The sequence below is a fragment of the Oenanthe melanoleuca genome, chromosome 13 (assembly GCF_029582105.1).
Source record: "Oenanthe melanoleuca isolate GR-GAL-2019-014 chromosome 13, OMel1.0, whole genome shotgun sequence".
Classification (NCBI taxonomy): Eukaryota; Metazoa; Chordata; class Aves; order Passeriformes; family Muscicapidae; genus Oenanthe; species Oenanthe melanoleuca.
In genome coordinates, this window is record NC_079347.1 from 12,072,916 (window position 1) to 12,131,983 (window position 59,068).

Sequence of the window (59,068 nt, forward strand, 5' to 3'; positions counted from 1 at the left end):
GCTGAGCGAAGGCTTGTGCCCAGGGGCAAACCCCGCCGATGTAAATGAGGAGCCCAGAACCAGCTCCTCCCAACACCTCTGCTGATGCAGCCCTGCAATCCAGGGCAGCCCGCGATTCCTCCCTGGAATAACATGTAAAACAGCACTCGCTCCAGGTTGCTAATTCCAGCCAGCCTCAGACCTCCACCATCACAATCCCCCCCAGAAAACCTAAGTGTTAATACACAAAACCCAAAAATCTGACCTAGTTTGGGCAGGGACAAAGTAGTGGCTGTACCCCAGAAGCACAAAGTAATTTATATTACAGGGTTCAAAGTGATGGTACATGCCTGGGTATAGGAGATTAGCAGTGGGATTTTCAAAAGCCCTATGTGAGTAAGGACCAGATTAAAAAAAAAAAAGAAAGAATATTCACTGAATCAGTCCTGCTGTGAGATTTTCCTAGAACGAGTTAGGCACCTGGGATTTAGACACTAAGAGTGAGACTTTTAGAGGGATTTAGATGTCTGAAGATACAGCTAAGTACATAGTGGGATCTTCGAAAGTACCCAGAACCAGTGTCTACCAGAGGTTTCTGCTCTGGCTCCTTCTGAGGCTCCTCTAACTGCCTGGGTGAAACTGTGAGAACCCAAACCCCTTCCAAAGTCTGGCTCTTGGCATTTGGGCGCCTTCAAAAATTCCCATTCTCCCTCCACTCCCTTCTTTTCTTTTTTCTTTCTTTATTTTTTTCCCAGAAAATTTAGAAGGAGAGTTCACTCTTTTAAGAGCTAATTCAGAAAAGTACTTCAGCACACAAGGAAATTACTCAGTGAAATGCTTCTAGGAGTGAGGTGAAGCCCTGATCTCAGGGAGGCCAGCTGGGGATCTTCACTGGCTGCAGAGCAGTGGGGCAGTGGTCCATGGGTAACCACAGCACCCTGCTCCTCTGCTATTAAAACTAGCACATTAAAGTTGCTTAAATTTAACCATAAAGTTAGCCAAGGTGCAGAAAGCGTTTTGGAGAATTGTGCTCTCACTGTCCCTGTTTAAAATAAGATCCCAAATTTAATCTTATGGTCTCAGGAAGCAAGACCCCACTCTTTAAACATTTACAGGGGCAGGCTCTGAACCTTTGGCAGAAAACCTGGAGAGGCAGAGGAGAAGACAGGGGGCAGCCTGCATCCCCCTCCCAGGGTCTGGGGAACACAGGCATCAGCCTCCCCTCCCTGCTCTGTCGAAGGCAGCAGCTTTGGGATCATCCCAGAAGTGGGTTCAGAACTGGAGCCTGGGGCTGGGATGTCCTGCAAAAATGTCTCTCCACCCACCTACAGACCATGAGCTAAACCTCACCAGGCAGGGGCTGGCACCTCCCCTGGTCACATTTGCAGGGGTCATCATTTGAAAAAGTCAGAAACTGCCAATCCATGGTCGTGTCTGCCTTCCTGACCTGGACCCACCCCAATACCAAGTCTACCCTAAGATGTGATTTAACCACTGGTTACATACCTCACTCTGTTCTATACATCTTTATTTATCTGATCTCTGACCTGGAATCACAACTATGAGTTACTTATCTCCATGCACCCTTTGAGCTCTCTGCTATAACTCCTCTAGATGGACATATTTCACTTGTTCATCTCTACCTTGAATCCACTCATTTAGCCAGCCCTGCTCCCCCATTGCCAACAAAACCATATTACTCAAGAATACATAAACCTGACAACTCCAGCTCTCACATACTTACCTAATCTTATTTCTTATGGTTTAATACAGTTTAGTATCAGCTAAATAAAAATGTATCACATATTTCTATCCATTCCTCCAAGATGCAAGGTTAAGATTAAGCTAGAGACAGGGTTAAGGTTTATGTCTTAGAGTTAGGGTCAAGGCTTGTTGGAATTGGGTAGAGATTGGTTTAGAGCTGGGATGTGGTTGGTTCAGCATTTAGGATTGTTCTTGGTTTATGGCTGGGTTTGGGTGAGGCATTGGTGAGGTGTAGGATAGGATTGGTATCAGGGTTAGTGGGGAATCTCAGTTTGTGTTAGGATTAGGTAGTGGATGCAGTTTTAGGTGAGGTCAGGGGTTTGGATTTGTGCTGTGCTCTTGATACCTTTGGTTTAGATTTGCCTTAGTGCTATGTTAGAATAAGCATTAAACTAAGAGTTGTGTTTGTGTCAGAACTTAGAATTAGTATTAGTTTTAGGATTGATTTGAGAGTCACATGTCAGCCTTGATCATGTCATCTCTCTATGCTAATTTCTTGTGCAAACAGATCTGTTCTCTTTCTGTCCATCTAATCTTCCCTCCTACATACCCCTGTAGGTGTTCACAGGTGAGTTTCATAATACTTAATAATCCATTTTCCCCATGTTTTCTCATTTACCTGACCTCTTAGCCTATTTTGCATACATTAATGTCTCACTCATCTAATCTATCTCACATATACTAATCAGTCTCATCCTTTCTTACAGCACTAATGTATTCATTCCTTGACACCTTTTGCCTGTCATGCCCAAGACATCAATGCAACTACTACCACGATTAACGATATTTTTTCACTTTCTTTTATACATACTCATTAAGGTAGTGCCTGTGACTACTTACCTACTTAATTAATCTGATGCAAATTTCAATTAATCTCTCTGGATTTCCATAGTACATCCCAAACTATATATTTTCATCTCCCTCCTTGTTCCATCCATATTCATTTCTCTGCTCACTCATACCCACTCTGATGAGCTTCCTGGTACCCACTCATCTGCATGTGCACCCACATCCTTCTTCATCAATCATCCTGTCCAGGATTTACTCTTCCATTAAGCATCTTTCTAATTTGTACCATCAGGCTAATTTCTCAACACTCCCAGCTCATGAATAGTCCTGTGTCTCCTTATCTTCCCAATACCTTGTCCAACCTGTTAGCTTGCTAATTGTTCCAAGCTTGTTTTTTCCAGCATAATCTCTTTATTCTGCATGAATTTTGTATTTAATATATTTACTCCATTACAATTTTACCTCACTCCTCCTAAAGTGCTTTTTTGCTTTTTCCTGTATTTACTCCCCTCTCCTGCCTGTGCACTTTATCCTTTTTTGTGTGCATTGGCCCCATGGTTTCTCCACTCCCCTGTGTCTTGTACATCCCCCTTTTCACAGTTCTCTGCTGTGTGTTTGCAGGGAGTCTCGATCACCAGATACCCCATCTATGGGTGCTACCCATCTATTATTCTATTCACTGCTCATCTATTAACTCTGCTATTGTTCTTCTTTTATCTGTTACTCCCTCTGTCTACATTCCCCATAATCAATTCCCCACTCACCCTATCAGAACAGTTTTATTGTCATATGTTTATTCAATTCTTTCAGCCATCTTGCCATTCCTTTACCCAGACAACATATTCTGTCTGCTGTGAACTTATCCCTCTCAATCTAATCTCTTTGTTTCTTGGTTTTTAATTTATTAATTTGTTCTTTACAGTTTTATCTAGTCAATATGTCTAGCTAATATGAGCTCATCTGACAATTCAGCCACTATATACACCCATCTCTTCATCCACACATCTATCAGATTTCCACTCAGCTGAACATGCCTCAGAATATTCCCAGTATTTCCAGTGGATCACCTTTTACTTGCTACATCCACTTTCATCTGTTAGATGTGTTAGTGCCACTGCTGCTCATGTCACTTGAATTTATGCAGCCAAACATCTCTTTACATACCTCAACAGGTCAACACAGCACCAGTTCATGTGTTTATTTGTTCCCTACATTCCACTGTTTTCTACTCTCTCTGTACTTATCTCCTTGCTATCTATTACAGCTACAGACAATGCCTGCTTTCCATGTTTCAATCTATCCAGATTACATTTACTCCACCTACATTTCCATCCAGCAGTTACTTTACCTACCAGTCCAGCTTTCTTGCTTCCATGTGTATGCATTCCACACCCATACAACAAACCAATACCTGATACACAGACACCTATCTGCTCATTTTAACGTGGCCATCAGGCTCAGGTGTGCTGCAGTCCATTCCATGCATTTTTCTCTATCAAACTCCCTTCCTTCCTTCCTTCCTTCCTTCCTTCCTTCCTTCCTTCCTTCCTTCCTTCCTTCCTTCCTTCCTTCCTTCCTTCCTTCCTTCCTTCCTTCCTTCCTTCCTTCCTTCCTTCCTTCCTTCCTTCCTTCCTTCCTCCCTTCTTTTCTTCTGCCTTACCTAGCTCTACATTTTCAAATATTTCTGTTTTATACCAAATCCAGCCAGCCCCAGTTCTGTCCCCATATTCATTCCATGGGTTCACCATGCAGCCCCCTCATTCCCAGCTCCACTACCCATCCATCCATCCATCCAGCTGGTGGGTAAACTTTCTGCTCACCCAGGCAGGACTTGCTCTAACACAACACAACACATCCCACTTCAATTCCTGACATGCATCAAGATTGCCTTTACCCCTGGCTAGACCACCTAGTCCATGTCACATGCACAGGCTTTCCCTCCACCATCACATCTTCTGCATTAATATCAAGTTATTCTCTCTCTGCACAGACCCTGTATGTCGATCTAATAATGCCAATTATTCTAATTTATCCATCCACCATGTACCTGTATATCTCTACATTTAATTATGTATGTTTATTTCAACGGTCCATCAGTTTACACCATGAAATCCAGCACATGGGGCCATTTGATCTGGGTGCCCAATGCACTGTCCCTCATTAGACAAGAGGTATTTCAGCTCTACAAAACTTCAGCACTCTCAGTGATCCAGCCTTGTGTCAGACAGATGGGCACAGGGGTACAGAAAGCAAGAATGGATATTGTCTGAGTAAATGTCATGTAACCCCACGAACCTCAGAGCAGAAATAACAATCAGTTGTGAACAAGTAGAAGTTTGATTCTGACACGTTGGGGGGCTGAGGCCATTATGGTAACAAAAGGGAAAAAGTGTATGTTGGGAACAGACAAAATAATCATCTCTGCAGGGTGAAAAGTGTGATTTTCACAGTGTGGGATTTTGTCATCATACCAGTGTAAGAGAAGTGACATCAAAGGCTCCCACCTCAGCTCTCCACTCTTTCTTTAAATTTTGTTTTCTGTTTTCCTTTGGCATTCAGAATCTTTCCCTGATGAGGTGAGCCTAAACCTGCCTGCAGCTGTTGTGGGGGAGTTTCTATCCAGTACAATTGGTGTCCTCTTCTTACTCTTAGACATCTTTTTTTTTTCCCTGCTCAGATTCTGGACCCTGACCTGGGTTCAAACAAAAGCCTCATAGGACAAATCTGCAAGGCTGGATGGGGGAAAACCTCTGAAGCCCTGAGTCTGGAGGAGTTCAGACCCAGGAATTTGAATTATCAGGATGCTGAGCCGTAGGATTTAGTTTTGAACATTTTGCTGTTGTTTTATCTATTCTTAATTACTCTCCAAAACCAAACCAGTATAATTTGCTGCTGAAAATATTTGGGATCAGTGAACCAACCATCAGGTGGCAACAACTGACAAACCAGATTTGGAGGCACAAGGAGTTGTGCTTCCAAGTGCCATGGAGGGAGCTGAGGACTGGGATGCCCCAGGAGGCTTTCCTGAGTCCTTGCAAGCTGCACACGTGGCAGGAATGGGGGAGTGCAGGGCAGGAGTCGGGAAACTCTTGGGAAAGTGTCATAAATACCTCTCAGTATTCCCTGAGATAGCAGAGCCCTACATGCACTGCTGCTTGCAATCACCAGCCTCTGTGAGAAGCTGTTTGTCTTGGTCTTTGCATTAGGTAAATGCCCAACCCAAAAATCACTGATAACAGCAGACAGAAAAAAAAAGAAAAAAAGAAAAAAAAAAAACCTATCAACAACAACAAAAAAAATAACCCAGAGACAAGGTCTCCTTGGGCCCCCAATCAGCAACAAAAAGGCAGCAACCAGACAGCCATTTAGTGAACATCTCAAAGCTATCTACCGTCTGCTGGAGGGGCTTTAAAGGCATCAGATTTGTGTGTTTGGCTCAAGCCAAGTGAATTGCAGTCTAAAGCTTTTCCTTGAATTCAAGGCTGTGTTTACTGCAGTCAGGGCGAGGGGAAGGAGGCAACCCCAAAGCCCTCCCTCCTCCTCTTCCCCCACCCTGCAAGCCCCAGGCTTGAAACTTTATTTAAAAAAAAAAATACAAGATTGAATTTCAGTTTGCAGGATTAGGGAGATGACTTTTAGGGGCTGCTTGTTGGAAAAAAAGGAAAGCAAAGCAGCTGGGAGGGATTAGGCTGAGCTGGCGTCTGCACTTTCAACTGATTCAATTTTGCTCCACAAGACATTGTATCTGAGCCTTTCTGGAGACTATTCAAAGCAAATCATTTTCATTTTACCATTTGGTAAGTGATCAGAGTCTATTTTTAGTGTCTTGGAAGTGTCGGAGGTTTTCTCTCTATCCTTTTCTTTTCTTTTCTTTTAATTTCTTTTTTTTTTTTTTTTTTTTTTTTTTTTTCCTTTCTCCACTTTCTTCTACAATTGAATATCTGCATTTGGGGCATCAAGAACAGGCATGTTTGAAGGGAATGTTTACCACAGCCAGCAGCTTAAATTTATTTTATTCCTCACTTACAGAAGAAAGGGCACCAGAGAGAGAGGTTGGGGCTGGCAGGGCTGTCAAATCACTCTCTCAAAAAGTCTCACAGAGCCAGACTCTGCATCAATTTAGGTGTTTTGGGGGTGATTCCTTATGATGTTGGCAGTAGCATGGGGGTCCCTGCAGCCTGTGGGGCTGTGGGCAGAGGTTGGGGTGGGCTCCTGTGCCCAGGAGATGTTGGGGGGGAATGGGTTATATTCGAGGGCACAAACTGATGTTTCTCCAGGTAATCCCCACCCCCACTCCCCCTCCAAGGTTAATTTGACAACTCAGGTGTTTTGCAACATCTTCAGTGCCTTGGTTCCATTTTTCATTGAAAAAACAAAAATCGGAAAACCATCTTGAAAATAAGAAAAGGAAGAAAAAGTCTTATCACTTGGGAGCAAGACTTTTCCTTTCAGCTTAAATGCATTTTTCCACATTTTGTTTTTTCTTAATTTCACTTTACTGCAAAAAAAACAGTTTGAAGGGTGTTTTCTTTCTTTCTTTCTTTCTTTCTTTCTTTCTTTCTTTCTTTCTTTCTTTCTTTCTTTCTTTCTTTCTTTCTTTCTTTCTTTCTTTCTTTCTTTCTTTCTTTCTTTCTTTCTCTCTCTCTCTCTCTCTCTCTCTCTCTCTCTCTCTCTCTCATTCTCCACTGAAACCCTTCTACAGAAAGGAGCACAGGCTGGGCAAGGGTCTCACAGCAACCTCACAAACACAGCAGCTGCCTTAGACTTTGGAGAGGACAAGGGCTTTTGCAAGCAATGGTTAAAAGCCTTTCCTTTGCTGGCCTTGCCACAGATTCGTTGTATGCCTTTAGGGCAAGTTATTTATTGTCTTTGCACCTTCTCTTACATAAAATGCTTGTAGCAGAGAACAGAAAATGATAAATGCTGGGGCGTTTTCCACCTCACACTGTATTGCAAAACATCACTTTGCTCCAGGAGCAAAAGTGCCTTTTCTGCTCCCTAACCCAGAGAATGCAGATAAACAATCAAATGCTGCATTTCCAAATGAAAAAATGCAACCTTTAGACAAGAGTCCTTCAGGATGAATATTTTTCCTTCTTCTGTTATATTCTCCAGGAGGTTTTTCCTATTAGTGATGTGTATAAAGTATTTGCTTTGTGTAACAGGGCGCAGGCTGCACTCCAAATCAGTGGGTGAGTTTATTCAGTTCAGTATGTAAAACAGGGGAAGGCACTGTCCATGCCTGGGCAGTGAGGGGTGTTCTGGAGGGACTCTTGGGACCACCAGCCCTTTGGGACACACACAGGGCCACTCACAGTGAGCATTTACATTGCAAGATGCAGCTCAAAAGGATGGATCAAAACAACAAGGAGGAATATAATAAAACACTCCCTCTGTGCAGGGTGTGAAACCCTAGGAGCACCAGATCCAGAAAATGAGCTGTTGGTGCAGCAGGGACACCATCCTGCCATGAGAAGGACCTTCAGGAGGGTTTGGTGAGATGTCCAGGAACAGCTATTCCTTAAAAACAGGAAAAAGCCTCTCCTGCCTTGTTCCTGACGTCCTGGGCTGAGCCTGCAGCCTGGCTGGGTGTCTTGGCCACAGCAATCCTCCACCCTGCAGAGCCAGGAGCAAGAGCTGAGAGCCATTTTAATAGCTACAACTCTTTACTCGCAAGCTAGAGCAAAAAAGGGATCTGCAAGCAGGGGGAGAGAAGGGGGTGGGGGGCAAAACACAACTGATCTTGTAAAAGAGACCCTTAAAAATACCATACATGAAGGCCCTTGCCCCAGCTTTTTATTTATCAGTCTGCAGTCAGGAGAGGAGAATGCAATAAGTGCGTGGCACACAGGGAACTGGGGGTAGGAGGGTCTCTTCTAATAAAAAAGAATAGATTTGAAAAAAGAAAAAGGTTCTGCTAAACTGATGGAGGCAGATGGCATCAGCCCCACCATGTTCCCTTTCAATTGCGGGAAAATATAGTAAAGCAATTTAATGAAAACGCTTAAATAAGCAAACAGGGCAGTTAATTGAAGCCATATGCATTAGGAAGGAAATCTAAAGTATACTGATTCATTAACTTTTATATAACTGTAAACCCCCAGAACCTAAGACAGGGTAAGAAGCCATGATGAAGTGCCAGCTAGAAGGGGACCTTCTACCCAGCTTCACTTCGATCTGTTTTGTTATGACAAGAACAAGTGGTTTTAACAAGTACACCATAAATCAGGAGTGTGCACTCCAGCCTGGAGCCTTCCAGGTATCAAACTCTGCTGCAAACTCACATTCCTTTTCCCCTGGTAGATTTTTTTATCTTCCAGGACAGAAATAACTGCAACTTGGATGCTGCCATCTGCAAAGAAAATAAGCAGAGAAGAGCTGGTCCTTGAGGTCTTTATTATATTTTTTTATTCAAGAAAACTTGGTGTTGCATCTGGATGGCATTCCCTGAGACACTTTTAACTGATGGCTACATGTTCCTCACATCTGGCCTTGACAAGTAAAAAAACTTCCTTTTTTTGGCAGTGAGCATGGCTCACCAGCTGTGACTTTTGGATAGAAATAGGATAGATAGAAAGCTGGGACTGGAAAGGCAACTGCTATACCCACAGTTTAAAAATCACCCACAAATAAAATCCTGGGGAGAAAGCAGCTCTGGCACCATTGAAGGAAGTTTAAAAGTTCCCTCTGATTCCAAAAAGGGCAGAACTTCAGATCAGGAGATCAGGAAACCTCTGGAGATGTTTGGTTCAGGATTTGCCTTGTGGGATTTGGAACTGGAGGTATCAACTCTGTTGATAGCTGCTTTCACTGAGCTCTCCCTGGTTCATGAAACAAGATCCATTCACTTTACAGAAATATGGTTTACTGCAAATAAAATCCAGCAAGTGATGATGAATTGATCCCAAGGCACAGCTGTGAGCTGGGTTTTGGATTTTTTGGTGATACTGACTCAAAGTGTCATTGCAGTGAGCAAAGACCTTCATCCTCAGTGATTTGGGTCTGAAATGAAGGTGACCTACAGCCAAGAGAAGGGTCTCAAGGTAACTGGAAGGGTATCCAGAGCATCCAGGCTGGTCCAGGAGATCATCAGTAACCTGTGAAGTTACTGAGGCCTTTCCCATCCATATTCACCTGCTATGTACAACTTATGGAAGATGTGACAGGAGAAAAAAACTACAAAGGCAAAAAATTGCAAAAATTCACTTTTTGTTTGTTAAGGTTGACAGTAGGGACTAAATAATTCACAGAGCAATTCTTGCTACTCAGGACTTTAAAAAACCCCAAGCACTTGAAAATAAACACAAAGAAAGCAGACATCTTTCATGAACATGCAGAACATTATGGGGAAATTTATTGATTTTTAAAAAGCAATAAAAGCAATAGATTTCAGGGTTGGGTCTTCATAGAGACTTACAAATATAATGGGGTTTTTGTCTCTCTACAGGTAGTGCTGTGGGCATCCCAAGGGATGGGGAGTGGTAGGGGCAGGGAGGTGCTTGGGGTGACCTGACCCTGCCACCCAGAGCACTTTGCAAAATAGATGCAGCCCCAGTGTGAAGGGAAAAGTTCTGCTGGTAGGTGACTACTGCAGCCCCTGTTCGAATTTCCTGGATGTCAGGCACAGTTAGTGTCAGGGAGACAGAGGGAGAGCTGAATTGTTGGCCCCAATTCAACAAGGCACTTAAGCACAAGCTTAACTGTAAGTACGTACTTAAGTCCCTCCTTATATAGCAGAACATATGTTAACACCTCGCTGAAGCCTGGGCTAAGTGCATGCTCAAAGTTAAGCGTCTGCTTAAGAGCTTTGTTGAATCAGGACTGTTGTTTACTTCCAACAATTGATGTCTCCTGGAATACCCACAGTTCTAGTTGCAAATCTCACTCATCTGTTTTCTCTTAAGATTATTAATAGAGTCATTCTTTAAAAAACACACGGGGATGCAATCCTTGACAATCTGCAATTGCTGCCTTCAGGAGAGCAGGGGACCAACAGGGCAGGAGCATTTCCATAGAGATGCCTTATGCCCTTTATTTTTCCATTTTATTCTAGGGAGTTGAAGGGAAAGCAACAGTGTTACAAAACAATGTGGAATCATCAACAATAGAAATTATCCAAATTTAACTTGATTACAAAAAAATGTGTTTCCAGTTTTAAGAACTGTAGAGATTGCTGGAATATAAACTTGTAAATGACAAATGGCTTATGTATATGTGTGTGAGGTTAGTATATATATATGTAAATCACATAAATATAAAACTGGTCCAATAAGTGGATCAGCTATGTCAGGAAATCTTGAGCTATCAGAAATGGCTTGACTCTACCACCAGGTAGCAAAAGGGACATTTTAGGGAAATGAAGATAATTCACAATTTGTGTTGTTTAGTTATTCCCATTCCCGAGATGATAAACCTCCAAAGAAATAATGCTCCTTGTTAAAATGGGCTGTAATGAGCCTGGGGTGCCAAGATGCTCTCAGGAATGACAGACAGGTAAGGTACAGAGTGTCTTTTTGTGTCTCTACTCACATTTTTTTAAGGTTTAATTTCTTTTGCCTAGAGCTGTTGGCATGTGTCCTGTGCTCTGCTGCCCTTTGGGACAAGGCTGGACCCTCCAAGGTGCTGCAGTGTCCCAGAGGGGCTGGTGCCATCCCACTGCAATCTCTGCCCGGGGCTCGGGTCTATCACCAGCCCTCCTCGCCCTGCCGGGAGATTTCCCAGCCATGCTGGAGACTTAGACCACAATAGAAGGAAATCACTAAAGCTGAATTGCTCCAAGTAAGTCCTCAGCAGGGTTTGACTGGTAAATATTTAACAAGGAGAACTCCCTATCCTCTCCTGGTACATATTAAACTAATACATTTATTTTAACAAGGGAAACGGTTTCCCCAAGCTCCCGCTCAATTTGAGCCCTTGACTTCTACAAAAGCCTCAGTAAGGTTGGCTTCCTGGGGCTCAGTAATTCACTGGGACTAAACGAGGGATGGCTCTGAGCCATGAACTTGGAGTCTGGAGGCGACAGGACCTCTCCAAGGTTTGGGAGAGCTTGGTGCTGGGGTTTCCATTCCCACCTGCCTTCAGACTGGCCCAATACCCACCTCAGGATATCCCTGACTTCTGGCCACTTCAGCCCTCCTGTGCAGCCAGGCTGACTGTATCCCATCACGGTTTCCATGTGTTCTCATGCCAAGTTCTCCCCAGAGAAGCTTTGCAAAGCTCCACCAGCACCCATCCCACAGTTCTTGATCCCCAGCCCTTCCTGCTGCCTCCCCCTGTGCTCAGATGGAGCCAGGTGCAATGGGCAGGGATGTGATGCTGGGAGAGTGAGCAGCTCACATTCCTCACCCCCAGCTGGTGATGCTGAGGGTTTATTTCCCCTTGGCTCTGCTCTTTCATCCATTCCATGGACTAGAGGGGGACTGGAAACCCCCTGAGCAGAAGAGTTCTCACTACCAGTGATCCTCTGAGATGCCCAAAGCCATTTCTCCTCAGGAAATGCTGCTGAGCCATCTCCTCATGCTTTCTGACCTAAACAGGACACACTCACCAGTGCAGCCCCACACATGGGAGCTTGGTTCTCCCCAGGATTTTCCCACAGGACTCGGGGCTCTGTCCTGCTGTGGACTGTGTCCCTTTGTGCTCCAAGCAAAAGTGATTACCCAGTGAATGCTGTCTCTGCTAAACATGCCCTGAACAGCTCACAGAACATGTCACTGGTGCTGAGCCCACCCCTGGGCACCCACAAACTGCACGGCTGCTTCTCCTGCCATGGCATTGCTGCTGCTGGGGCCCCAGAGAGGGTCCCATCCCCTGCGGGCAGTGGAGGCTGCTGGTGCTATTGCCTGCCACCCCCTGTGGGCTGCAGGCAGGCTCTGAGGCTGCTGGGCTCTCTCTAGCTCCCTCACTGGTATTAGTTCAGACTCTCCCTCAAGGAAATAGGAATCTCTGGAAGCGACTCCCAGCTTTGCATCTTTGCTCCAAGCCATTCCATGACTCCAGCACTTCCACTCTGACTCACGGGTAGAGGGCAGGTTTGAACAACTGTGGCTGCTTCTGCCAAGGCAATTATGACTCCTGGCATCACAGCCCAAAAGTCTCTGGGAAACTTTCCCTGCTCAGCTTACCCTGCTTACAGTGCATGAGATGATGTGTGACATTCCCAGCAGAGATTCCCAGCAGGCACTTGAGGGGGAAAATGAAGATGTGAGACCTTGATGCATTGGGAAGAGCTCCCTGGTTCCATAAACCATCTCCTGCACACTTTGGCATCTCTCCCCATGCCTGATGGGTAAGTAGAGATGGGAGATCCTTTCAGGTGATGCTGTGAGCAGGAAAACATCCAATAAAATTTTCTGTGGCCTGAGCATCTGACTTCTCTCCTCCTTTTACCCTTCATCACCACTAAAACCTGTCTCTAAGTATCCCTTCCTCAAATATTCCAGTCTGCCTTCAGTTCTTCCCAATATTCAATAAGTGCCCCTCTTGGAAAGGGCTGAGGGGAGACAAGGAATGTTTGCAATGTTTACCTTCCCCTCACAAGCAAACAAAGTCTATTCCTGATTCTATCCCACCTGTCCCAGCCCACAGCAGGCAGCGAGGTCTCTCCCACTGCCAACAATATCAGTAGGAAAATCCTTTCCACTCTGCTTTTCTGGGATTTTGATTCCAGCAAGCCTTACAGCAGCTTGGCAGTACAGTAAATAAGAAACAGATTTCCAAATGTTTTGATTTACCATCTTTTTCTTTGTAGCATCTAAGCCTGGGGGCTGAGGACCTGACTCCAGAAAGTCTCCATCCAGATCACCAACTTGCACCCAGAGGCAGTAACCCCATGGTGAGGGAGGACCTGGCATGGGCTCAGCCTGCCAGGGGAGTACCCCAGAGGAGAGCATCCCATGCAGAGCAGCAGCTCATCAGGCCAACAGAAACCCACACACGTCTGTTCAGAAGTGCCCAGTTCCAGTGCAAAATGGAAAACTGGAGAGAAAAAAAAGCCTCTGGAGCACTTCCCATGCTGAGGGTGGTAAGCCATGAAACACTCACTGCAGCTGCTTCTGTGCTGGGCTGAGATGTTGTGCTGTTCCTCTCACCATTGTCCCCAGCTGCATTTTCCCCATGATCTTTCACACCTGTGACTAGTTTAATGACAGGTCTCAGAGCACTGGGACTGATCTCTTCCCACATTAGCATCAGTCCAGGGTAACTCCATCAGTTGGAACAAGCCCTGGTGCATGGGTGTGCAAGAGGAGCATGAATGGCAGGATTCAGATACTGATCCCTTTTACAACAGAAAACCCATTTTCAGGACTTCTCCTAATCTTCTTTTAACTGGACTCTCTACTTGTTGAACTAGGGAAGTTCCCACTGAGTTTCAGCTCTTCCCTACAATATTCCTTGAGATTGCTCCAGGTAATATGATGTATTTATCACAGCTATGAGTGTTGTATCAAATACAGCATTCATCTGAAAATTACCTCTTGTGCAGAGTGAGGCTGAACTCCACTCAGTAGCACAATTTTGGAACAAACTTTGAGCCCTTTCTCAAGTAAAACCTCAGTGGGATGCAGTTACCTTGCAGAATAAAAGCTGTTTTCCCAGTCTGATTCACCCAGGTGATGACTAAGCTCGTGAAGCATTCCTCAGCCCATGTGTTATTCACAGTTCTTTCATCCAACACCTTCTCCCAGCACAGGAAAAAAACACAATGTGACCTAATGATTGCAGAGGGAAACCTCTTCTCTGTCCATGTCTCATTGTCATGGAACTACATTGTTCAGGGTCTGCAGCCTTGGAGAAATAAGTTATGACACCTCAAGGAAGGACTCTGGAGAAGCCAGTCACTGGGCTGCATATAAAACCTCCAAACTTTACCCTCATAAATGAATTTTCCTCCTTTGAATACAGTATCTCACACATTGCAGATTTGGTTTTTGAGTACATCACAGTCAGTTAATGGGCTCAAATTAGTCCTACCCTGGTTTCAGCCAAAGCCAAAGTGGCAGCAGTAAAAGATGCAGACTCCAACACCAGAAGGATTTTGAGCAGAGTCCTGTTTGCTGTGCAAGGATGACTTGCAAAGTAGGCAGATAAAGCTTGTGAATGTCACAGTGCTGGCACTCGGATGCCATGGTGCAGGGTAATCCCAGGGATCATGGAGGGAAGATTTTGAGGACAGAGTTTCAAAGCAGTGTCTAGATGCTGCAGGAACTGATTCTGGCATGGGTTTATTTCCCAACCATCATTTTCTCTACTATTTTCTTAGCTACTACAGCCCTTGTTTTAATGTCAGGTATAAAAGATGGGCAAAGTGGATGAGAGGCAGTCAGTGCCATGGCTAGAGGGGACCATCCCTGCTTCCTATGCATGTGTGAGCTGGACACAGCAGGAGGGAGGGCCTGGAATTTGTCACCCTCCAAACCAGGCTCACAGGTGCTTCTCATGCTGTTACCCCTTGTGCAGGCACTTGTGAACCTGCCAGAACCTCCCAGCAGCATCCCAGCCCTGTGTGTGGAGCTGCTGCATTGTGGTAGACACAGACTGGGAAGCAAAAACGGTGTGGGCAGCTTCCATGAGCAGTCCAGTGATGTCCAAAATCCAGCCATGGACACATGCACACACCAATTAATAAGACAAAAGAGTTGTGGTGGGCTATACTGAACAGGCAAAGTCCTACTGGGTTATAGGACAAAATCAACATCACCCTGGTCAGTAACTTGGGAAGTAATTAAGAGCAGTTTTATAGGTGCCAGATCCCACTGAGCGACAGACCAGTAAAACCATGGCTGAGGATGGATGTGAGGATGGAACACACAGGCCAGGCTCACGCTGCAGCTGTGACAATGCCTGTCCATCCCCTCCTCTCTGACACCTGGGAGCTCAGGGCACTTTACATGGGACACAATCACCCAAATTACATTTGGGGACGGCTCCACTTGCTTTGGCACTAACCAAAAATAAAGGGCCATGCTCCCAAAAGGCTGGACCAAAAATCTTTAATCAGTTAAGCTTTGAGACTGCAGTTCTCCCAGGGTGGGCATGCCCTGAGTGCCTCTGATCTGATCACCAAACACCTCCAGGCTGGGCATCCAGAAATGGAGGTGACCAGGAAGAGCTGGGTGTTTGCCCAGATCCAGGCTTTGGGATTTAGCAGTCTCAGCAGAATGGGCAGGAGGCTCTTTCCAAGATGCCAAAAGGAAACACAGCAGTGGGACCCATCAGGCCATTGGGTCCCTGAATCCCTCAGGCAGCACTTGGCTGACCCAGCACCAGGGCCTGGGGAGCCAGGCAACATTTTTATTACACCAGTTCAAACCATTAATAATTGTCTGCCCAAGCCCTCCCAAGCTTCCAACATTATGTAAACGGAAGTGAATTAAAATTATTTTTTTCCATCACTGTTTGAAATGTGCAATGCTTTTTCTAAACTGCCCCGTGAGCAGAAGAGAGAGAAGGATCTGAAACAGCTCCCTGGCTTCCAGCCAGGTCCCAGCAAGTACTTTACATCTCACTTCAAGACAATCAGAGCAAGGGTTTAAGAGGCTTTGAACACAAACAGCGTTAGGTTAGTCAAGTCCTGCTTTGAGCAGTGGAGAGCAATGGAGACATAAACAGATTTAATTTGAACTGGACTTAATGTAGCTGGGTTTACAGAGTCCAGCTGATCTCACATACATCAGAAGTGGTGTATATGTGGGGTGGCAGCATGGTCCCAGGGGAGGGCAGCCATCCCTGTGCCAGCACTGACCCAGTGCACCTTTCAGTGACACTATCACTCCATTATCTGCAGAATGGAGAGCTCTCTGACTTCACAGAGCAAACCTGGAATCAATTAATGTCTAGCCTGCATTTAGGAGAGGCAAAACACTATATAAACATTATGTATCATTTAGCTTCTGAGGAAAAGCCATTGCCTGACAAAAGGGGCCTCTCCTTTCTCTTTTATGCAGTCTGGCTCACACTGGTGCAGGTCTCCTTGACTTTTTTGGCCCAGTCCTAATTTTCACCAGCTCTGATTGCAGGAGGCTTCAACTCACAAAGTACATTAATTTGCCTCACTTGTAAGTGGGGGTGTCCTTACTGAGAACCTCCATTTCTAATCTGCCTGCTCAGTGGCTCTCCCCAGGACAAAGCTGAGGCCAGCATCACCCTGTCTGTTCAGCACCAGGATGGCACTGGCTCCTCCCAGGACCAAAGACACTGTTCAGAGAGCTGCTTCTCACTGCCCTGCCTGCCTGACCAAAGGAGCCCAGCATCCCAAATCTCCTGTGCCAGTGCCCCCCACCTTCACAGGGAAGAATTTCCCTCTAATATCTGATCTTAATGAACCCTCCTTAAGCTTAAAGCCATTCCTTCTTGTCCTGTCACTTCATGCTTACAAGTGGTCTCTCTCCATCTCTCTTGTAGCCCCTTTAGGCACTGGAAGGGGCTCTCAGGTCTCCCTGGAGCCTTCTTTTCTCCAGAAAAACCCCAGCTCTCTCAGTTCATTGTCAGGTTAGAGGATCTGACCACTCTCTACCTCTACTTGTGATGCCTGGCCCATGTATTTATCCAGAGTTACTCACCAATGTCATTGTTGCACTCTCCTGCCATTAACATTTTATTTTCAATTTAAAAATACCTCCAAGACCCTTTATGACAGGCATCCCTTCACATAGGAAGGCTCAGGATTGTTTTTCACACTACACAAAAGTTTTCTCTCACCACTAAAATAATGAAAACCTGGATTACCAAAGAGCTGGGGTACCAAGCAGCAGGGTGCTGCTGCTGCAGGTGCAGTGCTGCTGCTGAGAGCCAGCCTTGCATTTTTGGGCACCCAGGGATAGCAGCAGCCCTGGCTCATGGACTCAAGGTGACCCTTGTCACTCACCCAAACACAAATGCTGCAGGAATTGTCCCTGTTCAGTGACAACTGTGGTGTGGCCCAAACAGAGCCAGTGATGCTGATAACTCAGTCATACCCTTTGTAGAGGGATTTGCTAATTTAAGTAAGCAAAGGTCCTTGAACCTTGGCATCATTAGCTCTGAAACCTGCAATAACTATTACTAGGGATAGTTTTTGCTCCCCCCAGTTTGTCCTTGAAGCCAGCACAGGACCAAACCTGCAATTCAGAGAAAATTCCAAACAATACTTTTTGTGTCACCTGCAAGCCACAGAGCTGAGCTACCCCTAGTAAAACAAAATTTTAAAAGGAGGAGAAAAAGTTTAAATAAATAATTGGCAAGGAAAAGCACCTGGAGATTGTACATGCAGAGTTATATGGGCTGTGTTTCTGGAGGAGTGAACAGAGTTGCCATGGCTGGGGAAGATCAGGTACCCCACACCATACTGATTTTCTGTCTCACTGAACCATATGCTGTGTCAGAGAAAAGCAGGTTCTCATCTCTCCACAAAAAGGGTCACATCATGAATAAGAGCACCACATATGTTTCCATCATGTTGGCAAAGTTTTAGGAAGTATCCCTCATAAAACACAAAATGATTACAAATGAGAACATGAAAAACAAATTCAGCAGGAGCTCGTGTCACCGGTTTCTCGCTCACCCTTTTATGAGAAGCTCCTGTTCTCAGCTCTCAGCTGGCTTGGGGAAGGCTTTGGGGCACAGACACTACAAATGGCAACCCAGGGCTGGGATCAGAAAGGCAGATTTTGGAGAGCAATGCAGACAAGCTCTCTGGGGTTGGTGAGAGGCAGGCACAGCCTCAACAGTGGCAGGCAGAGCTCTGCAGGACTGACCCACCCTGCTCTGCAGGGCTGCATCAATAATTTTGCTTGGATAGTGCTCGTGCTGGGGTCTCGTTTATATAGTATATATAATTATAGTGAAATATACAATGATATGGTATAAAAGAGGATAGTTTTTGGAAATTCTGCCCTGTGAGGGTGGAGTGGCACTGGCACAGACTGCCCAGAGAAGCTGTTGATGTCCAAGGTTGGAAGTGCTCAAGGGCAGGCTGGACAGGGCTTGGAGCAGCCTGGTCAGGTGGAAGGTGTCCTTGCTCATGGCAGCAGGGCTGAAACTAGAGGTTATTTAAGGTTCCTTCCAACCAAAACTGTTCTGGGATTCTGTGTTCCTCTGGCAATGCTGAACTCCCACTGATTGTGCAGAATCACAAGGAATGGTCATACAAAACTAAGAAAAACTCACCTGATGTTGTACCAGCAATGCCATCAAAGACACAGCTTGTGGCTGCCTGATGGCCAGGTCACCAAAGGCACAGGGGCAGAGGAGGAGCCCTGAGCCCCCAGCACCCCTGCTGCAAGGCACACACCCCTGTCCCCACCACCCAGCCACGAGAGCCAAACCCCAAACACACATTCCTCCTGGGCACTTTGCTCCTTGGGTCACCCCACAGTCATTTCTTGGTCCCTGTCACAGCACAGGAACAGGGGACTGAGCTGGGGGCAAAGTGAAGCTGTGCAGCCAGTCCTTCCCTGCTGTCCCCAGTACAGCCAGTCCTTCCCTGCTGTCCCAGTGCAGCCAGTCCTTCCCTGCTCTCCCAGTGCAGCCAGTCCTTCCCTGCTATCCCCAGTGCAGCCAGTCCTTCCCTGCTGTCCCAGTGCAGCCAGTCCTTCCCTGCTCTCCCAGTGCAGCCAGTCCTTCCCTGCTGTCCCAGTGCAGCCAGTCCTTCCCTGCTGTCCCAGTGCAGCCAGTCCTTCCCTGCTGTCCCCAGTGCAGCCAGTCCTTCCCTGCTCTCCCAGTACAGCCAGTCCTTCCCTGCTGTCCCAGTGCAGCCAGTCCTTCCCTGCTCTCCCAGTGCCCAGTCCTTCCCTGCTATCCCAGTGCCCAGTCCTTCCCTGCTCTCCCCAGTGCAGCCAGTCCTTCCCTGCTGTCCCATTTCATCCAGTCCTTCCCTGCTCTCCCATTGCAGCCAGTCCTGCCCTGCTCTCCCAGTGCCCAGTCCTTCCCTGCTCTCCCCATGCTGCACGGCTGCTCACATTCTGCTCCTTCTCTCTCCGCTCACCCCGAGCTCTGGGGCTGTGTTTGCCCCGGAGCTGCCAGAGAGGCCGGGCAGGCTGTCCCAGGGCGCTGCTCAGCAGCAGGCACAGGAACAAGCTGCTTTGTTCCCAGTATCACAGCCCGTTGGTGCAGGCTGGTTTGCTCGCTCGGAGCAGCTCCTTTGCTGTGCCAGGGCTGCTGATCTTAGAAAGAGGGAGCTGGCAGGGACAGCACTGCAGGCCTGGGCTCTAGTCCAGCCTTGCCACAAGGTTTCCAGGAAAAGGACCTGGGCTCTGATCCATTCCCAGCCCGCAGCTGCTCCAGCTCTCAATGGCAACTTTCCTCCCTCCATCACAGAGCTGGTGGCTGCACTTCCACCCATTTAGCTCACAGGAAAAGGAGAAGATATTTTCAGAATTCTTTTCAATCATAAAGGCTTATTCATCAATCATTCTGGCTTATTTCAATGAAGTTTTGAAGCACAGGTTGTAGGCAGAGCTCTGACAGCCACCAAGGATCACGTTCTGCCTAAAAGGAGTTTAACTTTTCACCCTCTCATGATCTGGCAAAGATTTTACTTTCATGCCTTCCACAGTCTCTCCCAGTATGCCAGTATGTTCACAATGGTGATATTGCAACCTGCAGGGAGAGAAGAGCATGGTGAAAGGAAATGCTGTGCAAAATGGGAAGGGCCACAACTAAAGCACTTGGAGAGCTGCATCCTTGGCAAGCACCCCTCCATCCACCCAGCAGAGCAAGGAGCAGTGGAGACATCCCAAGAATTTTGAGTGATGAGCCTCCTAACTCTTTAATATATTTACTTTCTTTAATATCTTTCAAAGTAATTTTCTCCCAAAAGATCAAAGGAGGCAACCCAGGAGTGGCTTCACAACATGTGCCATGAGCACACAAAACATTTGCAGAAGCCCCAGTCCTGATAAGTGATAGGAAGCAAATAACACAGAGACTCCTGACAATAACCAGAGTCACCTGGAGCTTTGGGTAAAAGGGAATTTTTTGATATCCAGGGAATTTTTTCTGGACTCCAGGCCAGACTGTGGTTTTTTTAAACAATGGGTATCAAGCTGTGATCATAGGCTTGAATCAAGTTAAGGTTAACCCAAGATATGTAAAACTCAGCAGTCTCCATTTGGGGGATTTGTGGGAGGTTTTCCTCATTACATGGTTTAGACTTGCTGCCTGGGGTTAGTTGTTCCCCACACAAGATCCAGAGCAGCCTGATGCTGAGGGAAAGCCCAGAACAGCCTGGACTAGTGCTGCAAGAAGGCAAGTCCTCCTCACTCCCAGACTTTAAAGCAAGCATGTTCTCCAGCCCCACTGTCCCCATAAACATGGAATGAGCTCTCGTCTCTCTCCCAGGTGTGCTGAGGGGAGGGACATGTAAGCCAGACCACAAGGATGGAGACTTGCTCAGGGTCTGCACTCAGGGGAGATCCAGGACTGTGAATCCCAGCACATGACAGGGCCAGGCACAATGAACAACAGTGAAAAACTGAATTTTCCAGCAGGAAATGGATCACATTTGGGATGAACCTTGATCCCACACTGACACTGCATGGTGCTGGGAAATGACATTAGTCCTCCTGATGGGAACAAAACCAGTCTGTTTCCAGCATGTGCCATAGGATGGTGCCTTCCTAGGCTCTCAGAACTGCTCATGCTGGCAGCAGACACATTTCCCCTGTTTGTTCCAAGAAAATAATTCAGTACCTCTAAAGGGTATCTTGTTCTGTGGCTTGGAGTCTCTTGTGAGAGCTGCTTCACCATCACTGTGTCCTCTTGGAGGTCCAGGAAGGGCAAACACAGGTCAACAAATGGGATGATGAAACAAAACCCATCCATAATTCATTCAGCCCCCAAAATCAGGTGACGTTTTTGCCAGGTTATGTCACGACATTGGGCAAGTTTGGGCTGGGGCACATAGTCATAAAGAAAACCAGCCACCCAGAGCTGGGGGTGACAGGGGGACCATAAAACTCTCCCAGCAACTGCAGGCAGGCCAGTGCCTCCCATGCAGGACCATCAGCTCATCTGGGGCTGCCAAGGATCCTCTGTCTGCTTCAGAGTCCTGTGAGCTCTTACTAAGAAGGAGCTTTGTGGTTCACAGTCTGCACAAGCAGTAAACTACACTGGAATTAATCCCAAATATATTTTTAAAAAACATAAAAGTTTATTTTTTTTTTAGGTTTCCTCAACTCCCCCCTCGCCCCCCCGCTTTTTTTTTGACAGAAAAACCCGGCCTTTTGAAAGTTTTATTTTGAAATTGAAATAAAGCTGAGTGGGGCCTAGACTGAAACAGGGATTGCAGCTAACAGAACGTCTCTGTATGGAATACAACAAGGAAATTATTTCCTCAAGGTGGAAATTTATTGCTCCAAGGTGGAAGGCAGAGTGTTTTAAAGAGGTTTTTAATTAATAAAGGGAAACGTGCCAAGAATGTGCTGCATGTTTGAGCTTTCTGCATTAAATAACCTGTTGAGGGCTAATTTAGGCTTCAATTAATAAATAACAATACACACAGAGGCATAAACAGCCTCCTGCACCTTCAGCAAAATGCATCAAGGTGGCTCTATCACATTTTAAACAAATTTTAGGCAAAGATGTGCTGTCTCTTGGGGTGCCAAGTAGCTCAGGGCACTTGTCTCCTCAGGTCAGGACACAGAGCCAAGTACCAAATGCCCCTGGAGCTGGAGAACAGCAGTGTGGTAGGTCTTGGCAGGATATTTATGGCATCCCTGGAACAGGAAGGGACTGTGAGACACTAAAGAATTTTTCTGTTTGGCATTTTTTCCTGCAGTAATGCCATTCTAGGCATTCTCACCCAAAGCCAGGATGCAATTTCCCAGTGGTCCCAGTCCCTTAGGTGTTAAGTCTCACTGACTTCCACCAAAACCTAATCCTGCATGGCCCAGATTTTTGAAGTCATTTAGGCTCTTAAACTTGCAGATTTGTGCTGAGTGGGATTTTTTTTCAAAGCACCTCAACATTTTAAATGTCTCAGGGGGGAATGGTGCCAAATCTTATCCTACAGCTTTTCTTCCTCATGGTCTCCAGGTGAGGCATCTCCTGGCACTGGGTTCCACGAGTTCAAAGTGTGAGGCTCCACCAACAAACACACACTTACCCTGATTTTAATTTCTCCCCACTTTGCTGTGCATCAATTTTCTCTCTCATAGACAGTCAGCCCAAACTGGAGCATCTAACCCCTATAAATAATTCATTATTTCATGCACTTCTGCATGTCCTCCCTTCTCCCAGTGACACAGAATAATTAACATATAAAAGTCTGGTGATAAGTGAAGTTTACGATCCAAACTAGAGGAATGAAGGCTCAGAAGTGAACATTATAAGAGCCCTGTGCCCATAAACATCCCACTTCTGGTGGGCTACCCAGCCAATTAATTGCAGGCAGAAATTCTGGCTGAGCATTCATTGCCCACATAAGCTCCTTGCTGAAAAATAAACCTCCAGAGCCATCAGGAGAAAACAAAGCAGGAGATGGTGTGCTGGAGAGAAAAATACACATAGACCAAGAATAGGACATGTCCTATATTTTTTAGGGTTTTTTTTCCTAATCCTCTCCAGTAAAAAAACCTCCCTCCTTTAGGGAAAAAGAACACAATGGCCAAGCCATGGGCTTCTTAAAACATCAGTAATTATTGATTTTCACCTTTTCTCATAAGCTAACACAAGCATCAGCCCCTCTTGGGCCAGGTGGCCCCTGACACGTGGGTACAGGAGAGCCTCACCCAGCTCCTGGGTTTGGATCCCCCTCTCTGGTGTGGCTTAACCTGAGCACAGCTCCACACCCATCCCTCTGCTGCACTTGAGCAGCTTGAGCAAGCAGAGGGTCTGGAAACCTTGGTTGTCCTGCCCAGTGCTGCCCACAGGTGAGACACAGGGGCAAAGAGAGAGGAGCATGATCTGAGCTGACTGAGCTCCAGGATGGTTTGGATTGGAAGGGACCTTAAAGACCCTTGTTTAACCCTGAGCCATGGGCAGAGGTGCCACTGGTTGGATCAGGTTGCTTAGGGTCCCATCCCACCTGGCACTGATCACTTCCAAGGATGGGACAGCCACAAATTTTCTGGAAAAACTGTGCTAGTGTCTCATCATCCCCAGAGTGAAGAATTCCCTTCTAATATTTAATCTAAACCTGCCAGTGTGAAGTTATTCCTCCTTATCCAGTCACTTCAGGCCCTTGTCCAAAGTCCCCCTCCAGCTCTCCTGTAGCCCCTTTAGGCACTGCATGTGGCTCTCAGACCTTCTCTTCTCCAGGCTGAACAGCCTCAACCCTCCCAGTCTCAGAGCAGAGCTGCTCCACCCTCTGAGCCCCTCCCCAGCCTCCTCTGGAGCTGCTGCATCAGGCACACATCTTTCTGTGTGGAGCACCCTGGTCACAGTGCTGCAGGTGAGGTGTCCAGAGAGTGCAGTGAGGGGGAGAGTCCCCTCCCTCACCCTGCTGGTGATGCTGGTTTTGAAGCAGCCCAGGGTGCAGTTGGCCCTAAGAAGTTGTTCTCAGCAGGGGATGGGATTTGTGTACAGCTTCAGCAAAAGCTCATTGGTGTAAGCACAAGAAAGATCTGTGACCTGGAGAGAGGGGGAGATGAGCCCAGAGAGCTGCCAGTCCCTGTACACAGAGCCAGCACTTTCACATCAATGCCCAAACAACATCTCTCTGCCCAGGGACCATTACACTACAAGTGTGAGGCAGCTCACTCTGCCAGCCAGCATCATGGGTCCTGCCCACCTGTCCACACATCCTGCACCCCACTGGCCCCTCAGACCCCAGCATGTGACACTTACTGCCCTGCAGAGAGCCTGGCCCTGCAGCCAGAGCTCTCAGAAACCTCTGATGCTCACGACTGGGTTTCTTGACATTAGCCAGGCCTGGCTATATATTACTGGGATATACAATTAAGGCTCAGAGGTTTGCATACAGTAGCTGGCATTTTTAAGACAAGGAAATCAAGGAGTGTGACCAAGACAGATTATTCAATGTGAAAATTGAGTGCTTAAGGGTGCTTAAGCCAGCTGAACCAAAACCACAAGGGAAAAGGGCTCCTTGGTAAAGGAGCAAACAGTTGCATTTTAAGAATGATAAGTAACAAACAGGTGAGGGGGTCTGAAGCTGAAATTAATTTCATACAGACTCTGGGCCAATACAGGCAATGGCACAGGGGAGGACAGTGAACTGGAAGCCACCCAAAGAGCCACAGGGGCCAAACCCCCATGCCTTCCATCATTCTCTCAGGCTACAGCACATGGGAGCACACCTTGCAACAGGCTCAAGTAAATGCTGTAAGGATCTAGTGAGGATCCATGAAACAGCTGGGTGCTTCTTACCTTCCCCAAGTGACTCTTGGCACAGCTGGGAGGGTGGAACTTGCTGTTTGATGTCACCACCTTATGAGGTCACTTTCAAAAGAAACCACAGAGGCAAATGCTGGGGCAAATTCCTGGATAGACAAAATCCCAGCATAGCACTGGTTGATTATTCTTAATTTACTGGGCTTGCATTGCTGAGCAGTTTAGGCACACACCTGCTCCAGTCAGGAGGAGGAAATCAGCCAAGAGGAGCAGCCTGCCCCCATGCAAGGTGGGAGCAGCCAGCAGAGCATCCCCCATCCTGTCACCTGGCCAACAGCAAAAACTGACGAGCACTCCCATGAAGGACTGTGCCTTTGAGCTTTAGGGGATCATCCTCCCTTTTTCAGGCACCCAACACGTCTGGAAGTGGTGCAGGAGCCCAAGCACAGACCTGTGCTCTCACTGGGACCCTTCCCAAGGCTCCAGCATCCCTGCAGCCCATGTGGACTGCTGACTCTGACCAGAGAACCTCTGGCAGCCATTCCTGGGCTCTTTCCAGAGTTCACTTGCAAATGAGTTGCCAGTTCCTCACCAAAGAATCCAGCTCTGTGACAGATCTTCAGCTTTTACGTAAACATGCCAGTGGGGTAGCTCACATCCACGATTGCTCCCTGCCTTGGATCTTTAGGAGAAAGAGCATTAACAATTGCCAATTTACTTCAGTTGGTCAGCAGCTCTGTGCTGCAAGTCTGGACACTCTGTGAGCACTTATTCCAGGACACACACGTTTCCAGAGGTGTAACTTTGAGAAAGCCAAAAATATTTGTTTCTTGGAGCAAACAGTGGTGAAAAATTGAAACTAGCTCATGCAGAAGAACTCATTAACTTAATTGACAATCCCCCCATTAATCTGAGGCTGAAAGGGCCAGAGGAAATGCACACACCTAGAAGAAGCTGTGAAAAGTGCAAAGCTTTTGTTTTCTGCAGGATTGAAAACGCCCTCAGAGGAGGGAAAGGCAAAGCAGGGCTGAGGACCTGGCAGGCTACAAGACAGCACAAAGACAATGCTGGAGCACGGAAAGGAAAAACCAGGAATTGGGCTCATCACCCAAATCCATGGATGCTGCACCCCTGACCTTGTGCTGAGCCATCTGGTGCACATAAACCAACCAAAAATGCCAACGGGATGCACCTTGTGGTTTTACTCTGCTGGACCCCCAAGGCTCCAGACAAGGCCAGTGAAGAGGCAGCAATGACCAGCACAGCAGCCTGGACATGTCCCAGGGGATGCTGTGATCCCTCCAGCCCCACACTGGAGCCAGGAGTGTGTCATGAACGTGTTAAATGTAACCACAGCAATCTATCCTCCAGCCTGGAGAGCTGGCTGGGTAAGGACATGTCCTTATTAGCATTCTCATGTCCAAACTGTCTGAGGTGAGAGAGGTTAATCAACAGAAAACCCACCTCCTCTTCAGCCACTCCAGCACCAGACTGGGCAGCCAGGAGGAGAAGGAAGGGCAGGAGGAATGCTGCTGCATCCAGACTGAGCCATAACTCACAAACTTTTGCTTTCTAATCTGTTCCTGCAGAGCTGTGGGACCCCATTCCCAGAGCCCCATAGCACATCTGATGCCATGCCTCTCATTTCAATATGATTTTTGCAGTTTACTGGACCTGAGCTCCCACTATGGGGAAAGAAAGGATTATTCTCTGGCCCTGTTACAGAGCTGGTGCTGGGAATGTCTGATCTACAGCCCCACAGGAGCTGAGCAGTGAACCCAACACACAGCACGCTGCAGGATCTCTCCTACTCTGCTCTCTCAGCCTCGAGTTTCTGCTTTTTAATTTCCTGTGGCCACAGAGCACCACTGGAGGGTCTCCCAGGGACAGTGTTTCCATACACCATGGTCAAGGTTGGTGGGGGTGACACAGTAAGTTATATCAGTCTCAGCACAGGGGAGTTGCTAGCAAGGCTCTTTCTGACGAATTATCCAAATATTTCAAGTCACAATCAGCCTTAAAGTAAAAACCCCTTAACTCTCCAGGGGAATATGATGGCTGGTGATCTGAACCTGGAAGCAAATGGGGAAAGGTGACTGCAGGAGCAGCAACACTCTGCCTTGGATACCAAGCTGCCTGGGAGAAGCCAGCACAGCAGAGGAAGCTGCACTCTGGGCACATGCTTGAGCCCTGTCTCCACAGCTCCAGCGATGCCACCACCTGGGAAAGGCCCAAAGCTTGTACACTGGCTACTTCTGCTCAGAGCAAATTACTCTTTTCTCAAGAGAAGCCTTAGGCTGAGTTTCCTGGCCCCAAACCAGTGCCTACCGCTACATCCTTGCTGTCCAAGTTTGCTGTGAAGTTCCAGCTCAGGGAGACTGTGCATCTCTTCCCCATGTCCTATTTTAATATAATTTACATTTCACAGCAATGCTCACCTTGTTTACAGGTCTGTGAGATGCCCCAGAAGTTATCAAGAAATGACTACATCATGGCTAAATGACTAAAATTATGGATAAACAAGCACTGACCATAAAACTTGCAGCATTTCAAAGCTGTCCTTTTCATTCCTGAGTGTTTTTGCCTCTTTGCTGGTCAGGATTCTCAACAGGCCCAGCACATTTGTGCCATAGCCAGACAATGCAACTTTCTGAGCTGAATTACTTGATGGGGGATTTTTTTTCCTCAGAGTATGTAAATAAATATCAATATTCTAAACCAAAGACCTCCCAGTAACTAAATATTATTTATCTTTAATTTATCTTCAAACTAAACAGCTTTGTCACATATGTACAATAATAAAGAAACAAATTACAAAGGAGGAATTTGATTTTATTGGTTTTATTCAAAGCCCACACGTTATATATAAATTCTGAACAACAGACTTTTCACAGTTCATTAGAGATGTTGTCAAAACTTTGGGTGAAGCTCATTTCACTTCCCCACCAGTAACAGGAGACATCACAGCCTGGTTGTTTGTTTTAGTTTTATTCACTCTTCACAACAGTGACCATTTTCAAACCATATCAGGGAAATCCTCCACTTCACTGGGGAAAGGCACTTGTGAGAAAAGAACAGCTGAGCACGAAGTTTGAATTTGGGTCTTTTTAGGTATTAACTTGATATCCCAAGCAGGGTTACTGACAATAAACCCCAACATCTTGCTTCCTGTGTGTGACCAATTAGCACGTGATGGTGTGTTTGCTAAGGATTTACAAAAAATATCTTTCTCATTTTATCAACACAGTCACTTGGGCGGCAGCTCGTGGCATTTTGAATCCCAAAATATCCGAGAGACCACACACCTCGCATGTACCCCGATATAGATTCTGGCAGCCGCGCATCTCCCTTCCCGGCAGGCGGTGGCGGTGACACCCGAGCAATTTCGGAGGTGTCACTTCTCCGCCCGTAGCGGCTCCGGGGCATGACCGAGCGTGCTGGGGACACTCCGAGGGGCTGCCGGGGGAAACCCTCCTGCGAGCTTTACAAGGATGAAATCTGCCTGCCGGCACTGAGATCTGTCTCGGGAGGATCACAGAATAAAAACAAAGACATTTCAAACCAAGGAAAAAAATATTTTAAATGCTGTCGGATCTGCAACTCCTGCAACAACGTTTGCAACGAGTAATTCTAGCTATGAGGAAAAGTGGGTGAGCATAGCTTCAGTCAAGCCCAGCTTAGCAAGAATCCTGCTAATGCCACTTCCTTCACCAGGGGCAGCCCTGGCCAGGGCTCCAGGCACTTGGCCAAGTCACCCCCCCGTCTGATCCAGCAGGTACTGGAGCATTACACCACCAACAGTGGCTCACTCCTGCACGGTGCTGAGCACTGACCTGGCCAAGCATTTAAGCACATGCTTCATTTAATGGTGTGAAAGCTGGGAACTCACTGGGACTATTTCGTATTTGCAGTACCAGTGCTAAAGTTTCCAGCAACTCCAAGATCCAGTCCTGTACCTCAGAGTGTCCAAGCCAGCCTGGATGGGGCTTGGAGCAAACTTATCTAGTGGAAGGTGACCCTGCCCACAGCAGGGGGGTGAAACGAGATGAGCTTTAAGGCTCCTTCCAACCCAAACCAGTCTGTGGTTATGTGATTCTATACTCTCAGATGGGGAAAAGCTCTCAAGCACCAACTCTGGATACAGCTGTTCCTGCCAGTTGAACTGCAACTCCAAGGCCACATCAGCAGCAGCTTGCACTGCTCTCTCCAGTGTCCTTGCACTTGTCACTGGTCACTGCAAGAGATGATGGTACCAAGCCAGAGGGGACTGACCTGGCCAAGCTGCTCTTACATTGTGTGAAGTGCAGATATGTACAAATCTATAGGAGGGAAGCCACCAGGCATGGGGGAAGCTCACATGGCAGCTGCCACCAGTCCCATGGGCTTAGCCCACATGGGTGGGCTCCTGGTTTCATTCCAGCTCAGTTTATTTTCTAGAAAAGAATTGTTGAAAACTTATTTATTGCTGGTTTATCCACTACATCCTCCTGCAGAGCCAGCAATGGGAATCCAAAGGGGTCTCAAGACTAAGGTATTGAAGGTCAGACAAGCTCAGCCACTCCTTTTATAAAACAGCTTCTCTCTACAAGTTTTGGAAATAAGGATTACAAGGAAAGAGAGATCCCATTTAAGCACAGAATATGGTGGACACTGTATTAAAGCCATTTACATCCTGGTCAAACTGAGGCAGCAGCTTTGTCAATAAACTGAGCCAGCTTCACGTCTCTCTTGGTCAGTCCACCGCAGTCGTGGGAAATCAGAGTTATCTGAACCTGTCACAAAGGAAAAGAAAGAGGTTACAAAGGCATTTTGATCTCTGACATGTAAGCTGAACAGCAGTTCATTGGGAATGCTGTGTCTCCATACTGAGCTGGTTCTACTTGGTGCTCCTGACAAGCACCAAGCTGGACCCTCCCTGCTCATGTAAACCAGAAAACGCTGTAGGTGAGGAGGCTTTACAGAGCCTGGAATCTCACCAGATGAGCCCCTCTGCAGAATAACACAGGCTTTGCATTCTTGGGCTTCATCCAAGAAAAGGTGTCTGATTAAATCATTCACTCTTTACATTTAAATTCCATGGATCAGTTTCATGAAGAACCTGGGCCAGTGACCAAGCTGCCAAGAGCTGGGTCAGGGGCTCACATTTTGTTTAAAACCAGCATCCCAAAGGTGAAAAAATTCCTAAGCCTGCTGCAGAGTAATTTAAAAAAAAAAAAAAAAAAAAAAAAGAAAGAAAAAAAGAAGAAAATAAAATTAAAAAGTATTAGTGACACAGCTGCCTCACAGGTCTGTTTAGACTGAGCCAGAAGACAGAAGTTGGGCATTATTTTGTCTTGCCTTTGACTGATATTTTGGGAAGACTCAAAAGGAAAAAAAAGACAAATTCTGAATATTCTAGAAATAAAAAAAAAAATCAGGAAGAGTAGGTGATCAGGGTTTTTTCCAGTCATCATTTAATGTCCCTTGAACAGGGTGACATGAAGGGCTGATGAGGAAGAGTCTCTGCTGGGAGCTTCAGCTGCAGGGAGAGGTGGGATGTCCTGCTCTGGAGGTGGTGGTCTGAGCCACAGGCTGCTTGTCCACATGTCCTTTCTTTTGGTATATTTTTAGTGGGATTGCCATTTATTCACTAAATGCTACAACAAACAATGTGATACAATGCAATGAGAAGTATTAGAAAATAAAACTGAAGGGAGAGCAATAATTTCTCCCTTCACACAGCACCTTTCATTCGAGGGTTGCAGTAATCCTTGTAACCCTTGTAAATATGAGACCACCATCAGTTAGGTAATATTATAAACAAATTTTATAAGCTGCTATGTTGAGACATAGGAGCCTACAATTTTTTAAAAATAAAATCTAAATTGAGACTGCCAGGCTCCCATTTAGGTACCAACAGTCTGCTACCCTACACCGCTGAGTTCCTGACCTGCTGCACAGAAAGGAATGAGAGCTGGTGAGTAGTTTTAAAACAGTAATTTATTCAGGTTGGCTAAATAAGAGTTTAAAGGCTTCTGTTTTACTTTTAGATCTTACAGCTGGCAGCAGGCGCAAAGAGCTTCATTCTTGATTCCTCACCACTGCAAATCTCAGCATCTCTTTATAGAGACAGTACCAATTCCCTTACCTTGTAGACAAGCTACAAATAAAGGCAGAGAAATTGGGCTGGTGGTTCAGTCTCCTTAACTCCACTGCTGTGTGAGTAACTAGGAGTGGTGAACACGTTACCTTGCTGTAGACATTAAACCATTCTGGGTGGTGATTCATCTTCTCTGCTTGTAGAGCAACACGTGTCATAAATCCAAAAGCCTAGGGAAAGAGAGAGCAAAGAGGAAAAATCTTCTCCACCTGCCAAGATTGGCAGCGGATTGGCAAGATTCACTCCAAAATCTCAAAATCTCAAGATGCCCCAGATGGCTGCACCATGGGTTTGTGTGTGCTAAAGAGGCATTTACCTTCTCATGCCACTGGTGCATTTCCCAATATAGCTGAAATGATCCCCTGCACACCCTGGTAAATCACCCTGCTCAATGTGACTTAGCCCTGGACTCAAAGCTATTGCAATGATGGCAATGATTTTACCTCTGGCATCAGCAAGGATTTTAAACATCCATACCAAGTCTCCCATCCCCTACTGCATCTTAGAAACGTGCCATTTCTAATTAAGCACTATGTCACAGTATGATCAACACTACTTCCAGAAATACATGCCTCCATTTAACCATTTTGCTATTTATTTTACTGGGGAGAAAAAGGCAGTAGGTGGGCCTGCCCCTCTGCTTTATGAGACATATTTTCCCTTTAAATGAGTTAAAATATATTTTCCAATCCTCTGTCCCTACATGCTCCCCCAGGATGCACGTTTTATCATAGGCTCAAAAGGAAAATAATAGCAGGCCCTTGCCAAAGTACTTAGAAGAAAATCAGTGCATTATAAAGCAAATTAGAATGTCCATGCAAATCAAGACTGTAATTATGCAGGGAGGCCCGAAGGGCCTGGGAGCGTGAGCAGGACGCCTGTCAGCAGCATGCTTTGTTCATACCAAGCTCCATCCATTGGGTTCAGGACCTGAATTAAGATGCAAAGCTAGAGGAACATCCACATTACAGTCTGGTTCAGATTATAATACAACAATCTCCACAAAACCATACCTGATTTAGGTAGGTTTTTAGTGCTAATTTATGGATGAGAATGTATATAGCCTGCATTCCACCAAGCGATGGCCATTTCAAACAAACATGTGGTCAATGAATAACATATAATGGTTGATAATAGTTTCAAGTCTTTTTCCCTCTCACAAATTGCAAAAACCTTTAAGTAAAAAAAGAATTGGTGCCTGGATGAAGAATTACTTTGTTGGTCGCTTTGCCAGTCAAATGAATGCAAACGTTATAATCAGAGAAAATCATTCCAATGAGGTTTGTCATTTGGAAATCACCAAACTGTCAGCAATTAAAAAGCTTTTTTTCTTTGACCCAAGAGCTTTCCAAAATTCAGAAGAATCTAACTTCCCTTGAAGCTCTTGCTGAGTTTAGTTTTACTTTGAGTGAACAATTACTTTTAAAAATTTGCCCATGTTTCAGCAGCATGCTTTGAAGTAAAAAGCTGCAAGTTGTGCATCAGATGTTAGCAATGATTTGGAAAACTTCTCCATTAATAGTGTTGATTTAAATGTTTTCAGTGTCTGTGGTCTTAATAAGAATGCTATTTTCAACACAGCAATCTATACACAGATATATTCTCAATAGTTTAAAACAGTGATGTGTCTGCAACCAAATTGCCTGTACAGAAATAAACAGCAAGGTAAAAAATAAAAATAAATTTATAAAACCCCCTAGCAGGTTTGTGTATGCTCTGTTGGTGTCTGTTCATCCCAGGAACCCACCCGCCCAGGTACAGACCCAGGTCACACTGCAGTCACTGATGGTGAGACAACAATCATGGCTCTAACGAAAGCACACAGAATTACACAAGCAAATTACTCTAAAAAATTAATTTGCTCTGTAGACCTCCCTCCTCACTTCAGATGACAAATCCTCCTCATCAGTAGACTATCAAATTCCCCCAGTCCAACATGAACATCCCACTGCCCCTTCCCCACAGAGAGTAGAGTCTCCAGCTGGATAAAATGGACATCGGTCACAAAACTGTGCATCCTACCGAAGACTGCTCAACCTGAGGCTGTCCAACTCACGAAAAGGAAGAAATTCCAGCACAGAGGACTCTCCCCAGGACACGTCTTGCTACTTGTTGCTCCAGCTGGCCTCAACTGTCCCAACCAGGGCAATCCAGTGTCACAGTGAAGGACGAAGCCTGCCCACCGTTGTGCATCCCCTGCGCTGCTTGGAGATGTTCTCCCTCACTGCACATTACCCACAGCAACTTACTCTTTGCATTTTAGTTTAATTTACTGCACACAAAATGCATCTCTCACTAAAAAAATGAGCTGTGGTTCTACTGAGCAATTTCACCAACACAATCTCCATTACAGTCTTAAATACTTCCTTTGCTAATTAAATGAATTGGAATGCTATTGTTTATTAATCACCTTTATATTTGTAGAGCCTTAACCTTTCTTTGGGAAAATACAACTGGCTCTGGAAGGAAAGGATCTTTAGATTTGATTAAATATGAAAACTCTATTACACAAAATCAGTTTGGACATTTCTTCACGTCTTGAAACTTGATCGGTAATTTGGTCTAATTGGTGATCAAGGAAACTATCTTGTGATCAATTAAAGTAATTACCGCATTCCGGCAACACAACCAACCTTAATTTGAGCAGGAGTCTGCACTTCTTCAACTTTAATTAAAAATAATGGAAATTATTATGCAGTCTGCAGTGCAAGATCATTGTCAAGACTGCACTGGTGAGCAGAGTTTATCAGACCATCACACATTTCTGGGTAAAAGTGGGACAACCACTTCCCTCATGACAGTGAGACCCAACACAGTCTTGAGTTTTACTCTATTAATAACAGGGATCTTCAGTCCCTCAGTCTCAGATGAGAACTTTTTCTGATTTTTCCCTCAAAAATAAAAAGACAAGAGAAAGAATGGGTTTGTGCATTTTCTAGAAGCCATAAAAAAGTAGTAAAAGAGACCTTGATGTAGTATATATTATGAAGTATTCTGGTTTTTCAGTAATAGCCATACTAGACACATTTTTAACCTAACCCTTTTAGGACATTTGGGCTAAAAAAATATTCAGACATTCAGGGGACTCCATATACAGAGATCCCACCATCCAAGGGGTGCAGAGTGCCAAGTCCCTGCAACGACCCATGAAGAGCAATATAACTAAAGAGTGAAGCAATCCTGCACAGACAAGACACCTTGGATGTGCTGGTAGTCTCTTCCCTTCATGTCTTTTAAGATCATGAAAGAAAGAACTAAAAACTAATGGTGTATCAGTTGTAACACCACATCTAAAAGTTTCTTAAATACTAGCAGCCCTATTATGTCTCCATGAGATAAAAATCAGGGCTAGTCTTAGAAAAACAAGCTAACTTAAAAAGTGAAAAAATATCAAGGTAAACTTTAAAATAATTCAGCTATCTCATAATGTTTTGTGACTGGTCAAGCTGCTCTTGAAACTGATCTAATCCACTATCACAAAATAAGACTTAATGTTACTTTTGTTTTTGAGAATGGGAAAACCAGGGCCAGACACTGCTGTCAGAAGTGAGAGGAAACATGAAATTTCATCCACCCCTCTGCTCCACACAGCACTGCACAGCTCTGGGAGAACTGCAGGATCCCAGAGCTAATCTGCTATTATTCTTCCTTTCACACTTCTTAAGCAAGGAATCCATTCATCTTAATACTTTTTAAACATACTGCTTTTGTACAATGCTTGCCAACATTATCTTGATGAGTTATACATCAAAGGCTCACAGGTCGTTGTGTTGTGCTCATACATCACCCACTGCAAGTCCCTCATGATGGATCATCCCTGTACATCTCCAGAAGCAAGCAGCTGACACTACTTGACTCAAAGTGGAGATATTTAAGCAAAACAGCTGAAAGGCTTAACAATATAACCATGCACACTTTTTATTTGTTTGTTTGTTTTAAAATGAAGTGTGCACTCAAGCTTCTTAAATCCTCTGGACACGCAGCCAAGGAAAGCATGTGCTAATCACAAGTACATTAAGGTTTTTCTGCCTCCCATCTGTCATTGTAACGCTGGAGGTAGCATTAACCCTGACCTGCAGTGAGAGGGCTACCTGTCTTCCCTTCCCCTGCCACCCAGGCTGCATCTGTACCATTTATCAGTGGGAAATTAATAAATTACTCAGGTTACAGTGACACTGTCACACAGGAGATGACTACACCTCACACATTTGCCCTCCACTCACCTGAGTAAAAAGTACCCAGGGTACAGCATGTATTCTCCTTAGCAGTTTGACACTTGCAACAATAAAATCAATCATTAGGGTTCACTCCCAAACTCCAGAAGCTTTCACATATCCAGCTGACATTACTACCTAACAGTGAGCTACAAGCCATCAGATAAAAGGAAAAAGCTCTTTAAAGTCAAGATATTGCAAGTCAGAATTAGCTGTTAGTCACAAGGGCTCTCATGACATTTCTCTTGTGCTCTAAGGAAAAAAAAATGGACTTTGTTTCATGTTGATTCTATTTACTCCATCACTAAATACTTTTATCATATAAATATGCATAAATCACATCACAAAGCTACTCTCTTTATCTGAAAATGACAATATAGTTAAAACACAAAAAAAAAAGGAATCTAACTAGTATTTAAGAAGGTGATGGCAGCACAGAAGGACAGGTATTCATTCTCAAAACCACATGCTCATATTGGGATTCTTCTCTGTTGACATAATCAATCTGCCTGAACCATCCTCAGGGACACTGGATTCACATGACATTAGGCATTTTCCTCCTTTTTTCTGTGTCTGGATTCATACACAACATAAATCAGGTGAACATCTCATTGCTCGCCCCACCTTTTTAACATCAATCCATGACTGGGACAGTAATTAAGAATGCAAATAAACAGGCACCAAAATAGAGCTAAACTCAGGTTACCCCGTCTCTCTGCTGAGGCTTCAAGGCACAGCCAAGGCACATCAGGCATCACAAGGCCTACAATTCCCTCTCCATTCCACCCCATCCTGGCACAGACAGCCAACAGGGTCTGAAGGTGAACAACACCTGATGAACCACTGGTAGAAATACGATTTTCTTCTCTTTAATAGCTCGAGCAGAAAAATATTGTGAACGGAGGCAACCCTCCCATTCCACAGCATCACTTGTGACTGGGGAAAGCAGTGCTCTTAACTCTGAAGGATAATAAAGAGGGGAAAGGATGGAAGAATAATACCAGAGACACTCTGGTATGCACTGAGATGCCACTTCTGTCTTCACAGCATTATCTGAAACTGTAAAAACCCCCACAACTACAATTTCCAACTAAATTGTCAATGCTTTTCTGCATTCACAATGTTCTTTGAAAATCCAGAGCTGACCACTTGCATCCTCCATACTTATCTGCATACATCATTTGCACAAAAGTGCAATGCTGCTTTACACTCTAAAAAAAGTTACCTATTTACATTCCTATTGCAGCTGTAAACATTGCTGTGTTAGATGTGTGGCAGAGAACGTGCAAACCTTTACACCATGTTCTCCAAAGAACGCTGTTTCTGTCTCCCAACACTTGTTTACAATTATGTCAGTTAAGAAACCAGCTTGCCAGCTCTATATCAAACATTTTTGACAGCAAAAGCACAAACACTGATCTATTCTAAGTAGTTTGCCACTCCATGTAATCTTGGAAAAGGCATTCTTGCCTTTGATTCTAAAAATGTTTATACGTGGTACATTATGCAAATAGTTTTTATATATTAAGAAATAATGCAAGCAAAGCTCAAGTTAAATTAAATTCTTCAACAATAACCTTGCCAAAGCACTGATTTTCCTATTAGAAAAATTATTCCGATTTGTTGATCTTACATTGGATGAAACATACTGTAACAATCTTCATAATTTATGTCCTGTTGGGACACTATGATTTAAAGTAACATAATACAGACCAGCATCACTGCTAATCTAAACCACCTGACCAGATAAACAACAGTTTCCCCTTCTCTCTTCACTGAGAGTATTTCTGTTTATTGTCATATGATTTCCCAATTTGAAGAAGATGAAGAATAAATGGAGGCAGAGAGGAGTGGAGCTGGGAGCACAGCCTTGCCTTGACGGGGATGTTTCTCACGCAGGTAACTGGTACAATGTCAAGAGCCACAGCAATGACCAGGAACAATTTCAGGAATGCCATCCCAGCATTGTGGCAAAGGGAAGTTTGCACTCACCCAGCATCCTCTAGACCCACTACAGCACTGGACACAACACAGTTCTCACAGTAATTGAGATGCAGCTCTCCAAAGAGATCGGAGTTCAAGGATTCATCTTCCCAGCTCAGAGTGACTGAAGCTTTGACATCACGGAATCAGGACAGAATGGTTTGGGCTGGAAGGCACTTAAAACACCATCTAGTTCTACTCCCCTGACATGGACAGGAACATCTGCCACTATCCCAGGCTGCTCCAAGCCCCATCCAACCTGGCCTTGAACACTCCAGGGATGGGGCATTCACAGCTTTTCTGAGCAACCTGTGCCAGGGCCTCACGACCCTTACAGGAAAGAATTTCTTTCTATATCTAATCTAAATCTACCCTCTTTCACCTTAAAACCATTAACTGTCATAAAGCAGATCCAAGTGTTGTTTGCCCATCTGAGATTCAACCAGTTTGAAAAACAAATTCAATTATTTTGCTATGGTAAATGGACACAGATTAATGCAAGGAAAGAGACTTTGAAGAAGGTAGAGAGTACCCAGCTGCTGCACTTAATCCTGCTCCTTGCTTTGCTCACCTCCCCCTCTCAAGCTCATTTAGTATGTAAAAAACCCTCGTGTGCAATGTGCACAACAAACCTCAGCCTGTTTATATCAGGATTTTGACAACTGCTGAATTTCGGCCTTCTTTCTCTTACTGATAGTAAAAAAACACAAAATGTTACGTGTTTTCTTCTTCTTCAGCACATCTTGACTTTTCCAGCAGACTCCATGCTGAGGATAATTTTTCCTGTTCTCCTTTTTATTTTAAGTGATTGCATTTGCCATGATTGGCTTTCAAGAACAGAACACAGATAATATTCTTGGTGATTCAATAAATAAACAGACTTCATACCAAAACTAATCACCTGTTCCACCAGAAAGATTTACAGACTTGATGGAGTAGAAGTGAGAGAACATGGAGATCTCTTAAGGCAGCATAAAAACTTTCAGGAAGTGATAAATGTTTCAATGCCAATACAACCATATTACAAAATACATTCGTTTATAGGCAGATAAATATAGTGATAGTTGTAACAACTTCTGCAAAATAAACAGATACCCTAAGTCCCAACCACACCTGGAACTAGGTCATGTGCTATTTGTGATGCATCATTTCATATCAGAATACAGAAAATAAATGTTTTTATTTTTCCTTTTTTTTTTTCCTCAGCACTTATAAACATAGACTAATAAATATTATTTTATTAATTAAAAACTGTAGATCTCTAAATTACATTTTCCAGAAAAAAAATGAGGGAAATAATCCCAGGTTTCAGGACTGAACTAGAACATGGAAGAAATCCTTCAGCTACATCATAATCTCAACGCAGCTCTCCACCTCCCAAGCCATTTTGTGTGCTTTGTGTTAAAAAATGGAATATAAAGGTTGTGCTTAGGAGGTTTGCACCAAATAAAATAGCTATTTCAAGAAACATGACTTTTTAAAATGAGCTTTTTGCACCCTACCTAAAAACATGAAGTAACACAGTGAAGTCCCCATTAACTGAGCACCTGCTAAAGTAATCATGCACTTAAAATAATAAACTCTCTTGGCTGCACAATTGAAAGAGTAATGATAATGTGACATGTTAAAATTAATGTTTGGTCCAACCCCTGGCTGTACTGTAATAAAGCCATCACACAAACCACAATAAAAATAAAGCAGTAACAAGGTGCAGGGAGTCCCCAGTTGCAGCCTTCTGAATTCAGGCACCTGAGCCCTCTGCTAAGGCAGAGGGCAATGAATCATCCTCGACAGCACAATGCCAGCCCATGGCACGAAGCTATCATAAACCACAGCAAATCGGAATTATTTTAAGTGAATGTTCCACTTGTAAAAGTTTCTCAAAACCTCTGACTTTTACAGAAAGCAGGTATGGTGTAGAACAGAGAAGTTCATTATCCCATCATGCCACATTTTGGATGAAACAGATTTGACTGGAGCAGAACAAAACATTCTGCAATTTTCTCCAATGTTTGTTTTTACTCACATGTGAAGGAATGATTTCATTCTAAAGACATGAAAGTGAAGTTCACATGCCATCCATGCTGTTGATAACACAGGGATGCTCAGACAAAATTCTCCTTGGTCTTCTGGCCAAGATTACATATACTATCAGTTTAATATCCAACGTTTTCTCTGCTGAGCATCCAAGGGCAATCATATCCTGCCTCTGATAATCCTCTAAATCTCTGCCATTTATGATCCTAAGATCACATCAAAGAACGGTAAGAAAGGCTTTGCTTTATGATGGATTAAGAGAAGATGTTGGTCTCATGACCATTTCATCTTCTACTATCCTAACAGCTTTTTTGGTTTAGTTGGTTCTTTTAAAGACAAGTTCAGCAATTCAAACATGCAACAGAGAAAACATGATGGAGATGTGAGGAATTTGGACAGGTTTTCCCATCATTCTCTTGGCCAAGCCAGAAGCTAAAAAGATATGGGATTTGCAATAAAGCAAACTAAGGACCATTTACTGCAGATCCAGTAGGGGAATCATTTCACTCAACTGAACTGCTGAAGGTGTCCTACTGTAGCTAGAAAAGTTTTAATGTTTGGACACCTTTTATAGTAGAAGAGTTTAAATGATACATGGGGCAGTGAACTCAGGAAGAGACTTACAGGCTACTAATTTATATCGCACCGTAAAATTCAAATGTTATTTTCAAAACAAGACATTAGAAACAACAGATCATGTGGGAAAAAACAGTAGGACAGACCAAGAATTTTCCCAGACAAGATGGGACATCCTTCAAGCTCCTCACAGTTGGGTCTGTTGCCTGGTTTCCCATGCCCACTGCTCCCCCTGTGATCTGTAGGTCACCTCGACCTGAGCTTCATCTCCTGTCTCTGATGTTTGGAAGAATGGATGGAGCAGGTCACAGAGAAAAGCATAAAAGCAGCTACATGAAGCTGTGTTATTAGGACAAACTCACCTAATTGCCAACATTTCAGGTACTCAACCTGCACTTAACATTATCTATCCACTGTCTTCAGACCTGTTCTTATGGTCCAAGCACATGCCTGGAAGTGACAGAGTATGTTCAATGAGCCATATTTTGAGAAGTTCTACGGGATTTTTTGTTGGTTGTTTTTTTACCAGAACACAAAGGTTTCTCTGGGCAACCCACACTGCTCGTACATTGGTCCATCTGGAAACAGAGACACAGGCTCATGAGGGGAGGCAAATAGTAATTCTGAGTCCTCCAGTGAACACCAAATTTCTTTTAGAAATTTGTATCATCACACCACAAAGGGAAACCCTTTGTACTACTCTTACAAGACACATATATAAACCAAACATTCTGGGCTTGTACAGTTAACAGTGTTTTTGCTCACTATAAGCACCCATCCATTATAAAACAGAGTAAATGTGCCCTCAACCAGGGACACCTTGGACATACACAGACATATACTTAACTATCTGTTGTCATTCTCACCCCAGCCCCAGGAAAATCACGGTAGATCATGTAATCAGGGCTTTTTCCTCTGATCCTAGGAATAAATAACATTTTTTTTCAAAGCATCCCTGGCAATAAATAAACCCAACAGTACAGCAATGACTTAACACAGGGCTTCCCACTCATCACTGTGTTCCCACCAAACCCCTCCAAGATATTACAAACAGCTTCATGTTTGTCCAAAATTACTTTTCATCTCAGCCAAAGAAAACTAAAAGGGGAAGAGCAAGAAAGGAAGCTCTCCCCAAAGAAGCCACGCAAAGTGGGGTTGCAGCTTTATAAAAGAGGGCTAAAAAGCCTCCACACGCCTCGCCTTGATAAACGAGGGCCCTGCCAGTGGCTTTTCAGAGCAGATGTAACATTTTAGCCAAACGTGATTGTTTGTGAAAGAAATAATTCTGATCAAAACCCGAAATTGCAGCCAGCAGAAGAGCTGCACTTCGTCAGGCTAATCCGGCCTGACAGGGAGCGGCGAGCGGAGATTCCTACTGCGAGAGGAGCAGATGCGAAAGGTCAGCGCCGGCCCGGCACTTCAAACCCCTTAACGTGTAAAACAGTGTGCATTAAAGCCTGGAGCGGCTCGCGGCGGGATTAACGGATGTCCGCTAAGTGGGTTTGATGTGCTTTTGGTGAGTAATGGTTCATTTTGAAATAGGGGCGTTGTAGTTTTATTTTAGTTTATTCTGCCAGCCACAGTCCATTTTTAATTACAGCTGCAGAGAATAATATCCAAAGCGTGGCGCTCCTTTGTGGGACTATGAGAAAGTGAGAGCTGCTGGTGCTAAAGGCAATTCACAATTTGAAATAGTAGGCAGGCGTTGGTCCAAAAGCAAGGGGATGCAAAAGGTTAAACAATCAGGATTGCATTTAATCAGCATCATTCCAGTGCCCCCTTAAAAATAAATTTTATTGCATAAAGGAATTTCAAGGAACCAGTTTTCCTTAACTAAAAAGATAAAAATATTCATCTGAGGATGAAAGAGGAAGTCATACTTGTATTTACCCAAATGAAGCTATTCAACTGAATTCAAACCCACTGAATTTTCCATTCATTTTCCATACATATACAATTCATTTTCCAAAGGTGTTTTGTCATAGAAAGTGTCCATACTGCAGCTAAAATTAGATAGACTTGCTCCCATTTATCTCTTTGTGCACTGTCCATATTGCTGATAGAACACTGTTTGTTCTCTTTAACTGAAACAGTCAATCTGTGCAGCTGAAAAAAAAAAAGAGAAACTTTTCTTTTGCTACAAATCTATAAGACAGCTTGTGAGATCCAAAAGGCATTTTGACAAATAATTTCTTTTGCATTTTCTGATAGATGCATGCAACAAGCATAAGACAAATGCTGTAATAATTTTTACTTGAGTGATAATAAATCCATCTGTCAAGAAAAGCATTTGTATTGGAGTCAACTGGAGAGCAGCCCAAAGGTCAACTGGGAAGATTTTAAGCAGTGGAGTGCATAAAAGGAGATGCAACACATCTACTGAGGGGGAAACTCAGCAATTAGAAACACCACACCCCAATAATTATAAACAATAAAATAATGGTATATTCTAGGGAGAAATATGACTTGGTTCATTAAGAAAATGAGTTGGCCAAATTACAGTTAAGTCACAAAAAAACAACACCAAAACTGATGCAAACTCTACCACAACCAGTATGGGACATTTTGCATGATGAAAGAGATGAAGGACATATGACCACTCATAAGTCTTCAATTTAAAGATAATTTTTCAAATTTAAATATAATTAGTAGTGGCATTTTAAATAACCCCAGTGGCCTGACACCATTGGCAGTGCCACAATGAAATTACAATGGTAACCTGGGTACTGTAACAGCACCTGTCACAGACAGGTGAGACACAAGGGTGGTGGCATCTGCACACACAGATCCTGGCAAAGAGAAGACAGCACAAAGAAGAACTGTCACCTAAAGTGGCTTCAGGAGAGACAGGGAGGGACTTCTTAGAAAGGCATGGAGAGACAGAACAAGGAGGAATGGCCTCAAACTGACAGAGGACAGGGTTAGATTGGATATTGGAATGAAATTCCTCCCTGTGAGAGTGGGGAGTCCCTGGCAACAGGTTGCCCAGAGAAGCTGTGGCTGTCCCATCCCTGGAAATGTTCCAGGCCAAGCTGGATGGGGCTTGGAGCAACCTGGGACAGGGGAAGGTGTCCCTGCCCATGGCAGGGGGTTGGAATGAGATGAGCTTTGAGCTCCCTTCCAACCCAAACCATTCTAGGATCCTATGGGTTTGTATATGGCAGACCATGATGGCTGTGAGAAGAAAATAAATACTTTATTTCCCAACTCCCAGCTCCAAGGATTCAATTTCTTCTTAGACACAATCAGATAACACATTTCCAGGACTACAGACCTCCAAGCTTTGCATAACTTCTCACCACTGACTGCCAATTAACTGGAAGCATCACTGGACACAGGGCACACTGACCAGAGCTCCAGTGTCATCTTCTCTTTCTCCAAGGCTAAGGAAGGAGAATCATAAGCTTCCAAACAAGCCACCTCTCTGGAACATCTCATTTCATTTCCCCCAGACCCTGCACTACTTTCATCCCACAGGCAGTGGCAGGCAGCAGCACGGGCAGGTGGATCACATCCTGGTCCCACAGCTGCACCCTGACCTGCCAACTCAAAGGCAAGACTCTTATTCACTCAGTCAATCCCAAGAATAAACTCAAGGAAGGTGTGACCATCCAGGAATCATATATTTATACTCTGCTCTGCTCTGAGACACCTGATGCAGTTTATTGACTGTGTTTCAGCCTGCAGGTTAACCTCTGCCAGACCCAGAAACTTCACTATCAGTTTCTAATAAAAGAAAACGTCAATAGGCAAATATACCCAAAATTCATTATTTTCAGATACAAAGATATTCCCAACTCTGTAAACCCACTCATAAATAATTCTGATTTATTGTAAATTGGTTATTGTATTTATAATCGCTGGGAAGTTAGTGAACAACATAACTACCAACAGAAATACTTTCATAACTTTGCAGGTGCACAAATCACAGCATATGGGAGAGGACTCAAAGGATAATGGAAAATGAAGCAGTTTCAGAAAGCCTATATGAAAACCAGCACCTACCTAGCTGGATAAAAAATAATTTATTTTTGGTCGACAGGCAATCAAATGCAAAACTCTAGCAGAAGGAGCTGGCAAAGCAATACTACATTAAAAATAGTAATTCCTCCCAAAATGTATGAAAATGGGTCCAACTTTCGATTAGCAGAAGTGACAGTTGGGCTGAGGCTGCTAAAGCTTTGAGGTTAAACACAACTGACACAGGCTGCACCTGAATCCAATCACTCCCTGGGCTCTGAGAAGATTCACACTCGAGGACTAAATTTGTCACAAATGGGTTGGTTTCCGATCCTCCTGTAGCCAGCTTGCTTTATTCTGACCCCCATTTAACAAATCAACTTAATGGGCACTGGGAGTGCTATAAAACTTAACAATGGAGTGATTTTAACCTTTAAAATATAGTTATGAAGCAGAATGTTGGAGAGCTCCTTCAATACTGGAAATCAAATTAAAACTAGACATTTTTTAACAGTCTTGACAGATATAATCCTAGTTACCATGTAAATTTATGGTAAGCTGGTGTGATATTAGCCACAGGTGCTACTTTTAATATATGGCCTGCATCTGGCTGGGAATAAAATATCTCAAGAGGACTGGAAATGACCTCACTATCAGACAATGGAGAAGAAAAAAACCCACAAGACCGCTGTGGCATATAAAAAGCTGGAGATGTGGTCCACAACTGAATATTTACCATAAAATTCATTCTAACTCTGCAGATTGTAAGTTAAAGGATATAATGTTTTCAATACATAAAAGGCGTGGACATATTTCAGACAAATAGCCAAAAGATTAAGTACATAAAGTGGCAACTAAATACACTACCTATATGTGAAAAACCAAATTTTCCAACCTTTGATGAATGTAAAAAACAAAGCAATGTGCCAGGAGTAGAAAAAGGAAGGACAGACCCAGATTATATTGAAGGCACTGGCACCAAGTACTGCCATTGAAAGAAATCAAGAGTATGCATATCCTACCATTCGCTGGATGTGTAACTGGGATCATACAACAAGGATCATCAATTTAAAGGGGAAAATCTGAGCATGTCTGCCTACAGCCAAAGGAAAAAAAACCTGGCATCACCAGGAGGGAGAAAAAAAGGCATGTACTGTAACATGCTCAGTCTCATTCTTTTCTCCCACATTCCAAACAAGAGAGATAGCAAATCTGGACAGGAAATGCAAAATGAGAATAATAACTTATTTAATACTCCTAGATTTTTTGTGCATCTTTCAATGTTCTCAAAACCCAAGACACAAATTGCACTGAGACACATGTGCCTCTACTCTTGGTGCACAGCATTTCCATACTGTCCCTCCATTCAGGCTCATCTTCCATTTCCACCCCCTCGCCCCAAAAGACAAAAAATGTATCTGAAATAGCTTTAACACTCTTAGAGCATTTGATTTCCTGTTATTTTAGAAAATTATGTTATAGGTCTTATGGAGACTTCCTACATGATTTTTGGGGGTTTTTTTTTTGTTTTTTAAACAAACTTAATTAAAAACTTACCCTATAAAAGAAAGCAGCTGTAAATTCTGAACCTGACCATCAGTAAACTTGCCCACTTTTGTAATTTCCTAACTGCGTTTGCTGCCTTGGTGTGATTACCAACGGAAACGCAATCACACAGGCAGTTGCCCCTTAAACCCTCTGGTCAAATCCAACCAAGTTTGACAAGAGACATGGAAGTCTCAGAGCTAAGATGTTCCTGCAAATTCAGGGGAAGTGAACAGCTGGATACAGGACTCAAACCGAGCACTTGGCATCCCGCACTCACAGCCTTTCACAGCTGTCCACTCAGCCCAGGACTGGGCTTGAGATGAATCTGGGAGAAATTCACATCTTTAAACCAGGCCTGTCCCCTGTTCCAGATCACTGCTCCCAAGGTGAACTGACCTGAAATGCTGGGAGAAGTTGCCAGCACGATTGGGAGCCATAAATGAACTTTCTATCTCAATTCCCAATTTTGTTCAAGCAGACTAGAAGTAGAGGGCTTGCTCCACTGGAAGAGAACTGTTTTGTTTCAGTAGCACAAAGATGTGAATGGATGAGAGCAGCCCCTCATGAAGCTACACTATAGCCTGAAAGCCTCACCAGCCACTCTTCTCTGCCCTGCAGCCTGGGAAAGACACCCCAGAGAAGCTCCCTGATGTGGCTGTGAGGTTTGTAGAGGCTCATGAACTCTCAGACTCAGCATAGCTGGGATTGGGACTTGGCATAAAGTGCTCCAAGCCCACCTCCCCTTCAAAACCTTTCTCAGACAGACGTTTCTGCCAAGCACATGTTCCTTTGGAAAAGTGACTCAACCCAGGGGCTTGGAGCAAGTGCACCCCATCAAGAGTCCTGGAGATAAAAGACTCCAGTGTTAACTCATCACTGCCTACCTGCCACTCCACAGTGGCAACAGCTCAGGGAAACTGCAGGGCATAAGGAGGAGCAGAGGTATTGGTGCCATCAGCACAGCTCTTCCAGACACAGCAGTCTCCTCTACAACTGAATTGCATTTTTCCTCCACCACTGGTCTATTGTATTTTATATGAGATGCAGAACACCAACCCATCACGAGCCTGCCTCACATAATGGGAACACAGAGCCAATGCCACCCAGTCACCCAGGACTGGTGTTTGGTGGGCATCCACAGCAACAAAACCAACCAAGGGTTTTCAGCAGAAATCCCAGGCTGGTTTCCAGCTTATTTCAGAGAATTGTACCACCAAAGTCCATTTTCATGAAAATGTATCTTCAGACTAACAAACACCCATCAGTGCTTTCAAATTCTGGGTTACAAACTAATTCCCTGAGCCAGAAGTGTCATTAGCTTGTCAGCCTTACAAAGGCAGCTCACTGCTGATCACTTTTAACTGAGCTAATCTCAGCCTGAAAGCTTCAGGAATCTAAATAACTCTTGTTTCACAGAAGTTTCATTTCATTCTCATGCTGAAAATAATATACATAAACCAAGCTAATGTCTACACATTTGCACAACTTTATAATAAAAGTTGTGTTTATATTCTTAACATCTGTTGACATACACAGACTTTGTAAACCTGGCATAGATTTTGAAGCCACAGAATTTTCCATGCATCATGAACATTAGCTCCAAGAAGCAATAAAAATAAAAAGCAATGAATACATTAATCATACCAATATCATCTGCAAAACATAAATTTGAAATACCTTTCATGTCAGCTCAAGTACTTTTTTTTTTTCTTTGGGGGAGGGGTGGGGTATTTTTTTTTCCACACCTGATTTTACACCATCTGTAAAAGGGCAGCAAGAAGATCACTGAGGAAATGACATTTCTCAGTCCTTTGACTTTTACTAAACATTTTAAATCCTGTAAATAGAATATTTATTACATTAAATGAAAGCAGTTGTACCTACAAGTTCCATTTTTTCATTGCAGAACTAAATTCTCAAAGCACAAGGCAGGTATAGCTCCACTTTTGTAATTTGTTTCCTAGGTTGTAGTAAACACAATGTTTACTAATAGTCATTATAAATACAAGCATATGTGCATAAGTTAATAAAATTAAGCATACATGCATAATTTAAATTTATTTTCAGCTTCAACTTATCGAAAGGCAAATACCTGCTCTCTAATACCAGCTAAGGATCTAATGCCCTTGGGATCTGCATGCTGAGCCTGCTTCAGGACTGCAAGAACAGGAATGATTTCTGCCCTCTGCAACTGCAAAGAGGACACTGCAGTAAATCCAGTAAATAAAAATCAACAGGTGAAATTCTGCCCTTACATATTCACATTTACACTTGATCCAACCAGAGCTGCCCAGAGCACCCACCTGCATGGCTTTTTCTCCCAAGTGGAGGCAGAAATTCCATTTTGAAGCCAGCTCCCACCTTCTGCTCTCATTTTTGCCTTACATCCATGAAGGCAGCTAAGAAGGAGAGACACTCTTCTAATATCTCCCAAACAATTCAAGTGGCAATTTTTTAAAGTACTCTTCCCATGACTACAGGTACTAAAAGTATAAACATACAGTTAATCATTTACCAATAAGCTAATTTACATATACTCAACTTCCTATACTGGTATGTGCTCCATCCACCTTTAAATCAGGAAGGCATATGGATATCTACCTATGCTGTATGATAAATCTACACTGTCAAAAAAACCCCACAACTCTGTAAATTTTTGTCAAAGCAATGCATTTTCCAGATATCTGCTGGTACAGGACACTGATTTTCTCCTCACCTGTCTGTTAGCAGACAGGGACTGTAAATCCATCTGATCAAACTCAGTCACTTATTTACAGTTGGCAAAACCACTTTTTAATTAACTTTGGGAGCAACTTCATTTCTAGTTGTGCTGAACCAACAAATACTTTGACCATAACCAGACAGACATGACATTTCATGAATATTCCAAGTCAGAAAATCTCAACTCTTCTGCCTCATTCCTGGTTGCTCTAGCCCCCAGCTCCCTGCACATCTCACCAAGGCTTCCTGTGAGCTCCCTCTCATGAGCTTCTCCCCTTCACTGCCCTCTGAATGAACTGATTTGGTTCTATTTGTTCTGTATTAGCATTCAGGTTAAAGATGTACTCAGGGCTCTGGATGTGCTCCCTGGACCAGCAATGTCCTGCTAATGAGCTGGATTTTTCTTGTTTTCTCTTTTGCTTTCTCCCAGCTCAGGTCACCCACCTTCTCTCTACTGCCTGGGCTTTCCTTACTATGACAGCTACTGAAACAGCAAAAAAAAAAAAAGGCCAGCATTACAATTTATTATTTATCCAGCTCGCTGTGGTTTCCTAAAACATCTTGTCCTAGGTTTAGGCACAGCCATATAAATAAAGGGCTCACAGCACAGGTCCTGGTCCCTACATACACCCACAGCATCCCAAAACTGGAGCTTGCCATGTCCCTCCAAAATGAGTGAAAGAATCAGCTTGGTGAGACTCCTCCCAACAAATCCCTGGAAATTCCTTCCCTCCCAAGAAAGAGCTCACCCCTTCCTCCAAAATAAAACAGAAAGGAAATGCATGCTTTGGGAACATGACTTTTTCTAAGCAATGTCATGATTCCTCAGAAGGGAATTTTCAGTGGAATGTAGCTGAACAGGGATCTCAAGACAAATTCAGTATTTCTAAAGTAAGTTTGTAACTGATGTCTGAGACAAGTTCTTGAGTGTGGGATGTGGCTCCGGATCCTGTCTCCAAACAAAAACCCAGTGAGGTAAATAGAAACCAGCACTCTGTGCACTCTGTGTGCCAAAGATACTGCAAGATCAGCTATTACAACTCAACCAAGGATATGCTAGAACTCTCTCTTCCTGTTTAGAAGGTGAAACGTTCCTATTTTCCCCACCTTGCTTGCCAAAAGTTTCTGCTCTCTCTTGTATTTACTCATTTTTCTCATGTATTTCCCTGCCAGATATGATCCCTACTGCCCATCAGTTATGTATTTCCAGCATTTATTTATGAGTGCTAGTAATGAAAAAAAGAAAAAAATCAGGATCAAATACTGTTTTGTCTGATTCTACAATACCAACCTTGACCGTGACCTGAATATTATAATCAAGAAACTGTAATATTAGACAAATCTACTTATCAACTACAACATGGAATTAATTTACTCCACCTAATGAGATCAGAATCTGAGAGCAATTCATCAGGGTAAATCCAAGAGGATTTGGCCCCACCAGGATACTCCCAAACTTCTGAATATAAATATTTTCCCATCAGGATTGTATGGAAATTAAAGCAATTACATTTCCTTTATATTAAAAGTGGCATATAACAATCATTACCTGATTAAAATTTTTGAAATTGAACTCCTTGTAGATGGCATCTCTTTCTCCCAGCTCAGACCAGCCTGAAGCTTTGAGATCCAGTAAAACTTGATTCCTTTCCTCTGTCGTCAACCAGTGAGACTGGGAAGACTATTGAGGGGAAAAAATGAAGGCATGGCACAAGTGAGGCTGAGGTTCTTTTTTGTACAACAATAAGAAAACCACACTATGAAATTGTGGTTATGTATTGTGCAAAGGTGAGGACATGGAAAATTCACTGTGCAGTTTCTTACTGTTTATAATTTCACAGACCAGTTTAACCTAAACCAGCCAAGGCCTATGATTTCTGTTTGGGCAGGTAAGTTTGGCCAAGTGCTTTTTGAACAAAATTAGTGAAAAAAGACTCTTTCCCAGGAATGAAGATGGACATCAGCATACCTGTACCCTTGGTCCTCTGAATCATCCAGATGCTGTACCATCACATTTACTTTTCAAATGTTCCATTCTTTCTGGTAAGTAACTAACTTTCTGGTTAGTATTTGCTAAATGTATAATTATAAGGCTAAGAGATATCAGGAAATGCCTATTTCAAATGAGAGAAGAGAAACAGGAGATTGCACTCTACCTACTTGGTATCTTACTATTTTAAAAAAGAGGGAATGGACTTTTAAGACACCACATGCTGTGGAGCTCTACAAGGAACAAAGAGCTTTGTAACTAAATAAAAAGGAAGAAATGACAATATAGACACAATTTCAAAAAGTTTGAAGGTACTGGTAAAAGCACTAGATTCTGCAAAGCACCAGTGTTTAAGTATGGCTTACCTAAAGTGACAGGAGTCCTTTTGATGCCACTGGGGGCACAAGCATGACAGATGAACACTCTGCTTAAATATCTGAACCAGGGGCTGAACCACACACAAGGCCAGAGCCAGACACAGAGGAACGTTCTGTGGGGCCTTTGGAAGAGGTTTGATACCTTTTCTAAAAGCAGGAACTAAGAGCACGAGCCCTTCCTCAGACATATTCTGAACATTCTGATATTCTGTCTCAGACTCTCATGATAAATGAAATGCTTTAGTGGGAAGAATCTTTCTCCCCAGTACAGCTACATTCAGATTGGTTTAGTCTTTATTTTAGCAGCTGGCTCAGCTTTCTGAGATTCTACAGAAATGCACTTTTGCTCCAGAGGTTCACTCAGACAGGGGAGGCCAGAGCTCAGCAGCTCAGGAGTTTTCACCTTTGGCAGCCAGTGCTCCAGCAGGAGCCCCAGTGCCACCAGATGGGGCTGAGAGTCTGAGCAGAGCAGGAATTAATGCAATTAATGCGCCCTGAGCAAGGCCTTAGGCTGCACAAGGGCCAAGAAGCAATGTTTCCACCAACAACACAGGATAAAAAGCCCCAAATGGAGTAAATAAATCTAACAGCAATCCTGCTGCTGGTTGTGTTTAGAGGAATACAGAGATCTAACAAGAGATGAGGTTTTTAGTCCCAAATTGAACTAATTTAGGCTCTTTACACTTCAAATACAACATTGTGCTTGCAACAACATAAATTTCAGATTTTTCATTGCTATCACTGCAGTCATAGGCACAAATTTCTTACAGTCTTTTTTTCCAGAATATACAAAAATCACCAAAGCTAAAGGCTGTCTTGTAATGTACTGTTTTATCTGGCACAAGATGAAATTAGTCTGCAAATATATAAAAAAACATGAGGGTGGGTGGTGTTTTTTGAGATAGCAAAGTCCAGGACTGTGACCAGGACACAACACAAAGTCCATTCCTCCAGCTGGCAGAGAGATGTCCTGTGCCAGCTCTGGAGACACTGCAGTGCCCTTCTGACACCTCACCTGACACATGCCCACTGACAAGACTGTGACTGTAAAATTGGATCACAGGGTTTTTAATATGGAGACAACGTTTGATTGAGGCCCTGGTGAACACTGAGCGCATTTTACATCGTGGAGGGCACATCCCTTGACACATCATGATGTTCAGATAAAGTGGGATGTTCCAATTGCATTTCCACACTCAGAGCCCCAAGCAGCTCATCATGGGCATGGCCAGAGCCCCAGGGGAGCAGAAGGGCACTGGGTGCCGATGCTGACTGAGCATCCCAGCTGCAGGCACCTCACCCGCACTCAGCGCCCAGCAGCTGTTGGGTGGTGGGGCTGATCGATAATGTTTGTTTAGAGGAAGCTCAGGCAAAACAGTCATTAAGTAAAAAAAAAAAAAAAAAAAAAAAAAAAAAAATTCGAACTAACTCTCATGTCTGAGGAGCAAGGCACGTGCTGTTCATTATCAGCCGTGAGGAGGGATGGCATGGGGACACAGGGAGAATCTTGGAAGATGTGGGTTGGAAGGGATTTAAAGCCCACGTTCCACTAGAGCAGCTTGTTCCACGTCCCATCCAGCCTGGATGAACACTTGCAGGGATGGGGCACACACAGCTTCTCTGGGCAGCCTGTGCCAGGGACTCATCACTCCCACGGGGAAGAATTTCTTCCCGATATCCCATCTAACCTTCCATCAGTGTGAAGCCATTCCCCCTTATCCTTTCCGTCCACGCCCTTGCCCAAAACCCTCTCCAGCTCTCCCCTGCCCCTTCACGCACTGAACGGTGGCAACCAGGTCTCCCCGGAGGCTTCTCCAGGCTGAGCAATCCCAACTCCCCCAGTTCCCAGGGAACAGGGCCGGGCACTGACCCGAGCCCGCGGGCCCGCGGCCTGTCAGCGTGGGGCCGCTCCACCCCGCGGCCCGGCCCGGCCCAGAACGGCACAGCACGGCCCGGCCCGTTCCGATCCCCCCTCACCCTCACCCTCACCCTCACCCTCACCCTCACCCTCACCCTCACCATGGCCGCGGGGCTCCCGGCGCCGCCCACCGCCCGCCGCGCCGCCAGCAGCGCCCGCCGCAGCGCAGCGCCGCCCGGCATGGCCCCTCGGCCCGGCCCGCCCCGCGGGAGGAGCCGCAGCCGCCTCCGCCGCGACGGACCGAGCTCTTCTGCCGTGCCTGCGGTGAGAGCACCAGAACCCGGCTAAAGCTGAGATGGGAGGAGTCAGATCAGATATTAATAAAAACCTTTTTACTGTCGGGGTGGTCCGGCACTGCACCGGCTGCTCGGGGGTGCGGGGGTCACCAGCCCTGGAGGGTTTAAGAGGCGCCCGGATCTGGCGCTGGGTGATGCGGTTTAGGGGTTACAGCGGCGGTGCTGGCGGAGGGTTGGACTGGACGGACTAAGGGGTCTCTTCTAACCTTGGTGATTCCGTGATTTGTGACACCTACCCGGGAGGAGAGCGGCCGGGTGGAGCTGCCGTGGGTGGAATCTATCCCGCAGTGAGCACGCAGGTGTCATTTCCACCCCGTGGGACGGCACTGAAACTGCCCCGTTCTGTTTGTAAACACATTCCCGCTTCTTTTAGCGCTGCAGACATGAGCACCAAGGACAATTCCAGCCCTGGGCCTCTCGAACTGGATGGCAGAGGCAAAAATGCTCGAATTTATCGTTCACAATCTTTATTAATAACATCCATCCTAGCTTTATCTTCAGTCATACCAAAGTTTTACCAGTGCAGTTTCCTTTTTGGATACAGATATACACCACCTCTGGTTTCCAGAGGAAAATATTGAGCCAGCAGGGAAATACGTGAAGAATTATGTTGTAGGGATATGAGCTATCTATCAAACAATAAGTCTTAGCACTGTCTTTTTTTAATCTTAGTTTAATTTGCTCTCTAAAGCATCCTATCAGGGTACTCTGGCAAGCTTCCACCATGACAGATGCTATGCAATCACATAATTCAAACCCCCCACAACATACCAGTCCATACCTTATCCAAAGCCCTCCATACTAATTATAACTAAAAGGAGCCATGAATTCTTTATGTAGCCTCAAGTGGAGAGTGTGGAACTAGCAAACATGGTACTAGAAATTTAAATAAACATCAAGACTGGTCTTGCTAATTTAGGCAGGTGAGCTGTAGTTCAGAAATTACATGTTTTTACTTCTGAAAGAAAACGACTTAAAAGGTTACACTGAAAACCTGATTTATTTTTTTTATAAAGGACAATTAATACAATTTCATCCAACAGAAATGTGGTAAATAAGTTATATACACACACAGAAATAGTGAGGTGAGCTTGGGAAGTGACTCTAAATCTCATAAAGAACTGCCAATAAGTCAAAACTCAGAGCAAAGTGAATGAGAAAACCAGCACTGAACTCCAGTGCCAGAGGTGGGAACAGTCACTTCCATGGGAGTGAAATATCATTTAAAACATCTTCATAGTTCATTTTATGGACAGGGAAACCAATGTATCAACACCTCCCCTCACCAGTGTTTTTCTTGCAGTGCCACGCAAGCAAGCGTGTACACAGCACATACAGACCAGTGTGCTGTAAAAATCTTCCCTGATCTACAAATTAGAACTGTACCACTAATTACATCAAATTCCATTAAAAAGAAGTCAATCAGAGCAGCTTAATAAAAATTTTAGTTCATGTTTTTTTGTACTTGTTTACTTACCATTGTAATCGCCACAAATGTGCTTTTGTTACAGATTCAGCAGTTGATAAATAAAGCCAATTTCTAGTCATTATTATAAATTACAGCCAACAGATTCAACAGTTCATTCTTAGGTACCTCTAGTCCATAGAAATTCCCACTTTACCAATAAGTGGAGAATGTTGTCCCTGTTTGAACATCAGAGGTTATTCCTGATGTTCGTGCTCTTGTCCCGGGATGAGCCACCGGATGCTCTCGGTGCGGATGGTGGCGTACATGACAAAGCCAGCCAGGAAGAGCACAGAGAACAGGAGCAGCCAGTCTATGCCCTTCGTCAGAACACTTGGCAGGGGCCCTTCCCAGTCTTCCTCTGTCACAGCCACATTGCTTTTAGCTTCTATCCCTAAAAAAAAAAGCACAACATCATAATCGCTAAATTGAGAAGCTAGTTTTATCTGGAGCTTTGGTCAAACACAGGTAGGCTTAAAATTTTGGTGAGATGGCCCTTGTACATTAGCATATATCTATTTATTTATATAAAACATATACCTGATTTACTTATATAAAAACTTGGTGATTTTTATGTGTATTTGTGTAACAGGAGAAGGCTTGTTCTGTTCTCTCACAGCACAACCTTGGATAAGTTGTGGGGGTTTTTCAGTGCTGGGAAGTTTAATTTAGAATCTTTTCAGGAATCTCATTCTTGTGCATTTCTGGAAATGCAGATCCACACAGCACTTAAGTGTGGATTAGAAGAGAGCTAGCTGGGTCGCTAGCTAAAGAGAGTTCAATATATTTATTTAATTTAATAATTTAAAGAGAGTTTAGTTTATTTCATTCTCAATTAAATCTTTGGGCAGGAAGATATGCTCCATCCTTCTGGCAGCCTCTCTAGCTATCCACTCTATCACACGTAGCTATGGATCTATGTTCCCCCTCTTCTGTGACAGCAGCCCAAGGAGCTGAGTTTCTGCTCTCAGCACAGGCTGAAATCCAGCTCATGGCAACAATTGACTAAGTGAACCTCTGCTGGGTCCTCTCAGTGTCTTTATGACATTAATTTTAAAGAACACACCCAGGGATAGGAAAGCCAAATTTGGACCTTAAAGCCAGCCTGTTCTTCCCACTGACAAACCAGGGCTGATTCACACACCTGTCTGGTTAAAGATGAAGTCTTTCAGGGTTTCCAGTGTTCTGTCTGTATGATTAAATCTAGCCATAGGTTTGGCACCTTGGAAAAGGAGGATATTTGGTACAGCCACAGTTCCAAATCTAGTTGATAAACTACATAAAGAAAAAACAAAGCATGAAGGAAATCAAATCTTCTGGGGGAAGAAATAAAGACAGTCACAATACCGAAATTTCACTAAGTAAAATTGTAAAAATAAAATAAACAAACAAATAAAGCCACTCCTGTTTTTAACACTCAAAGTTAATAGAGAGCTAGAGCATGGGAGTGTGAGTTACCTGCTGTGCTGGGATGCATCCAATGCCAGGAAGCGAAGAGTTGGAAATGCTCGGGGCAAAGAGTTAAAATGAGGTGCCAGGCTGGCAGAAAAGCGGCACCACGGTGTGTAGAACAGGACCAATGTACAGTCACTGCTGTTTGGGTTCAGGAACTCCATCAGGTCCTTGGAGAAAGCACAAAAACAAACATGCACAATTACATATTTAACAGAGTTAAATTCTGTGTAGGGATGCAGCATTCAGCAATCCATTAGATACTTGGCAATACTGATCAAACAGCTGCACCTTTTAAAACAGGTAGAGAATTATATAACATTTATATAAGAGAATTATATAACATTTTCTGAAGGTTGTTTTAGAAGTCTATTACTTAAAAATATACCTACATGTAACTGTTACAAGAAATGAGCTGGCACTAACTGCCATTAACAATTTCCAAGAGAAAGACCAGTCCAAAGAGCAGGAAAGCTGGCAGTACCCTGCAGGCACACAGATAACAAACAGAGGCACATGAAGCAAGCTGTAACTCCATTTTTTTTCCTGCTCAGAATGGCCCAAAAAGCCTCCTTGTCCTATCTTTTCTTCGGTAGAACTGAGGACGTTACACAGGAAAATTCACTAAGTCAAGCACTGAAAGCAGCAGGCTGGCTGGGCAGCCTGACGCGTTCACACCATCGGGCAGTGAGCGGCCACCCGCGTACCTGGGACACGTTCAGGATCTGCAGCGTGAAGCGCTCCACGCCCGTCGTGTTCCTCTCCTCGCAGTTCACCTTGGGAGCCTTGGCGCTGTCGGTGCCGTTCTGCTCCTCGGCGGGCGCGGGCAGCACGGGCTCCAGCACGGGCTGCTCCCGGGCCTGGGCGGCCGCGGGGCCGCTCCCCGCCGGCCCGCACGCCTCGCCCGCGGCCGCCCCATCGCAATCCCCCGCCGGGCCGCCGCTCGCCTCGGCCGGCACCGCCGACAGCAGCACGGGCTGCTCGGCCAGGGCCCCGCTGCCCAGCATCGCGTCCGCCATCTCGGCCGTGCGGTACCGCACCGGCTCGGCGCCGCCCGCGCCCCGCTCCGCCGCCGCCCCTAGGGAGAGAGAGGACGGAAGGCGGTGTCAGCTCCGCGCCCCGCCCGCTCCGCGCCCGCGCAGCCAGAGCCCCCCGGCCGCACCTGCGGGAAGGGCCGCACCGAGCCAGGCCAGCGCCAACAGCAGCCGCCGCATCCTCACCCGCGGCCCCGCCGCCGCCGCGTCTCCCCGGACAACGACCGCTTCCGCCGGATCCCCGGGACACTTCCAGTTCCGCTGCCGCCCGTGCTTCCGTGGGAAGAGCCCTAGGCCGGGAGCGCGGCCATGGTGGGACGGGCCTGCGCGGAGCCGGGCTCAGCCCTGCCTGTGTTAGGTACTAAGCGGGTGGGTTCAACCGAGTCTGCTCGCGGCCCCGCTGAACTCCGAATTGGGAGTGTTCAGCCTGGAGAAGAGCAGGCTTCGGGTGACCTAATTACGGCCTCCCAGTACCTGAAGGGAATATACAGGAAGGATGGGACAAGACTGTTTACAAGCGCATGTTGTGACAGGACAACGGAAAATGGTTTAGATTAGGTATTAGGAAAGAATTCTTTATTAAAATTATTTTAATTTAAAATGTACTGTGAGGATGGTGAGGCCCTGGCACAGGGTGTCCAGAGAAGCTGTGTCTGCCCCATCCCTGGAGTGTTCCAGGCCAGTTTGAATGGGGCTGGGATAGTGCAAGGTGTCCCTGCCCATGGCGGGGGTGTGGAACAAGACGTTCTTTAAGCTCCGTCCCAACCCAAACCATCCTGTGCTTGTGTGACCCCGCCTTGCGGGGCTGAGCCCGCTCGGTGCGACCGGAGCCGCTGCCCGGGCCGGTGTCGGCCTGCTGATGCTGCCGGAGGCATCTCGCTGTTGATTTAAATCAGTTCAGGTCGGAAATTCTTGCAAAGACGCAAGTGCCACCATCCCATGGCTTCGGCAGGCTGCTGTGACTGAGCGGTGACTGAGAACACATAACGCACCCTGTAACTCATCCCAAAGCCTGTTCTGGTACAAGCCAGTGTCGCAGTTCCTCACAGCCGCTGCCTGGCGAAGGGTTTGCCCATTTCCACCCTCGTTAGGGAAGCACGGTCACGTTTGGGAGTTGTTTGCACACTAACTGTGCCTTAACCTAGAGCAGGTTGGGGTAAGGGGAAAATGCGGCAAACTAAAAGTGTATTTTTAAAACTAAAAAGAAGAGTTATTGTCCACCGAACTTACCAACCAAAGCTCCCAAGCAGAAAAGCAAGGTAAATACTCCAAAATTTCTTTTTAGGAAACAGTATTTTTTCCTGTTGCAGAATTAGTTTTTATTTCAGTTTAATAGTGAAGCCTCAAGACTATTTGGGGCATTTTGACAATTAACACATTACTACAAGTGCTGATATATTTTTTAACATGCTTCTTTAAAACTGCAGTACACAATGAGATTTTGGCAAAATTCTGCATGTGTCAAAACCTGGTATTTATGACCTAGGGGAGCATGAACCATGCACACTGAAAAAGGGCAGGAAAAATCAAGTGCATGTGTATAAATGAAGATGGGGGTTATTTATTACAGAAATTTTATTTTTTGCTTTGTTTTTGTTTTTACTCAGGTGTACTTCTCCAACTGTGTCATTCCTTACAGTGCACATTTTCTCACTTGAAGCTTTTTCTTTCCAAGTTTCCAATTTGCAAAAGCACTAATAATGAGGACATAATAGTCTAAAAATAGAAAACGTGAGGTTTGCATATAGAGGGAAAACATTTAATTAGATCGGCTGATACAGAGCAAGCCTGAAAGGAAAAGCACAAAGGGAATCTAAACTGGTGCAGACTAGCAAAGAGCAAGCTGCCCCATTCCCCCTTCTCCTTATGTTTGAGTTTAGTCAAAACAGAATTTTCAACTTGAAAATAATTTCTTACTGTGAATTTAATCCTAACATAATCTCCTTCTTGCCATAACACAGATCAAAATGTTACAGGTTGTTTATGGTGACTGTAAGTAATCCATGTTTAACAGGTATGACATGACTAATTCACATGGTACTCTTTGTGCTACATAAAACCAAGGAGGTACAGAAGCATTGAAGTGCCAGTCCAGCCCCAAAACGAGCCCTGGTGTCTCACTATACACACAACTGAGGTTATGAAAGAATCACTTTAAATACTCCTTGAAGATGTGCAGCTTGTGTAGCTGATACCCCAACAGTGCTGGTCTGCCAGCATGGATAAATCCTGAACTGGCCCTGCCATCAGAAAGCACAGCTGGCCTCATACACCAGCTGTGCACTGAGGCACAGGCTCCCTGCAGCTTCCAGCCTTCCGTTCAATCCATGGCACAGATCATAGCAGCCATGGAAGACATCAAGCAGCTTCCAACACATCTGAAAAGGCTGTATGCTTGCTTGATACAATTTGTGACTGATATCTAATTCAGGTTTCTTAATCTGAGGAAATCTCAGGGTTTCCTCACAACAAAAAAAAAAAAAAAAAATACATGTTGCTCATGCAATCATGTCCAGGAACTGAGATTTTTTAGGCCAGTATGTAGCAGACTGCTGTT

General features: G+C 44.7%; 2 protein-coding genes across 4 annotated transcripts; both read right to left on the reverse strand.

Moving 5' to 3' along the window:
• Nucleotides 1-27,626: 27,626 nt before the first annotated feature.
• On the reverse strand, nt 27,627-52,483 carry PCBD2 (pterin-4 alpha-carbinolamine dehydratase 2). Of its 3 annotated transcripts, none has more exons than XM_056502378.1 (4): nt 52,366-52,483; nt 49,529-49,660; nt 31,030-31,110; nt 27,627-29,573 (listed from the first exon to the last, which is right to left on the reverse strand). In XM_056502378.1, the coding sequence occupies exons 1-4, from the start codon at nt 52,444-52,446 to the stop codon at nt 29,478-29,480; spliced, it is 390 nt and encodes a 129-aa protein (XP_056358353.1). In that variant the 5' UTR covers nt 52,447-52,483; the 3' UTR covers nt 27,627-29,477. The 3 variants fall into 3 exon arrangements, with proteins under 3 accessions (XP_056358353.1, XP_056358352.1, XP_056358354.1); XM_056502377.1 differs by having other exon boundaries at nt 52,360-52,483; XM_056502379.1 differs by lacking the exon at nt 49,529-49,660.
• A 1,058-nt stretch (nt 52,484-53,541) lies between these two features.
• TXNDC15 (thioredoxin domain containing 15) lies at nt 53,542-56,734 on the reverse strand. The gene is made up of 5 exons (XM_056502287.1): nt 56,640-56,734; nt 56,185-56,555; nt 55,484-55,647; nt 55,170-55,300; nt 53,542-54,419 (listed from the first exon to the last, which is right to left on the reverse strand). Exons 1-5 carry the CDS (start codon nt 56,689-56,691, stop codon nt 54,223-54,225), a joined length of 915 nt encoding a protein of 304 aa, XP_056358262.1. The 5' UTR covers nt 56,692-56,734; the 3' UTR covers nt 53,542-54,222.
• Nucleotides 56,735-59,068: the final 2,334 nt, after the last annotated feature.

What these genes read in the sequence shown, in the direction of transcription:
- PCBD2 (XM_056502377.1), bottom strand. Translation starts at nt 52,446, where the DNA reads ATGCCGGGCGGCGCTGCGCTGCGGCGGGCGCTGCTGGCGGCGCGGCGG. An exon ending in ATTTCAAAAATTTTAATCAG is followed by an intron (nt 31,111 to 49,528) that starts GTAATGATTGTT and finishes CTCTTTCCCTAG; the next exon opens with GCTTTTGGATTTATGACACG. An exon ending in GGTTTAATGTCTACAGCAAG is followed by an intron (nt 29,574 to 31,029) that starts GTAACGTGTTCA and finishes CCTTTGTGACAG; the next exon opens with GTTCAGATAACTCTGATTTC.
- TXNDC15 (XM_056502287.1), bottom strand. Translation starts at nt 56,691, where the DNA reads ATGCGGCGGCTGCTGTTGGCGCTGGCCTGGCTCGGTGCGGCCCTTCCC. An exon ending in CGGTGCGGCCCTTCCCGCAG is followed by an intron (nt 56,556 to 56,639) that starts GTGCGGCCGGGG and finishes CTCTCTCCCTAG; the next exon opens with GGGCGGCGGCGGAGCGGGGC. An exon ending in CTTCATCTTTAACCAGACAG is followed by an intron (nt 54,420 to 55,169) that starts GTGTGTGAATCA and finishes TTTTTTTTTTAG; the next exon opens with GGATAGAAGCTAAAAGCAAT.